Source organism: Ictalurus furcatus, chromosome 9 (genome assembly GCF_023375685.1).
Source record: "Ictalurus furcatus strain D&B chromosome 9, Billie_1.0, whole genome shotgun sequence".
Lineage (NCBI taxonomy): Eukaryota > Metazoa > Chordata > Actinopteri > Siluriformes > Ictaluridae > Ictalurus > Ictalurus furcatus.
The window spans coordinates 25,830,202-25,902,290 of NC_071263.1; the positions used below are offsets into that span (position 1 = coordinate 25,830,202).

Sequence of the window (72,089 nt, forward strand, 5' to 3'; positions counted from 1 at the left end):
CGTCATGTGATGTCATCGCAATGCACACTCGGCCAAAGCTCCATTCGAGTCACGTACGTTGAACATGACTACAGCTAAAAGGTCTCATTTACCAGCAAACATCACTGCGATCCAATTCAAGTAGGTTTCCGCTCAAATAACCACTGGTGAGCAGAAAAGATTCTCAGAATGCACAACATATCAGTCCTTGAGGTGAAGAAAACGAATCCGAGGCTATCGAGGGCACAGGCTTACCAAAACTGGACAGTTGTAGATCAGATGATGAACCAGTCAGACCACTCTCCTCTGACCTCTCTGAGATGTACAGGTATTCCTAATAATAATGGTCGGTGAGTGTATAATCTGCATTATATAAATGTTTTCACATGTAACAAGGCTGTCTTCTTCTTTTGATTGTTTTCATTGTATGCTCGTCACAGAGACACACCCGGATGCATTTCCGAACAAGCTGACTCCGATGGACTCCACTCTTGACTTGGTGGATTCTGGATTTGCCATTAACACAGCCTGCCCTCCTGTGCTGCGACCCCACAGACACGCCGATGTCATTCTGTCCCTCGGCTACTCCTGGGATGAGGACCACTTACAGGTAAAAAATACGAGCAGAGAAATTTAAGGGTGCGTTTTTATTTATTAGATTTTTTTTTTTACATCTTCTGTTTGTTTATTTATCTGAATTCAGATCATTCAAGTCATGTTTAAGTACCATTTTATCATATCAATTGCTACGAGTCATGGAGACAATCATTCTGTTTACTATTAGAATGCGTTTTTCATCTTCAGTATTTGTTTATAAATCTGGTGGTAATAAGTGTATGAGAGTAAGTGGAGAAAATGTAGGTGAGGAGCGCGATGCCAGTGACGGCGGTATTAGCATGAAAGTTGAAGCTTCTGAAGCTGATCTGTTTGAGCAGAGTGCACAGATGAGGAGGTGAGAGAGCTGGACAGATTAAAGGGCTAAAGCACTGCCGCATCGCTCTCTTTAAGTAGAGTGGAGTTACCACCGGCACCACTATCAGCAGGCAGTCCAACAGCATTGTGGGTGATGGTGGAAACCTTCAACAACAGTGAACCAAAAATGAATCATGAATGAATCATTCTGACTCATTTTCTCTTGGTATGTTTCGAATGTGCCAGGTCATGAAGGACACTCAGGAATACTGCACTGAGCACCAGATACCATTCCCAAAGATAGATCTCAGCAAGTATGCATCTCAGCCCAAAAAGGAAGTGTATGTGTTTAAAGATGAAATGAATCCTGATGCTCCCATAGTGCTCCACTTGCCGCTGGTCAACGTCTCGTTCAAAGAGTATAAAGCACCTGGTAAATACACTTTTTTCACTTGCATCATTTATTTAGAGCATTAGAGTGTTAGTTAGTTTGCTTGTTGCATATGCATTATTTCTAAAGGAGATAAATAGCTGTTTTGTAAATTCTTAAATAAGGTTTAGTTTAAAAATATATATATCTTATATATATATATATAAAATAAAAAGCTTATAAGCTCCTTGGTCGGACAATAAGATTGTCCTCGTGGACAGTACCGTCTGTTTAAAATGAAAGTTAAATTGTTATTTTAATTAGTTTTTGGACAGTGGGAGGAAACTGGGAGAACCCTGAGGAAATAATACTGAACCGAACCTGTGTGTGTGTGTGTGTGTGTGTGTGTGTGTGTGTGTGTGTGTGTGTGTGTGTGCGTGTGCTCTCTCGCTCTCTCTCAAACTGCAGGAGTAAAGAGAATAGGAAACAAGGAGCTAAAAGAAGGAAATATTGATGTGAGCACTAAATCCTCTCCATACATTAGCAAACACCTCACGTATTCTCCAAAAGACTTCCAAAGACTGGTGGACCTCACGTTCTACAACACTGTCAACAATAAAGAAACCATCATAAATGTACTTAAGAACGCGCTGAACAACAAAAAAAAAAAGCTTGCTAGCATGACCTCAGCTGATGGAACAAATAAATGCAAAGTAAATTAACCACTGGAGTAAGAACTGAAGGACAAAGTCAGTTGAAAGTATTTGCTTGTTACTGAGTTTTAATCGATATTACTCATAAATCTATTTATATTAATACACTAATATGTTACTAATATTTTAGTGACTACGTTTACATGGACAGCAGTAATCTAATTATGGACCTCATTCTGAATAAGACAATATTCTGATTAAGGTGTTTACATGAGTCGCTTTTAGAATATTCCTTTCATGTTCCTGTTTTACGTGTTATAGAACATAGATCAGCTAACAGCACACGTCATTACGTCCCCACGCCACGCTGTCCGCCGTTCCCTCCAGAATTTCACATATCGACATACAGTTCGTGTTCGTTATGGAACCGTATACAGTTTTGGGTGTTTTTATTTTTAATTTTACGAAGTGCGTGTGAAACTGCGTACTTCCCTACTATATAGTAGCCGGGATACATGTATTTCTCCTACTATATACTGTAGTAGGGAAGTACGCAGTTTCGGATGCAGCCGTGCTCTCTTGTTTGCCGTCAAACGGTTGAGCGCTGCCGTGTGTGTACGTGTCCTGTCGGACAATGCGGTGAAAACTCTCACACGATGTTAATAGTGTGATTAAGGTGTGTACATGTCTGTAACGCACGTCGATAATGCGACTAAAACAGGAATACTCCACACGTCTTAATTCCATTTGTGTTTACTTCGAGTATGACTTTAGTCGGATTAAGGTCATCAGAAATCTCTGTTTACATGCTAGTTTCTTAATCAGAGTATCGTCTTAATCGGGTTAATATGGGATTATTGTCGTCCATGTGAACGTACTGAATGTTTCTATAGGAACAGCTCATTCACAGGGATATGTATGGTGGGCGTTTTAATAAGCCAATAAATCTAATAAACTGATTATATATTGCTGATTTGAAGTTGTCTAGACACTAGAAACCAGGTTCTTGGTACAAGGACTTTGGGGTGGTGCTATTTTTATATAACAGCATGGTCTGTTGTATGTTATTCCATTACCTGCATTGAGGAATTACTTGTGCATATTACTAGTGCTTGTACTTGTCTGTAATGAGTTTCTGGAATAAACTGAATCTGATTCAGCTATGTCTGGTTCTCATATTGTTCTATCAGTGTACTAACAGTCAATGGCTTTCACAGTGCACAGAGGAAACATGATACATGTCCTTTTGGACATTTTTTCCATGACAAGCCAGAAGTTTCTAGAGCACATGCAACGAGGGTTTACAACATTGCACCTAGCATAACCCTTGGTATGATATACAGTAATTATGTGAAATATGTGACCACTAATAGGCACTACGAGTATCAGGTGATACTGTATTAATGAACTAACCCATAAATACCCCAAATGTCTTCCAGGCTTGCAATCATTTTTAAATTATATGCAAAAGGTCTTTGTGGTTAATTAGCTCAATCTCACACTGGCATTTATTCTAAGAAATTTTTTTAAAAAGTTTATATATGTTTAACAAAGCCGAATGTGAAACAATTATTAGTACCTTTGCATTTAGTCCACTCCTATAATACTCAACACATGAGACTGGTGTTTTGCAGACTCACAGACATGTATGCTACATCTAATACAAGCAGGTTACATTTAGGAAACCACTACATTTACAAACTTTACTTGAGTACTTCCATCATGCTGAGGAGTCTGAAAATACTACTGTGTACTTCTGAAGCATTTCGCCACTGCCCCTATACTCCATCGTCCAGATCCCACACTGTAGTATTTGCTGCGTAGTGGATGTATTTGAAAATCTACAGGTACGACTGGCACACTCATCTACATTTATATGCTTATTTTACAATCACACTAACACCTGCTGAATTAATTGAAATCTGGGGAGCAGGGAATTATTAGCCATAAACCTGGCTTTTTAATAAACTGCAGATGAGCATTTATCTTCAATTGTTTTAATTTTACACTTATCTACAAACCAAGAACCAACTCCAAGGTAGATAGATGTCTTCTTTAGATTTCATCAATATAAGCTAATTCTTCACCACAGTTCCCAGAGCCGATCTTCGCCCAGCTTGCCTAGTTGCTCCTGTCTACTGGGACATTCCTTCAGAAAACAAAAAAATACCATTTTAAGAACCTTCTCCTGAGCAGTGCCCACCAGATAAAACCTACATCCTAGCATCTGTCCATTCACTACAAGTACGACATAATAAGTCCGTACAGTTACGAGCACCCTGGGATTCAAAGAACACATTGGTTGGTGAGTACCAGATGCTCTTGGCCATTTTTAAGCAAATGGGCGTGTTCCCAATCTGTGTCTTCTAAACAACTTTTAGTAGGACTGCTTAAGGTTTTTCCTACTTCATGATGCTCCTGGTTATATATTTTACCATGAACCTGACTCTTCTCACAGAGCACAATTTTGGCCATCACTGACCTTTAAACCTTGAGGTCAATGGTCAACTCTGCTCCTGGACTGTAGAATCCCGTTAAGCTAGATCGAGTGTACTATTTCATCGTTTTCTCTATGTACAGATTAAAATCTCAGACCCAGGGCTTTCCGAATGCCAAGGATCTTCAGTGGTTTTTCTTGCTAAATTCATTTAATTGGGTAATTGCTAGTTAATAAGCATCATGAGCTGAATTGTTAGAGTGGTTAGTGGCAGACAACAAACCAATTTATATGTTGGGTTAAAAAAAAAACAAAACAAAACTTGAATCTATAATCTGTTGTGTTGTTTTTCTTTATTTTCCTTTATTATGAATCTTAAGTTTTTACTCATGTGAAATGGAGCTCATTATTTACAGAAATATAGCATAGAAGGGCAAAGTCTAATTTATATAGTGCCTTTCTTCAACCTGAGGTCATTTAAAAAGAATTTAAAAAAATAAAAATAAAAATAGTTTTTTTTATGTGAAGAAATTTTAAAACCCAACTAAAGTTTCAAAGCAGAATGATGGACTAGGACACATGCCTGTGTGTTTACTAGGTAAATCTGGAAAATGTTCTGTTGAGACTGACATAATATAAGACACTATTTTTGTTTGTACCCGCCTGTGATATTTTATTTGGTTCTCTTTCCCAAACTATAAACGAATTAGTAGCCCTGACCATGCAGTTACTAAAGATTGCAGTCTTTAATGAATGTGGTGTTTATTTGAGCTTCATATCTGACAACTCATCTGTGCCCAAATGATCCATCTATCTTCTATACCGCTTATCCTTCTCAGAGTCATGGGGAAACCTGGAGCCTATCCCAGGGAGCATCGGGCACAAGGTGGGGTACACCCTGGACAGGGTGCCAATCCATCGCATGCCCAAATGATGAAAAAAAAACCAAAACAAAAAAACAATCGATCTGAATGATTTGACAGTAGAACGGTTGTGGTTTCCAGACCGGCTGGTTTGAGTCATTCAGAAACTCATGGGATTTTCACACACGATAGTCTCTACAGTTTACACAGAATGATGTGAAAAACCATTTCAAACCAACATGTGCAGCAGTCCTGCAGGCTGAAACACCTGGTTGTTAAGAGAGGGTCAGAGGAGAATTGCCAGATTAGTTCGAGCTGAAAGGATGCTATGGTAACTCAAATCCCCACTCTGTACAACCGGGGTGAGCGGAAGAGCATCTCAGAATGCACAATGAGACAAACTTCATTTCAAGTGGGCTACAACAGCAGAAGACCACGTCTGGTTCACAGTGCAATTGGGTACAGGCTCACCTGGACTGGAAAATTCTAGATGGTTAAAGAAACACTGTGTATAGTACAAATGATTCCAAATACAGTGGCATGACATTTGTGTCATATCACCCACCCTCATTATTGGCAGTAAGCTTGTATTACTTCCAGATAGCTCTGAAAGGCAAATTTCCAGTACAAAACGAAAAGAGCCGAACCTGTTTGAACCCAGCGTATCGCATACACCCAAGCTCATAATTGCATTAAATTGAATAATTTCTGTTTCATTTCAGAGTGAATCAGTGATTGAGTGAAAGACAAAGCCAGGTCTATTAAGTGCTACAAATTGTTGATCAAAAAGGCTCCTCTAACTATAACGTCTTCGGTGTGAGACCATCAATTGCATTTCAGCGCTGAAACGCTGAAGGACAAAGGACAAAAATGATCTCCTTTAGTCATTTCGATGTCTAGACTTGAGAAAATTAGTGTGCCATTGCGAGACATTATACAAGCATGAAGAGAAGTCTGTGCTTCCACATGCTCACTAAATTCTTGGTGAAATAGGAAGCAGAATCAACACTATTTGTGATCTTTGGTGCATTTAAAGCACATTTCAAGCACTTGGCAATGAAATATCCCAGTCGTGGTTAATGTGGTGACTGTGTAATTATTGAATCAAATATTTACTGTTATAGAAAGATTTCTCTTTAGTGGATTAAATGTAGATTATGAAGAGTTTAGACTCACCTCTGACCCCATACACTAGGACATCCAATATTAATTATATTTTACTTGGAAAAGTTCTCTAAATGTTTTAAATGCAGTCATTATTATATATTATATATATATATATATATATATATATATATATATATATATATATATATATATATATATTATAATAAGTTATAATTGTCTAATTATAAGTATACTAATTATAAATATAATTAAGTGAAATATAATCAAATGTGTATAATTAAGTGGTATTGACTCTTAGTCCTGCCTTTTAACATCAGCGCATGCAAAACATAGCCAAAAGGTTTTTGTAATATACTGTATGAGTACTTTAGAGTAATGACAGAAAGTCCCTGGTTCTACAGAGTTATTTGGGACAATATGAATATTAAAGTCCCTCAAAATAAGAATTTCTCTTGTTTGTTTGGAAACTGAGCTGTATTTCCTTAAAAAGCAAAACAAAACAAAAAACAACGAACGAATAAAAAAAATGTAAGCAAAAGGAAATCTGGTCAATTGTACAGCTGTATCCTGCTGTTTTAAGAGATTTGAAAACCACTGAGAAAAAAAAGACAAGCATAAATAAGACATAAATAAGTGTCAGCATTATATCATGCAAGTGTTATGTATTTCTAATTTTTTTTTTTGCGTGTTTGATTTCTAATGCATTCGTTTTATTTTGCTTTGTTCTATAAGTTTTAATGTTGCTTTGTGGATTTGCTGTTTCTTCCTGACCCATCTATTCCTTTTGTCCTATTGGTTGTTTTGGGGGTTTTTTTCTTTGTTTGTTTTTTTTTTTTTGCTGTCCAGTGACAGTGCATGAAAATTAGTGTGCATTTTAAACAATGTGCATTGTTCGAGTAAAGCTTGAAAAGGCATATAAAAAAAAAAAATCCACACAATGGGTCTTCAAGGACGAGGAGACAAAATGACCAAATTTTTTACACTCTTTTTTGGAATGTTTTATGTCAGAATATCATATTACCGACAGTACTGAGAGTCTTGCATACAGAAATAGGTGTTTCCTAATCCCTACCTGCCCTGACGTGTCGTTCAGAGCACCATCGCCTCAAGAGAGGTTATATACAGTATATATAATAGATCTCGAACATCTCCAGAGTCATATTTTTCCAGGGTCTTTGGTCCTTATCAGCTACACAGGCTACTTCTCCTTGACCAAGGAATAGTTCACTGTTACCAATGAAGGTACTAGTTTCTGTTTCTATTTAGTCTTAGTGAGTAATGAGAATGTTGTGGTATGATGTAAAATACTATAAATATATACTGTACCTACTGTTGTAAAAACATGAAGATGCCTTAATATCTAGCCTAATTACATTTAAAGGTTCAAACCTGATGCTACATTACCGTTATTGCTTATGGATCAAGTCTGGGGTCTCATGTATGCATGAGACTAGATATCTATCTATCTATCTATCTATCTATCTAATCCTATCCTTCCTGTCTTCCTCTAAATAGCTTCAGCAGTCTATAGATAGATAGATAGATAGATCTAATCCATCTTGTTTTATCTCTATATGGCTTCAGCAGCCATAGACAGATATACGTCTAGTCTATATAATCTATCCTTCTTGTCTGTGTGTGTCTTACAGCCACAGACAGACTGAGAGACATGTTAAATATGTTTTATAGACATGTTTAGTGTATCTCACATTTAATTTCTCTGTGTTTTCACTTTTTTTCCCCCACAGAGGGAAGTGGCACCATGTTGGGACCTCTCGGTCACCGTACTGCGAGCGAAGTTCAGCCAATCACGCGACTACTGTACGAGTCTTATTCAGTGCACAACATGCACAGTTTAAATCTGTTCATTTAAGCTACACCTTAAATGGAATACAATGGTTATCAATCAGTGAAGTTTGAAAATCAATCGTAAGGCAGCATATGAGGGCTTTTCATAACACTGTTAATGAAAAAAAAAAAATGTAGATACTTATCTAACATGCTTTGGCAGTTTGCCTAAATGTGGAGTTGATCATTTCCTTTTTGAGTATTGTGGAGATTCCAGCAGCTTTAAAGTATATCTGCTGAGAGAAATAACTCTGGGCTCTGCCAGCAAACCGACATCCAACCAATCACAATAAGAAAGGCACCTCTATTCACTAGCTTTCAGGCATTCTAACCCAGGAATGTTTGACGAGAATTTCTGTTGTAATAGCCTCACGATCACCATCGAGCCCTCCATTTCTGTCAAAAGTAAACTTTACAGGGTTTGGAGAAATGCACAAGTATATCAAAAAGTTTAACTCTGAACTTGAGGAGCACGACATCATCATCATTTCAGTTTTCTAGGAGATCATGTGACTAGCGGACCTAGCATCAGGTTTTGCTGGTCTAAGGCGCTTTATAAAGATTGCTATACAAACAATGTACCTGTACATATGTTGTTTTTCTACTCACTGCAGTTTCTCAGTCTGACCTCTACGTGACCTTGTGTATGCCCACGGCCTCGGTCAATACTCTGCGCACTAAGAGCATTCCTAACTGCAACACACCTGAATGGAACGAGACCTTCCACTTCCGTGTGAACAGCCACGTCAAGGTGAGACCCTATGCTCTGACAGCTTGTACTAGACTGTGAAAGGTTTCCCATCGTTTATTTTAGTTACAAACCTCATCTAATAAAACTAACACCAATTTTCAGATATATGGTACTCATGATTAGCTGGATCAAGTGTGCTGGATTAATTTATCATCTTCTCTAGGATACACACACACACACATCAACCCCAATGCCAGGGTTTTCCAAACTCCAAGCAGAGTTTAATAGTTGCTTTGCTAAATTGTCTTTATTGGATAATTTGGTAATTGTGTTGATTAAGTCCTTCACCAACAAAATTAGGTGCTTTCCAAGTCCTCGAAGTTGTACACAAAGTTGTACGCTTACTTGCTTTCTTTTTAGTGACGCTGTATTATTAGAATACACACTTCCTTATTTCCTTTAACTAGAAATGGCTTATTTTTGTGATTTGTTGTATGGAATCCTGCACTTTATTATGTACAGACAACACTGTTTCTCAAAAGTATCTTGGACTACATCATATATAGTATACTGTTATAGTTCTAACTGCATTTATTTCAAATAAAAATTTTTTATTATTATTTTAAAAACAGACTTTAACATCATTCCTTAACAATGAAATCATAATACTTTTGCTGCTGTCTCTTACTCTAGAATATTCTGGAGCTAAACGTATATGATGAAGATCTTAGGCGAGACGACCTCTGCACTAGGCTCTTCTTCGACATCAGCACCCTCACAGTGGGCAAGAAGAAGACTAAGGTCTTCATCACTGATGAAAAGGTCAGTACATCTAGACTCTACTGTATGTACTATCATAAAATACAACAGGCGTGCTGATATAGAAAAATAATCAATGATGGAGTGGTGTGATCCTGCCAGTGATTATTTTCTTTTGCTTTTCCCTCGCATGCTTTTTAACCATTTAAAGTTACATTTAATGTCCATGAAACAAGCCTGCTATCACTTACATGTAATGAGGCAGATGTAAACAGTCGTTCCCTCACCAGTCTTTATGTGTCTTTCTCTTCGAGTCAAGTAAAAAAAATAAATGCAGCGTGTCACATTTTTGAGAAACTAAGCCCTCTTTCTTTAAGATTTACAGTAACTTAACTTAAGGGACTTAAGGGAAAGGTTTACAAAGCCCTGACACTGGAGACTCCTTTCAAAAATGGTACATAACCGTTTAGGTTTTTATTATAGAAATGATAACACATTAGAACGAGTGCATTAATATAAACCTATGATTTGCACTGCGGCCAGAGCTACTGTCGGAGAAAATGAATCATCACCTTCTGACCAATCACAATTGAGAATTCAACAGCAATGTGGTATAAAGTTGGAATGAACAACCTGTCATTGTCAAGTGAAGTCTCTAAAAAGAGAAAGTGCTCCGAATTTGTGTTATGTGATGAATGTTTTAGCGTTCTCCTAATGTTTTTTTTTTTTTTTGCAAATGTACATGTTGAAATAATAATACTTATCTACTTACAATGCTGCCAAAACTGCAGTGTTACAATGAACTTATAAAGGCATAAAGGGACTTTATAATCAAAACTAATCAAAACTAAGGGTGTTCATATTATATTTTAACGTTTAAACGGTTTTAATATTTTGATCACGCCAAACCATAAAAGTAGTGACACGTCCCTACGTTAAATATGATCCATTTCGTCTAGTATCAATGTTTTGTAGTGATCAGATGTTTACAGACTGCTGTTCTGCTTGTGTTTGCAGACAAAGGATGAGCTGTGGGTAGATTTCGAGGTCAGAGAGTGGTAAGTGACAGACAAATCCGTCAAAGTACTGTCAGTTGATTTAGAATTATGAATCAAATGAATGGTAAAAGGAAACTAAAGGTAAGATGTAAATAAACACTCGACTCCTTTGTTACTCAGATTGTAAATCTACGTAATTCACACAATGTTTAAAACTCTAAACACAAATGTACTGTTTCATATTATCCGAGACAATATTTAATACCTAATTTCTTCGATGAGAAGAATTAAGTTTGATTTATATTTCAACCTTACAAATCTCATGTTAATTAGCTTAGTCGTGTCGGGGCAGATACAATCACTAAACTGTTCTGTTATGAAGAGAGACTAATGTATTCAATAATACGCCTGATTGTCATTTTTTTTTTATGTTAGAGGGTACAGAGATCAATAAATTCATAAATGTCATACCTATTGGTAAAAGTCAGAAAGCAGGTCTGAGACTGAATACCGCTCAATTATACACATGAACTATAATCATGTTGTATTAAGCACAATAGAAAGACTTTCACTGGCAAGAAAATGAAATTCATAAAACGTTATGTCCTGTAGCTGCCAAGGTACTTTATTGTATTTGACTTAATTAGAAATATTTCACTCACAATAACTGCATAAAACACATTCGGAGAATGTTAATTGCCAGGTGGAATATAATTAAGTGTCCTGTCTTGAGGTCAGAAGACAGGACTGAGGCTGAATTCCACATATTCATTTCACATAATTACAGGAAATTTATTTCACTTAATTATACATTTTCCCTTAATTATATTGACTGCATGAAAAGATCTTTCATTGCCAAGTGAAATAATAAAAACCAAGGGACATTTAATTGTATGAATGTGATTCATGCAATATTATTATTATTTTTTAAAGTAGTAGACAAAGAGAATCCAATTAAATAAGAGACATATTATACTTAAATATTATACAATGATCCAAAACATACATCAAAATCAATACAAAAATGGTTTACTGACCACAAAATCAAGGCCCTGACATGGCCATCCCAGTCCCCTGACTTAAAACCCATAGAAAACACAAGTTGTTTGGAAGGGTTTCAAGTAAAAAGCCTCTGCTCTCATCCGAAAACAAAATCAAGCGTCTTCAGTTTGCCAGGCACTACTGGAACCAAAATAGAGCTTTTTGGTAATAAACACCAGAGGTGGTTTTGGAGCACACAGAGAGGTAGCCATATGGAAAAGTACTTCATGCCCACGGTTAAATATGATGGTGGCTCTTTAATGTTTTGGGGCTGTTTTTCTGCCAGAGGACCTGGACATTTTGTTAGGATACATGGCATCATGGACTCCATCAAATATCAACAGATATTAAATGAAAACCTGACTGCCTCTGCCAGAAAGCTGAAAATGGGCAGTGGTTGGATCTTCCAGCAGGACAATGATCCAAAACATCAAAATCAACACAAAAATGGTTTACTGACCACAAAATCAAGGTCCTGCCATGACCATCCCAGTCCCCTGACCTGAACCCCATAGAAAACCTGTGGGGTGAACTGAAGAGGAGAGTCCACCAGCGTGGACCTCGAAATGTGAAGGATCTGGAGAGATTCTGTATGGAGGAACGCTCTCAGATCCCTCGCCATGTATTCTCCAACCTCATCAGGCATTATAGGAGAAGACTCAGAGCTGTGATCTTGAGATAGTGGATTTTTGCTCTTTCCATGAACAGTAATCATCGAGAATCTAGACTATATGAAAGTTCCACTTATTGAATTAAATTACGGAGAAAATGATCTTTTCCACAATATTCCACGACTTTTCCACCTTGCTATAGGGCAGTGCTGGAAGCTCTGCAGTGACTCGTTCAGGTTCGGATATCGGTGGACCCAAAGCCTATGCCCAGAACATTGTGTGTGACACAGGTATTTCATGTTCACACCTACTGGGAATTTAACATATTCAATCTACCTACTGGTAAGTTTTTGGGAGGTTGGAGGAAACCCTCAGAGACAAGTATGTGCAGAAACTCCACAGAGACAGTAACACAAGCTCGGGATTAAACTGGAGACTCTGGAGCGGTCAGATGTGAATGCTTCCCTCTGTAACACAGTGCCATCCCAGTGACTAAACAGACTTTTCTATTCTTGTATTACAGCCCTGACGCATGCCGAGAATATCTCTCCAACGGAGTTCTTGTGGTAAGAGCTATTTCAATTGAGCCATGCACAGGTGCACATCCATTGCGCAATAAGTATTACCCCAAATTCCACAAGTTCCACATGCACTACCAGCATGACAATATGCTTGATTGTTATAAAAATGAAAAATAAAAAATAAAAAAAAGCACGCCAACGTATAATCACACGAATGAAACATAGAGGATAGAGTGCCGCTTATCATCTGCTCGCACAACAAAGCGTTTCATTTTTCGTCTAGAAACATGGCACCTAAATGTAAAACAGTCTCATTTAAACATGGGATGTAGACAGCTGAAATTGTAGCCAATCACGGGGCGTCTGTGAGCTCATGCATGCAGTAGAGAGTGGATCGCAGTTTCCTCCGAGTATGCTAAGCTGCCCTGTGATGCAGCATGTAAAGATCTAAGAAGCACCTGTCAGTCTTAACTCTCACTGGTTGGTACCTGTTGTATGATAGTCGAAAGCTGGCCGGTGTGTGTGTGTGTGTGTGTGTGTGTGTGTGTATTTCTTTTAAACCTACAGTCATGCAGATTCATGTCATACATTACATACAACAGAGATCCTTCAATAACTTGCTCCTGCATGATTTTGGTTGGACCATATATCAGATAGAAAAACCAATCTAGATAATCTAGATGATTGATGAAACATCACTGCATTCCAATTATTAAATAATCCCGAGTGACGCATTATGGCATTGAATTCATAGATCTCATATTGTAGTACTACATGATCGGTGTATACAGTGAATGCTGCCAATTTTCCTTTATTTATGTGAATGTAGTGCATTCAGAGGAAACCATTTCTAAAATTTGGATACATCAGACTTTTCGAACTGTGATTTTAGGCGGCGCCGCTGTCCGTCGTGGAGGTGACGATAGATAAACTGCCGCCTGATGGTAAGAAGATTAAAGCTGTGTGTCCAGCGGTGTGTGCGATCGACCTCTACAACGTGTGTCTGTGTGTCATTCAGTGCGACAGAACATGCTGTTAACGTTACGAGGGGCGTATGTTGAAGATCAAGTCATCTCGCCTTCCAAGGAAAGCAGCCTCATGCAGACTCTTCGCTACTACATCAACAAAGACCTGGAGACCAAGATTGAACTTCAGGCGGTAGACATTTTTTTTAAAAAAAATCCTTAGACGTGCTCCTATATTATACTACATAATGAATTTCTTTTCAGTGTAAAGCAAAGCACGAGAGGGTTCTGAATGCTATAATGCGAGTTATTTACTACTTCTACTGTTCTTCTACACTTGAATGGTTTATATATTTATGTTTGGTGTCACTTTTGAGTCTGGTTTCAGTGAAGGTTTCGTCCTCATTTCGTCTCAGGGAGTGTCCCTTGCCACTGTCGCCTCTGGCTTCCTAAATAGAGATCCAAACCTGCATCTGGATTTCTTTCTAGCTGTTTTGTGACAAAAACTACTGTTAAAAAGTGCTACAGGCATAAAAATTGAATTGATTTCAGTCTTTGTGATACAATCACATGGTTAGTTCTAGATGATTATTTGTTTCTTTTACTTTTATTATATGCCTATTTATAAATGTGTCATTTTTTTTTTCGGATTAGAATGGGAAGGAAGCAAGTCCAGCTTCGTCCCCTGCATCGCCGTTGTCCGCTGCATCCACATCGGCGTTCACTTTCTCTCTTCCTGCAGTAAAGGTGACAACTAACAGTAACCTAGCAACAGAGTCTGTTATCACGTTCACTTAGCAAAATGGTTGAAAAGGAATTTACTTATTATAATGAGGAGTAAAGGTGACAGCATATCTGAAATAATATCACATGAATGCCCTTGATTTAAAAAAATTCATCAGAAATAAAAGAATACTGGATTCATTTAAACTCGCCATTTCTCAGACTGACGCATGCTGTAGCCAATCAGCAACAAGTATATTCATTATGGATCTACCTTTCCATTATGAGTTAATACTGATCTGTTGCATTTTTGGCTTGTAAACAGCCACTGAGCCACTGTTTACATTGGATACATTAGACTCCAATACTATTAGACTAAGGGGGTTTTCACACCTAGTTCGTTTGAGCCCTCCGAACGCTCTCGGAGCGGTTCAGCGTGTATATGTGAACAAACCAAGTGATCTCCGACCCCCTCTAAAAGGACCCAAAAGCGAACTCGTTTGGGTGGTCCGTTTTGTGGTTCGATTTGTTTGTGACATGTGAAAGCAATGAGGTCCCGGTCTGCTTTGCGTTTCGTTTCGACATGTGTACCTGGAGGCTTGCCGTAACTTCAGACCATGTTCCGTCACTGCTGAAAACAACACCAAACTTTTCACCATGTCAGGTCGTGGGGTCGTGGGGTCTCTGGAGGACAGCTCTGCACTTCTTGAAATTTGGAAAGAGGATTGCATCCTCAAACACATAAGAATATAAAAGTGTTTCTTTTGTTTTCTCGAAAAATGAAGGAAAGAGGTTATAACAGAACAGCACTACAATGCTGGGTAAAAGTGAAAAATTAAATAAAAATAAAAAACCTTCGACAGAAGAACATGAGCACCCGTGATAAAATGCCTTGAATATTCTAGCAGCTTTCCTACCCAAATAATATAATACTTATCCTATAGCTGCAGTGTTAGATATCATTTAATGTCATTTGTTTTGTTTTTTTGTATTCCCCCAAATCTTCTTGTAAGCAGTAACTTCGATACAAGGTTAATCTATTTGTTTTACTCCACAGGACACTGTAAATTTGCAGGTGAACACAGTAGAGAGGTAATTTTTTTTACATTAACAGTTATTGGTTCATAGATTCATTATTACCCTGATAAACTGTCACATATAATAACGTATATCTGTATAGTCCTGAGGAGGACATGAAGGTGCGTCTGGATTTTGACATACCTGCAAAGGAGAAGGCGTTTCTGGTGAAAAGGAAAGAAGTGGTGTCTCGTGCACTGCAGAAAATACTCAACCTCAAATCCCCCCTGGATCCAAGTAAGGTAAAACACTTTAAACACAAACAGATTAACACGCATTACTTAATGTACAAGTAGTGAAAAGTTAACATCTTACACTATATGGCTAACTGTTGATGGAGATCGAACTAACAGCGCAGAGGTGGTGGGGTGAAATTTGATGAATATATTCATGTTTTTGAAGGCTGGGACTTACAAATGTTCCTATTTGGGATATTTGAGAAGAATGATATGGGTGTATATTTCTATGCAAGGTATTAAAGCCATGGAGTGTACTATACAGCCTAGTAAACATGTAAAACAGAGCATCTGTATAAAGTTAAATCGTGGTTAATATGTCTGATCATAACCTCTCTCTCTCTCTCTCTCTCTCTCTCTCTCTATATATATATATATATATATATATATATATATATATACTTCTTCTTAATGGAAGAGTTCTCTTCTTCACACCAGAGTAGTGATCATAAGAATCAGATCATTTGGCCTCAGCTCGCCAATAAGAGATGACCCTTAGGACATTTTTAACATTCAGCAGTGTAATCTTGTATTAATGCCTTATACACACAGTTGAGAGTCAAATAGACTTCTAGAGAAGAGCTTAGATGTTAAAAATAGGTTCCCTTGGAGGCATTCTGATTAAATGACACTGGAATTGTAACAGCATTGCCAACATCTACCAAAAATGCTCATATATGGGAGTCGATTCTCAACATTCAACTAAAAGAGCCGACTCAAGGAACCGACTCATTCGAGAAAGACTCATGAACAATCTACATCATTTTGAGTCGCTTAAAAAGTGTCGGCTACTGTTCAATGATATGATTCCGCTAGGAAATATATAAAAGACATTTTGGAAAAATCTTCAAATACACAACTACATATTATTCTGCATGCTATCATAATATTACCGAATCAATTATATAGGCTAACATTGCTAAATTAAAATCTTGGTTGGTATAGTGAACCCACTAGCATACCAGAGGGATGGTTTGTCATCTCTTATGATTTACGAAAAGACAACTGTCACTGATTATTCTCACTCAAGACCTAATTTCAGTCTTATCTGAACTTTTTCTGCAAATAAGTTTTAGGTTTGTTGTGAGCTCATACTGTATGTTCGCCCTAAAAGCTGTTTGTAAACCTTTGCTAGCACCTGTGCTTAGCATTAAGACCAAACAGCGTAGCAGCAAGAAATTACCTTTAACATGCCAACAAATGAGCAGTTAAGAAATTTCACTTACTTTAAAAGTCATAAACCGTGACCAGAGTAATAATAAAAAAAAAATTGGTCATACTTCGTCAAAAATCTGACATTTTCAGCCTGAAAAGCCGAAACAAGCTCCAAGCTAAATACAAATCACAGGGTTTATATATCCAGCCCTCCATCTCACGAGAGGATTTAAAATAGATTAAAAGGTTTTAAAATAGTCTTAAAACACCAAATTAATTTCAGAACAATACTTAACCTGTTGAAAATCCTTCCATGCAATATATTTTTATTAAAATATTATAACATATATGCGCTAATTTGTATGTAACAAAAATCCATTTGTCAACAAATTAATTTTTACTCAGAATGATGGTCAGACTTTTATAACATTTTGAAAGACATAAGCACTTTTCCCACATGCTTTGTGATTTTTCAGTGTTAAGTGTTAGTTGGGAAATTTATTCAGTGTTGTTAAGGGCGGCAGAGCCTTGAACCTGCTTAATAATCTGAAAAAGAGAGAAAGAAAAAAGTTGCTATTCAATTCACCTAGATTCTGGTTTCACCTCTCACCTGTGCACACACACCTGGCATAAGATTTGGTCTTGTTCACACTGATCATCGTGAAGCTATAATTCATTCATTCATTCATTCATGTTCAGTAAGCTCTTTATCCTGGTCAGTGTATGGTTGGATCCAGAATCCTAGGATCCTAGCCTGAAATACACCTGGACAACAATCTATCCTAGGGACAATTAACCGTAGCCACTCCACCTGCCGGCATGTTTTTGGGAGACAACCTTGAGGTAAACTTACGCAGACACGCAGAGAACATGTGAAACAGCCAGTTTCCCAATCTCAGGATTGAACATGAAATCCTGGAGCTGTGAGGCAGAAACGCTATGTAGAGCCACTACACCTCCCAGCTAACACATATTATAAATAAAAGTGTGCTTCTATAAATGAAATAAAATGACCTGGCTCAATCAAGGGGGGCTTAGTGGTTAGCATATTTGCCTCGCACCTCCAGGGTTGGGAGTACGATTCCCGCCTCGGCCCTGTGTACGCCGAGTTTGTATGTTCTCCCCGTGTTTCGGGGGTTTCCTCTGAGTACTCTTGTTTCCTCCCCCAGTAAAAAGACATGTGCTGTCGGCTGATTGGCATTCCCAAATTGTCCGTAGTGTGTGAATGTGTGTACGATTTTGCCCTGCAGTGGTTTGACACCCCACCCAGGGTATCACCTGCCTTGTTCCCCAAGTCCCCTGGGATAGATTTCACGCTCCCTATGACCCTGTGTAGGATAAGCGGTATGGAAAATGGATGGATGAACCTTAGATGTAAATATACTTTTCTGTACAGGCTGTTTACTGACAGAGGGTGTGTGTATGTGGGATTGTTTATGCTTAGGTGCCAACAGTGGCTTTGGTGTGTTCAGGAGGTGGCTCGAGGGCCATGACGGGCATGTACGGTTCCCTGAAAGGACTGCAGTGTTTTGGCTTGTTGGATACCATTAGCTACAGCACTACTGTGTCTGGTTCCACCTGGTGGGTACTAAATATATCATAATCACTTACGCAGACTCCACATTTTATATTTACTTTGCTCTTTAATATGAGTGCTCATGAACACATACAAGTATATTTGCCTGAGATCTATGCGAGAGACTTTCTCATATAATGGAAGACCAATTCTCACTGGGAGAATTTATCTATACATATGTTGCCATGTAAAATATTTATTATGAAAACAATGAAGCAAATTGTCGGAACTCAGCAAAAGAAAATGCAGACAATCAAGGTAACACTGGAACCGACATTCACATATTTGTGCCTTATTTTATTTTATTTGCTTGTCTTTTTTCTGGTGTTTTCTCATTGGGGTTTCTTGAGCCTACATTCAAAACTTACATGGAACTAAACTACTCTCTTTCTCTGCATCAGGGCTAATGCGTACCTCTACAATGACCCACTCTGGTCAAAGAAAGACCTTGATGAGGCAATTGTGTCAGTGAAGAAAGAGCTCTCTAAGAGTACCAAAGGTCTGTTTGGTCCCAGCCTGTTGCGGTATTACTACTCCGAGCTCCGGCAGAAACGGAAGGAAGGTCACCTTGTCTCTCCTATCGACATGTGGGGGCTCATGATAGAAAACGCCATTTATGGAAAGGTCTGGTGCAATGTTGATAAGGAAATCAAACTGTGATCCATTTTACTTTTGGGATTTTTTTTTTTACGTTTTAATCCAGTCTAGACAACAGACATCAAATATCCAATCGAATGATTTGCGAATCTCTGCTTATATTTGTTCTGTACTGGAATATGATATGTTAAGACAGTATAGAGGAAGTCCTGTCTTGATCTTTGAACTCAGACAATGTTATCTATACATTTTTAAATATCATTTCAAAAGTTTACAGAATGCAATCGGTCTTGTATAGAGACCAATACCAAATACACACATGTAACCACAAAGTTCAGTCACTGACCTCAAAAAGATCTGCAGTGTAGAACTTAAAGCCAACATTATCTATTCTTGTTATATAGTATGTCCAAGAAACTTGTGGGACACTGCATTGCACTTTTTTTTTTTTTTTTAAAAAAGCTATAAAAAAAAATTTCCATTAACTTTAACGAACTGGTAACAAATAAGGTCTAAACCAGGCCAAAACACATCTATCTCGGACAGACTGTGTTTTTCAGTCTGTCCATTAAAATATCTTGGACAGTAGTGTCAAATGCAACACTCATGCCTAGAGTCCCATAGCAGAAATATATCTACAATCCAAGGTTGATTCCACCCACATCTGTTTCTTCTTCTTCTTCTTCTTAGAAATACTAGCTTCTCTGAATAATGAAATGTTTAACACTTAATATTTACTCTGTTTGCTTCAGAAACACACAGCTACACTGTCTGACCAGCAGGAGGCAGTCTCCGAAGGCCAGAACCCGCTCCCAATCTACACAGCCGTCAACATGAAGAAGGCCGCTGGCGGCTTCATGGTGGCTGGTAAAGACTTCACATTAAAGCTGAGACTTGTAGTTCAACCTGCTGTGATGTGAACTCTGCCGGCTGAAGTATAGTAAAGTTTTAGCCCTAACATCTTTAATCAGGTAGTTTTTACTCTCTTATTATTTTTTTTTTAACAGAGTGGTGTGAGTTTACTCCATTTGAGGTAGGATTCCCCAAATATGGAGGCTTTGTGCCTACAGAACATTTTGGGAGCGAGTACTACCTTGGTCATCTGGTTAAGAAAGTACCAGAGACACGAATCTCCTACTATTTGGGTCAGTGTTGCATCACTACAGCTCATGAATTCTCATTAACCACATTATGTGTCATACAGTCTAACTAATACTCATCTTACAAACTGTGTGCACAGGCATGTGGAGCAGCGTCTTCTCTGCTAACCTGATGCAGCTCTGGAAACATGTGACTGGAGCAATGCCGTCCTGGACTTCCTGGCTGGGGGAGGATGTGTGCAGCATTGGTAAGACTGTATTACTGAGCTCATGTCTCTCACCTAGTCTGTTCATCTTCCTGTTCAGTTTCCTGTATAACATTGGTTCTGTTGAAGGGAAGATAAGGTAATCCTTATCCAAAATCTTGTCTAAAATCAGCCAAAAATATTGCACAGTGAAATAGGAATATCATTGTATTTTTGTTTTTTGTTTTTTAGCTCCCCATAGATATAATGTATAAGTCATTTATAGCTTTTTCAGATACTGTATATAAAAGTACAGAGCTCGTTTAAGCCAACAGGATAAATGTTTTTATACAGAACTTGAATATGACCCCCATACTTCAATACATTAGGACTTTTTATCTCGTTATAGTCAAGTAATGCAAATTGGATGTATGTTTTTAAGCACAAGTGATGAATTCAAAGAGTAACTGATCCTCAGGGATGTGTGTTCTGGCATGTAGAGACAGATGATAATCAGTCAACGCTGGATACCTTGCGGCTCAGTTCAGAGGCTTCGACACTGAGCAACTTCATGCATGGTCGTCCCGTCATCTACAATGTGTTCAACTTCTTGCGAGGATTCTTCCTGCACAACATGTACAGCGAAAACTTCAGGTTCAACACCTCTAAAGGTCAGAACACTTATTGTTGATTTATTCTTATTTATTTTTACTATAACGATACTTGTGGTCATTGATGCCATTTTGTTATTGTCAGTTCATCTTTCTTTTACGGGTGTACGGTGGCTTAGTGGTTAGCATGTTTGCCTCACACTGCCTGGGTTGGGGATTTGATTCCTGCCACTGCCCTGTGTGTGCGGAGCTCGCATGGTCTCCTTGTGCTGCAAGGGTTTCGTCCGGGTACTCCGGTTTCCTCCCCCAGTCCAAAGACATGCATGGTAGGCTAATTGGCATGTCTAAAGTGTCTGTAGTGTATGAACGGGTGTGTGAATGTGTATGTGATTGGCACCCCGTCCAGGGTGTACCCCACCTTGTGCCCCATGCTCCCCGGATAGGCTTCAGGTTCCCCATGACCCTGAAGGGTAAGCGGTATAGAAGATGGATGGATGGATCTTTCTTTTATTTCTTTCTTTTTTTCTCTGCCCTTCTCTGTTTTGTTTCAAAGTCCCATTTTGTATAATAATACTGTATGTTCTTTGTTTCTTGGGCTGATTATTGGCTCATAAACCATTTCTCAACAGAGGAAATTGAATTTATGATGTGGAGTGATCACTGTGAACACACCCGACTTAACAGCATTAGTCCAACCACGTCTGTGCACTGGCCAGTCCAGCCTTCCTACTGTGCATCACTGTATCACTTCTACTGGTTTCAAATGACGATAGAAGACTAGTGAAGACATCAAATTTTGCCTATCCATTTTTTTTACAGATACTCAGCATTGTAACGTTCAGCACATTATTACTGTCAAAATATCGTCATTCCAACTTGTTTCATTTTGGACGAGACTGCTGACTTAGTCAGCATTTTGGGGCAGAGTTTGTGCTCCTGAAATAATCTCTTTGGGCATTTCATCCCAATTTTGGACAGATTTCACCTGATTGGAAATGATGTCAGACAGACTGAGGAATAATGGCTCAATAATGTCTATTTGAAATCTATAGACTAGGTTCTATAGCTGTATGAAAGCGGTATGAAAATATTACCAGAGTATCTGCGGGTATCAGACTTCAAATTTAATTCTTTTTAATGTCATATTCCAGACATTTCCAAAACATTTTAAGACCTGCACGTCACTTCAATCATGCTACATGATACATCAGCTACAAAGTAAAACCGGATAGTTCATTTAACTCAAAAAATTTGAAGAAACTAATTACCTCAAAATTTTTAAGTTGATAAGTCAATTTCTTTAAGCCAAATACACTTAAATATAACAGAAATTTAACTCAAAGTTGTTATATTTAAGTGTATTTGGCTTAAAGAAATTGATTTATCAACTTAAAAATTTTCAGGTAATTGCTTTCCTTAAATTTTTCGAGTTAAATGGACTATCTGGTTTTACACAGTGCATATACATCCATTTCCGGGTTTAAGTAAACTATAGCAGGGTAAAGTTCTATAGAGGTATATGGGAGACCGTAGCAAATATCTTTTTTGCTCCAACAGTAAAATAACAAAGAATCCAATATTTATTTTCCTTGAATTTCCAAGAGAGGAAAAAAATATAGCGAGAGAGACGGATTACGGCAGTAAGAAGAGAAAAGGATGTCAAATTTACCATCACATCCCTCAGCAGCTGGATTAGCTGTATTGCTATTTTGTAATATTACTAGTGTACTAATATTTGAATAATAATAATAATCATCATCATAATAATAATCATAATCATACATTTGTATTTAGGGGTACCAATAGTCATTTAACAATAGTAATTTATTTCTGACTTAATTCACTTTTAGGCGTGAGAACTTGTGGCTTATATTTTGGCAGAAAACACACCAAGACATCCGTTTAGTTGGCAAGTTTTTTTCTTAAATTCACGTCAGTCACACGGGTTTACCATCTCAAACAGCAACGAGTGAAAATAAAATCTAAATAAAATTGTAATCTTCTTTACGGTGTTGGTTGAGCTGAATTTAAGACATTTTTAATGCTAATTAAGGCCTCTTTTTTTTTTAGATTAAGCAATTTAAGACTTTTTTAAGGATCCGTGGGAACGTTTAACAATACGTAGTGATTTAACATTAATTAGAGCAGGATTTTGACATGTATCATATCTTGAATGATTGCGTATTTTTAATTTGAGGTAAGTACAAATTCTTAATGTTCTGTACATTCATGTGCAAACGTGAGGACATCTGAATTAAACTGGTTTAGGGTTTCATAATTAGCCAATAAGATGAAAGAAAAAAGTATAGTGCAAAGTATTAGGAAGCTGTAATAATCATCTGCACAATTAGTAGCATGTGGCCATCACACTGCAGTTGTGTACACATTTGCCCTTGCGATGATGGACTAGCAATCAACTTAATGTCATTTTTGTTCCACTGCCAAATGCATAGACGATGTGTGTGTGTGCACTTGACATCATAAGCAAATAACAGTCTCTGATAAGTATGAGACATACATCAACGAGGACTTTTTCTGACCAAGCAATTATAATTTCATCCTGTTTGCAGAGACACACCCGGATGCGTTTCCGAACAGTCTGACCCCGAGAGATCACACCATTGGCTTGGTGGATGCTGGTTTTGCCATTAACGCAGCCTTCCCTCCAGTGCTGTGGCCATACCGACGCGCCGACATCATTCTGTGCCTCAGCTACTCCTGGGATGAGGATCCTCTAAGTGTGAGAAAAAAATTGCAGATATCGAGGCATATTTGACATAGTTGGCGTGTTCAGTTGCAGAGAAGAAAAACATTGTAAATAGTAGCCCATGACTGTGAGCATGACTAGTTTAAAATGAGAGAATGAGCACAGATTTATGGGTAGTATAACATTTTAGACCCTTTGCATATTTATTTACATGCACCAGATTTAAAGCACTCTTAAATGATGGATTATACTCATTTCTCAGGATGTCAGAATCAGTTTTATTGGCCAATTTATCATCGGTTTACATCCAACCATCGATTTCCTGTACCGCTTATCCTACACAGGGTCATGGGGAACCTGGAGCCTATCCCAGGGGACTCGGGGCACAAGGCCAGGGACACCCTGGATTGGGTGCCAATCCATTGCAGGGCACAATCGTGCACACACTCACACTACAGGAAATTTGGAAACACCAATCAGACTACAATACACGTGTTTGGGCTGGGGGAGGAAACCGGAGTACCCGGGGGAAACCCCTGAAGCACGGGGAGAACATGCAAACTCTGTGCACATAATTCAGAGGCAGGAATCGAAACCCCAACATTTGAGGTGTGAGGCAAATGATTAACCTAACCACTAACCACTAAGCCACCGTGCCACCTCACTGGTTTACAGTGATAGTAAAAAACATCGCACATACCTGGACACTGTCAATTTTGTCATAAGTGGACAAAATTTGCAACTTATGCATAATTTACAAATTTATATCGCAACATGAGGTAGATGAAATATTCGGACAATAATCAGTGACTGTGGTTCATTGGTTGCTAGACTTGCTCAAGAGTTTATTATAATTATTCAGTCAGTAATCACGCATAGATTAATATTGCACAGAGATCAAATTTTTCACAGCACTGGATAAGTGAGACAGAAGAGAAAGTAACCATTTTTAAAATTCGTTTTATTAATATATCAGCTTCTCACACTCAACTCTGCTTTAGAGTAGGGAAAAAGAAAGGCAATAACAAAGCTAGAACTTTATGGTACAGTGGCTAGAGTTGCTGCCTCACAGTTCAAGCCTCCTCGGTTTGATTCTGTGTTCTTTCTGTGCACGTTCTCCTTGTGTTCTTGAGGTTCTCTGGTTTCCTTCCAACTTCCAAATACATTGGTGCCTCTAAATTGCCCCTAGGTGTGTATGGTGCCTTGTGCTGTACCAACATCCTATCGAGGGTGTATTCCCTCCTTGGACCCAGTGTTCCTGGGATAAACTTGAATGAATGAATAAATGAATGATTTTAGTTTCGATTTTTTTATTGAACATGCTGTGTCTTTTCACTTCTTGTACCTTCAGTTAGGCAACATTTAAAAGCAAGTGAGACTGAATTAAACACGTATTTCCGCTTTTTTGTTTACTTTCATATGTGACAGATCCTTAAGAAGACTCAGCGCCACTGTGCTGACCGCCAGCTGCCTTTCCCAAACATAGACTTCAGCAAGTATGAGTCTGAGTCCCCAAGGGAAGTGTATGTATTTGAGGATGAGGAGAATCCCGATGCTCCCATAGTGGTCCACTTCCCGCTGGTCAACATCTCCTTCAAAGAGTATAAAGCACCTGGTAAACTTAAATCATTCACTCATTTACATTATTTAGGCCTTTTGTTAAGGAAAATCAATAGGGAAATGCTTTACTGTGGCACAAAGCTCTGTGGCTTTATTGAGTTATTTAGTTCTCAGCGGTTTGTAATGGGTTGTAAAGTGAATTTCCCAGTAGGAACTGGTGTACGGTTTGTAAATGAATGAATAAACCAAGCCACAAAAAACTCTTAGCTTCTGATTCTGACTTAGCCTGAATTTGTCTATATAAAAGTATAAAATGCAGCCATTTTGTACTTTTAAATATGGACACTTGGGCAGAAAGAAGTCTATACACATGTAAACTGCATGCGATCAATCGAATGACAACTGCAAGACAATGTAATGAATGCACAATAGAGTATAAATAACTACACAGGACACAATAATTACAAATAACAATAATATCAGCATCGGGATGAATGCGGATGTCACAAAGGTGCGCGAAACCGACCAGACTGTCGAAATTGCGTCTGACGCATACCATCGGCCGTAGCAGAATATGAACGTGTTCGCATATATATTTTAAACATTGTTGTTATTTAAAAAAGAAAATTGGATAATCGTTCATATGGTGAGGCTTTCTCTAAAGAGATGTTTGTTTACGTTTATCTCCAGTGTCAGTGCTTTGTAACAGTCAGAAAGTTTTCCACTATGGTAATATATGATAAAAGAGAGGCTGGTGATGGAACAACTGTTTATAGCTGCTATAATGTAAGTGATAACAGGAACTTGTCAGGATTATTGCCTGGTTCTTGATTCTCATGTTTGTTTTGCCTAGTGTGCTCATACCTGACCTACACCTGTTTTTTTTATATATATATATATTGATCCTGCCTTACATTTTGGATTGCTTGCTCTGCTCTCATTAAACATCGCTGAACTGCACTTGCATCCGTCCCAGGTCTCACTTCCTGACAGAACTAACTGGTCTCGTGGATGTTCGACAACATTAAATGCCACTATAAACGGATAAAAAGTATGACATGTTGGTATCAATCAATTCAGAACTCATAATCATTGGCAAATCGCTATGGTATACGAGGACAGTCTGAAGTGAACTTGCATAATACAGTGTAAAATAGGATAGAAATTTTAATCCAAATGAAAGGAATAGGAGCTGATTCAGATGTTTGTGTTTACTCTGCAGGGGTGAAGAGGCAGGGAAAGGAAGAGTTGAACGCCGGAAATGTCGATGTGAGCTCTAGATCCTCTCCGTACGTCACATCAAACCTCACATACGCGCCAGAGGACTTCCAGAGATTGGTGGACCTCACTTGCTATAATGTCTCCAACAACAAGGAGAGCATCGTGTGCGCTCTAGAGAGAGCTCTGAACAGAAAAGGGCTCGCTAACAAAGCTCCTAACGAAGAAAAGTAAAAGCGTAGCTGTGGCCGTCGTGTTAATCGGCTACATTTTTAACAGTAGCGTGTTTAGTCATTTCATAACTCTAAAATTCACGTATGGCGGTAATAGAGTAACCTTTAAAAAATATATGCTTTAACAAAGTAATCGTAGTGGAAACTAGAACTCTTATAGTTAAGGAAATGTTTGGAGTAAAGCTGGAAATGTAGTTAAATACAAATACAAAAAAGTGTAAAACAACGTAACCACTACAAAAAGACTGTATAGTCCATCTTTTATATCACTCGCGATGTGTTATCCTGTTTAAATCAAATTACATTGAAACTGTTTAAATCAAATTACATTGGAACTGTTACTGAGAGGGCATGATAAGGAAGTACACCACATTCCCCAGAGTTTCCTGCTGTAAGGAATTAGATCCCTTTTAAATCCACTTCTGCCTATATCGTATATCCATCTTCATTCGAAATTAACTCGAAATGTTCTGGGGGCAAGTAAAGTGTATCTGTACCTGGTTTTTAGTCCTGAAGCTGCAAACTCTTTCCGCAAATAATCTCAAAGCATGTTTGTTTAATCGTGTATTTACTTACCTTTCGATTATATTAAACCGGCTGAGTTAAAAATCCGCTTTATACCATGTTAAATTCTCACATCTGATTGGTCAGAAGGTGTTGCTTAATATATTAAGTTATAGCAACAACTCAGACAAAGACCTGTATGGTGGGTGCATAACATGAATGGATTTTTTACAATGTGGGCAATAGTTCATATGGTGCAGTTTGTTTTGTTATGCAAGTTGAGTCCAGTGCTAGTGCTTGGTACAGCTCAAGTTCAAGTTCTGCAACACAGAAAAGTCTTTAGGTGTGTGTAGGGGAAGACCACCTACTGGTCCAACGAAGGTATCCAACGGCGTGGCAGATGGCTTCATACTTGTTACTGTCTTCCTTTTATCTTTCCTTTAAATATAAACATTTAAATGAACAATTTGTCAACATTATGATGCTCTTTTTACTTTATCAGACTCCAATTATGAATGCTTCTAAGAGATATTAAAATTCCAAGCTCTATCATTAAACTTATCTCGACATTTGATTATCCTTACAATCACATGCACACACGCCAATCAGCCTACCCTGCATCGAGAACATTCAAACTCCACACACACACAAGGCTGTGGCAGGAATCGAACCCCCAACCCAGGAGGTGTGAGGCGAATGTGCTAACCACTTAATTAGAATAGCGTTATCTCTAGTCAGCGGCCATGACCATTACTATCTGAACAAGTTGACCGATTTTACTTCTCTATAATAGCAGCTTTGTTTAATCATGCCATGGTTTACCATGTACACTTAACTAGAATAATATTACAATGATCAGAGGTTAAGGCTCACCCTATTTAGATTGGTCAAGCAACACTATGTTGTTCTAAACAGAAATTCCTTTCAGCCTAAAATCTCCGTTGGTGTGCCCCAATACTCCACCTAAACCTGGATTTTAGCCTGTACTAGCCGGTACTAACCTGATCTTAGATGTGTGGTAACACGGACTTAACGTAATCTACTAGAGACGATAATTTCATGGTAGATCGGAATGAATTCAAATGTAACAATTTATTAGCCAGGTAATTTCAGAAATAATTCTTAATCCAATTCAGAAGATAACAAGCAGTCATCAATAATATATAAACATCACGTAAAACACAAACGAGTAAATTAGAGATGTTAACCTGGCAATGAAACTACACACAACAACTGTGCAGGAGATCTGTCTACAGGTTCCCTGAATCTTTTGCCAGCTCTCCCTAAATACCCAGATACTCTGTAGGTCCACAAAATGGCGTTGTTTGTGATTATAATTGGAATTTGGATCCACTATTCAGGGGGTCAGTTGGCATTTGTGATTGAATGGGTCTTCGATGGCTGTGGAAGGGGGATGTAACTTATTTACATACAGGAGTTGATTTGTCTGAGGGACCTTGTGAGGGTATGCCTTCAACGGCATGCAACATGTTTCTACGTTTTATAGATCTTAATAGTGATTTGAACTGCTGCTGAGGGAATGAGACCATTTTTCCAGATGCACTGAGACCTTTTGAATGATACTAAACATGTATTCTTCTTATTCACATTAAACATACTATCTAATGAGTTCAAGGTGATCTCAACACCGAGTGAGAGAACGGTATGGGGAGAAAGATAAGGGAGCAATGTAGAAGAACAATCGTGAGGTGTGATCTTCCAGTTTCTGCTCAGTGTGATGTGCTATCTCGGATGAAGATGCTAATTCTGTGGGAGAGAGTTCAAATGTTAATTTTCGTAAGAGTCCTTTGTCCACGGAGAGCAGTACTCCAGTAAGGCACCAGCCTTACGTGCGCTTTGTGGGTTCGTTGGTGACATGAAAAGCTGCAATCGTTTTTGCCTTATTAACAAGAAATAGAGAGAGGAAAAACGAGGGGCTGGTGACGGTAGTTATTAGGTGTTAATAGCTGCTATAATGCAAGTGATAACAGGAACTAACTTGTTTCATGGACGGTCCATGAGATAAAATGTAACTATAAAAAACGGCAAAGATAAAAATATATACAGTATAATGTGTCGTTATCCATCCATCCATCCATCCATCCATCTTCTATACCGCTTATCCTTTTCAGGGTCACGGGGAACCTGGAGCCTATCCCAGGGAGCATCGGGCACAAGGCGGGGTACACCCTGGACAGGGTGCCAATCCATCACAGGGCACACTCACATACACACTCACACACCCGTTCATACACTACGGACACTTTAGACACGCCAGTCAGCCTACCGTGCATGTCTTTGGACTGGGGGAGGAAACCGGAGTACCCGGAGGAAACCCCCTCAGCACGGGGAGAACATGCAAACTCCGCACACACAGGGCCACGGTGGGAATCGAACCCCCGACCCTGGAGGTGTGAGGCTGACCACTAAGCCACCGTGCGCCCTTGTGTCGTTATTTAATCAATAAATAATAAAATTAGTGTTGGCAAGTTGTTGCAGTATTAGAGGAATTAAAACGATTTGGGATGTGCTGGTTTCCTTACATATTCCATCATATATTTTTGCTTTCCTTGTATCCTTGTGTCAGTTTCATTGGCCTTGTAAAGCCTTTTGTAAACATATCTTTAAACAGTATGCATGTTATGCTGTAAACATCTATGAATAGCAACTGTTTTAATCTCGTAAAGCTTCATAAGTCATTATATCCTTCATCTACTCGCATAGCTGATGGACATAATGCCTTGTGTCTAAAACAAAATAACAACATTTTGATGAAACCTGTACTACTCAGTTTGGTATTCTCCACATGTGATATATTACATACTATTCTACATGCAGCTGCTTTTTTTTTTTTTTTTTTTTTTTTTGTACTAAACTTTTTTTTATAACTAAATAAGTGGGGCTCCTTTAAACACTGGTCTGCATTAACCTATCATAAATAAATAAATAAATAAATAAATAAATGTCTTTTCAGACTAAACTTTGTGTCGGAATGCGCATCATTTCAGATTTAAGCTGCGGTTTACATTCTACATACGCAAGACACGCACCATACGGAGTGTACTGTAGAATGAGTCAGGTGTACTAGTAAAGGGAAAACAATAATATGAGCAGGATGACTCCAGGAGCAGGACTGGGAAACGCTGTGATATTTCACAGTCTATCCTGCACACGGCGTAGATACTTCTACGCAAGCCAAACATCGCAAAATCTGTATAAACAAAATATAATTCTTTACTGATTCTTTAGCTTAAAAGGTTCCCTTAGTTGTTCCAAGCCGAATGTGATGACATCACCCTTGTTCTAAAAGGCATGATGCGAATGCCTTGGAGCGCCTTCACATAAATATTTACACGCTGGACACTAAGCAGGCGAAGTTCCCGTCGACACAACAAATCAGCTTTGACTAGGAGCGTTCTATTAGCCAAGAATAGAAAGAGGGCTGTAAAGTGCCAGAGCAGGAGCAGCATTGTAAAACGCCTCTCCTAGTTTGGGCTTTGTGTGTTTTGGAAGTTTCTTGGGGTTTAGTGAAAGGTCCCCTACCACAGACCATTATGAAGATGTATTCCAACTAATGATATTAAAACATTTGGCAGGCAATTTGATCTGAATAAGATCTGAAGGTTTTTAAACACTTCTACTAGAGGCAAGCTATAGTAATCACAATCCCTTCCAGGAGACAGCAATTTCTTTGGAACTAATTTCTTTTGAAGTATTATCAAGCCAGCTGAGTTACACTCCATCAGGAAAAGTTCAAGTGCGAATCAGAGGTCCACGTTGGATGATGCCAGGAAGATAGCAGCGTCAAATAACAGAGATATTACCTCTAGTCTTCTCTGATATCCTGTCCATGAAAACAGGAGCAACATGAAAAAGAGAGAGAGCTTGACAAATGGAGTGTGTGAACTTGACAAGCAGTTTTGCAGTCTATAAACAGTTCAAATGTACAAGGTGTCATTAATGAATACAACCCCCAACGTTGAGTGATTCCATACATTTTTCCACTATTTGGTCTGGAGGAAAAATGCCATTAATTAAAATTTGATTTAATTGGTTCGAGGTATGTTTCACGAAGCCAGAATGTTCATATCTGTCATATCTGTGATTGGTTTATTTGCTACGAAGTGAAAAAGCCGGTCGAGCATCTTCTAAGTGTGGCGAGTCCATAATTTTTGCCAGGGGATGTAAATAAAAAGTTGTAGTTGTTGGTGAATTTCTATAAGAGGAAAAATAATCAACTGTACATAAGCATTGTCTTAATATGTGCCGTAGATTTCCATTTTCAATGTAGCAAAACATTATAAATATAAAAGCGTAATCATTTAAACTTTATAATCACACTGCAGTGTTGCCTGTCTGATTCAGACAGGAAAGCCTTCGAGAATGCAATGGAGAGACTGCTGTGCGAGTGCTTTGGGTTTTTCTTTTTTTTCCATCAAATTCCCCCGACTGTCACAAAAGATTGTAAGAAAGTTTTCGGTCCACCACTTTGTAGACTAACATGGAAGCCAAAATGCTCCTGTTTTTCACAAGGTTATATGGTAAATGGTGCACTTATATAGCAGTTTTATCCAAAGCGCTTTACACTGTGTCTCATTCACCCATTCACAGACTCACACCAATGGTAGCAGAGCTGCCATTCAAGGCGCTAACTTGCCATCAGGAGCAACTTGAGGCTCAGTGTCTTGCCTAAGGACACTTCGGTATGTGGAGTCATGTGGGCCGGGAATCGAACCGCCTGAGCCACAGCCGCCCCATAAGCTAGTATTTGTTTTGTTTAGCTGCCCCATATGCTAGTATTTGTTTTGTTTAGCCACCCCATATGCTAGTATTTGTTTTGTTTAGCCACCCCATATGCTAGTATTTGTTTTGTCTTGCTAATATGTGAGACAAAACAAACACAGAACTCTTTGGCAATAATTCAGCTCGTCATGTTTGGGGAAAGAATGGTTGTGAAAGAATGATCCCAAGATCACCATACCCACAGAGAAGCATGGTGGTGGGAGCATCATGAAATGGAACTGCTTCTTTGCAAATGCTACTGGGGCATTACCTGTCATCTAAGGAAGCATGAATGGAGTGATGTACCAGGACAAGGAGAATTATTCTCATCTGCTAAACTTAGGGGAATTAAAGACAATTTGCCTAGAAGTACGGGCCAAAATTGAACCACAATGCTGCAAAAAGCTATGTCAGAGCTACAATTACCAACTTTATTGGCATTGCAATAAAGTACAGATGTTGGTAATTTGTCGTGTATTTATACTTTTTTCCATATTGATTTAAATTTGAGTTAAATGTAATGACTAAAAAAAAAAAAGCAGAAATGGGAATAAGTAGCAGAAATGAGTTTCGTCCACTGGGTTGAAGAGCTTATTCTCCGTGGTAGAATGAGGTGCTCAAAAGTGAAGCTTCTGCACCTATGGGACAAGACAGTTGATGTGGTTCAGTTATCTTAAATGGATGCCCCTGTGGCAGACCTAGGACCTGCTAGAGGGACTAAATTTCACAGTTGCCTTGGGAATATGCGGGGATCCCTCCGGACGAGCTGGAGTCTGTGGGCAGGGATAAAGAAGTCTGGATTGAACTTTTGAGTGTGTTTCCACTACCAAAAGTGAGACAGAATACATTTAAAACAGCTGTGTATGGAAGATTAAGGGTTTTCAATTGTCCAACAGTGGCTCTTGGGTAGTCTTGGAACTGATCGCTATTTGATTTTGACCAAAATGATGGGGTTTGTTGGATTGCATGATTACCATTATTTATCCAAACGCACATCTGAGTACACAGTTAGAATGCATATACAACATATGCATATGTCATTAATGCCAATATCACAACACATATTCTGCAGCCCTAGCTGGTTAATGTTCATGGTTAAACTAATGGCCCATCTGTCCAGTATTCTCTCGAGTCACCATCACTTAGCTACAAACAAAATACACACAGGGCCCACATGTACAGTATAAGACTCTGTGGCTTGTAGACCTACAAATGATGGGCAAAGGTGGTATCCCAATGAATCAGTCAGTAGACTCTACCAATGTTGCCAGATTGGGCAGTATCACGCCCAGTCGAGCTTCTTTTTGGTTGGATTGTGTGGTGCTTTTTAAAACCGCCAGTTAAAGATGTTTGCCATCTGTTTTATTTAGAAGATACACTAATAGCAGGTCTAGAATTGTTTGAATACTGGATATGTATTGTTTATAACATTGTTAAACAGTTTTGGATACCATTTGAACAACTGTTGTGTTCAAAACCATAATCACTGGTGGCTATTTGTATAAATATGTAATGGCGGGAAAGGGAAGTGGGTGCGGCTAATGACCGGTGTTATTTTGCATTAGCTGAGGCTGAGAATGGACTCTCTATCTGACAACAGTAGCTCTGGTCCACAATTCAATGCACAGTCAAGGCACACACAGTTATGGCCAACAGTGGATCAGATTTCTAGTGGTGGGTGGTGGGTTTTACTTCACAGTGTAAAAAGGTAAGAGGAAAATGTGGAAAGTAATTCAGATCTGTTTCTGTTTGGGCCACAATGATGGTCCAGGACAAACTCTACACCTATTTGCATAGCCAGATTTGAGTGTTCAGGCTGTTTTAGTCACTTTGGTGATGAGCAAATGGCTGACAGATATATAATGTGGCAAAGTTAAAGTTCGAGGTGGTAAAGTGGCTGTCTAGCCTAGAATCTCTAACTCGTAGTAAATGATTTAAACAAGGTTGTAACAGAGTATATATATTTATATTTATAAATATATATATATATATACTGTATTGTATCATTCTGTTTACAATACAGCGGTAACAATGTAGCGGTGAAATATTTTACATATACAACATTGGTTCCATTGCCGTCATGTGTGCTTATTGAGATGCTAAAAGAAGATTGTTGCAGGCTCACTATTGGTGCAACAGAAAGGTGTTTGCCCCATTGTCTGGAGATCACAAGCTCAAATTCCAACAATACCACAGCCACTGAGGAGTCCAAGAGAACAAAATTGGCTGTGCTGTCCTGGTGAGAGGGATGGCGTACGCTCTCTCTCCCCTGTTAATCACAGTGGCACTAGCTAATTGTGGCCATCTTTGAGCTCATATATGCAGAAAGTGGCAGATAGTGCTTTCCTCTAAGTTGGTACACTGCATGAGCAGGTTGGCTGGCTTCATGTGTCTCAGAGGAAGCAGGTGTCAGCCCTCACACTTCCTGTCATATGATGGGGACAGGCAGGTGGAATAACAATAAAGGGTTTTTTTTTATACAGTTTTGTATAAGAGCCCCAAAAGTTCAGAAATTCCACTGCACACTTAGAGTCTTAGAGGCGTTTCAGTTTTATATGCATTTTTAGCTCACTGGGGTTTTTTCTGGTGGGGGGGGGGGGGGGGTATTGTTGTTGTTGTCGTCTCACATTTTGTTTCTTTCGTGGTTGTTTTATATTTACTTTATTATAATAACTAACATGCATCTCAGTTATGGTGAACCACACTCTGAATAGAGTATACAGTAGCTGTATGAATTTACAATCCAGTCTGGTCATTCTGACTCAATCAGGTCAACAGTTGTCTGAGCAGCTTGTATTCAGCAGCTCGGCTATAAATATATGAAGAAGTTGTGTGTGTGTGTGTGTGTGTGTGCGCTCACATACCATGTGGAAATGGAATGACATTGTTCAGCTGTAGAGATGTTTGGATGGGTGATTTTATCGTGAACAGTCATATGAAAGTTTGCATTGGCTTTTCATCAGGTGCTCCTGGTATATACATAGGTGCACTTTGCCGGTATACACTTACCGATTTTAGCCTACATGTTTTTCTGCACAGTATGCAAGCTCCAACTGCTACATCCATAAATGGAAATGGACCACTGTAAAACCACTGCTGCCAAGGTATTATTTGGGAAGTAGATTTTTCCTGGCAAAGCAAAGACAGTGACATGGTAGTGGGTGTATTGGTGGTGCACATTTATCAAGTGGTGGTTTAATCACTTCTGTGTCACTCCTACAAGCTACAAGGCTGACTAACAAGGCCAGTAAAATTCAGTGCCAGCACATTACCAGTGTACGACTAGTGTCGGTGTCATTATCGTTCTAAGAATGGACCACCACTCAAATAATATATTCAGGGACTGTAGAGGGAATATACAGTACACTATATGGCCAGTAATGTGGACACCTGGCCATTACACTCATATGTGGTTCTTCCTCAAACTGTTGCCACAAAGGTGGAAGCACACAGTTGTATAGAATGTCTTCGTATGCTGTAGGATTACAATTTCCATTCGCTGAAACTAAGAGGCCCAAACCGGTTCAGGTATAACAATGCCCCTGTGCACAAAGCGAGCTCCACGGAGACATGGTTGGCCAAGGTTGGAGTGGAAGAACTTGAGTGTTCTGCAAATCTATTGGAAAGCCTTCCCAGAAGATTGGAGGTTATTTTAACTGAAAAAAAGGGATTAAATCTGGGATGGGATGCTCAGAACGCACATATGGGTGGCTGGTCAGGTGTCCACGAACTTTTCAATTGTGGTGGTTTACATTTATGCTTCGGGTTTGTTTATATTTTGCAAAATAGACCCAACTAAATTGAATAGAAAAACAAAAAAAATAATAATAACCGCGTGAGTCTCTGTGCTTATCTCTAGCTGAGACTAATTATGAACTGGAGTGATGTAGCTGAGATTGAGGAACTGAGATCACAGACAGAATTCAGACCTCACACACCATGCTCACAGTGCAGACATTTCGACCTCTGTTTCTTCTCCTTAGTGTTTCTGGTTCATTTTTCATTTTTCAAAGATCCTGTTTAGGTCATTCATCATTTAGTTTTAAATCCGAATACAGATAGAGATACGGATACCTGAAGCACAGCTAGTGTCAATGGGTTACAGCCCCACGTCCAACTGGAAGACTATTGCATTTTGCATTTGGATTGTGCACTAGATGCACAGCACTTAGCCTGCACTTCAATGCAAACGATATCATTCATAATGTGCATTCCGCAAGAATTGACTAACACGCCGGATTATTAATTCAGAAGAACAATTGTCTCGAGAGGACGCGCGCTTGGCGACGCCCACTTGCAGCACATTCTGTCTGTTGGATAGCAAAAGACTTTGGTATAACGCTTTTACGCACTCGGGTGGGTCGTGAGTGTATTCAAGCAATCTGGCAACCCGCCACAAGTCAGTCGTCTGAACGCTGTCATGCATAACACGTAGAGGACGGAGACGCTGAGCGCGAGAAGATGTCTGTGGAAGAGGGGCGCGCGCGCCCGGCGTCCAGACGGACAGCGGTGAAATGCATGTGGGCGCTTTTTCCTCACGTCGTGCTCATCCTCTCTCTCATCGGCTACGCCGTGCTCGGTGCCCTCCTCTTCCAGGTGCTCGAGGGACGCTCCAGAAACGACACGGACGAATACCGAAATTTCGTGCGCCAAGTCGTCGCCACCGTGCGCAATCATTCCGGTATGAACGTAGAATACCACTTTATTTATTCCATTCATTAATAACAGCTGCAATCTCTCTGTTTCTGTCCTGTCGAGATGTTCAGAAGATATTAAGTGATTATATCATTATATTTGGAGTTATTTAAGTAATTCGTTAGTTATACTACTACTACTGATAATAATAATAATAATAATAATAATAATAATAATAAAATGAATGTCATTTTTTTTTTTCCCTCCTGATAGAACCTCATTATAGTCTCCTATAAGCTACATTACACTGAATGTAATGTCTAACGAGCAAACTAAGGAAACCTTTATCCAGCAGCTTCAGGGAAAGTTGATCATATTGCTGTTGCATCACTGGGATCACTTCTAGTGCTAAAGTTTCATTGTTGTTTAGTTCTAGATGCTTTGCTGTTTGGTTTCACCGAATTAAGAACGATGAACTAGGAATGTTAAAAGCGTGTTTTGTTTTGTTTTAACGACACTGAGCTTGTGTTGGATGTCCAGACGAGTCTGAGGAGGTTCTCGTGGGGGCTTTAGAGCAGAAGATCAGAACGGACTACCAAGCTGTGTGGTTTCAGAGTTATGAAAAGTGGACCTTTTATGGCTCGCTCTTCTTCTGCTGCACCGTCTTCACCACTGTGGGTGAGGGAACACTCAAATTCTCTCCATCTCAATCTGTCGCCGTTGTTGTTGTTGTTGTTGTTGTTGTTGTTGTTGTTTTCCTGTGCATGCTTTGCCAAACTTGTGTGTTAAAAAAGAAAAATGAGAAGGTAAACACTGCTAAAACAAGGCAGCATTTGTACTCCAATAAAATACAAATATATATATATATATATATATATATATACAATATATACATGTACAATTACACATAGCAGTGTTGCCAATATTATGGCACTTTACAGACAGTCTTTTAATCAGTCCCTGAATCCTGGCATGAAATCCCACTCGTGTGTCCATCTTGATAATAATAGTTTTTTTCATTGCAAAATTGCAAGAGAATAACGTCCTGGAAAAGTTAGAAGATTTGTTGCACAAGGCTCCGAATACCCAGTACAGTCATCTTGCCGTCATTTATAACTTAATAAATCAGAATGTTTATTTCATCATTGTTTCGTTTGCTTGTGCTTGATAGATTGGAGATGATCTCTATCTCTGATTAGTCTCTCATCCATGCCCCAAATCTGATAGAGGGACTTGTAATTGGACATTTATTAGGTTTCATTGTGGAGTAAATGCTGCACCGTTTTTAACTAAAATGCAATGATGCATCCTTTGGAGACAAGAGAGAAAAGAAGCGATGTGTTAGGGAGTACCACGTGCACAAAACGCATATAAGATGCAACAGGGGAAATTTTTCACACTGTACAGTCAGAACAAACGGTCTTTGAATGTCTGATCTGAGTTTTACATTAAACTGCTTTAGATCAATCTGAGACTCTTTCCTTCTCGCTCTCTCTCTCTTGCTCTAAGAGTGAGATTTATTTGCACAGTATATTGTGTACTTTGGTTATAATCGCCTATCATGAGCACACAGAGCCTAAGCAGGGCTACTTATACTGTAACCATGCCGACCACAGGAACAGTAGAAAGACAATACGTTAATATTTTCACAGACGGACAGGAGAGATGTTCCTTTTTTGAGGTAAAGTGGTTAGTGACTAGTACTAAACTGACTCGAATGTAGTCCCGTTCATTAAATTTACTTTGAGGAAGCATCACAGAAGAAAGGAAGTGAAACAGTGAATCAGCCATATTGATCGAATTCTTTAAAAATTAAACAGGGAATTGCTTCAAAGGTTGGCTGAGTGATGCAAAAAAAAAAAAACAATAATAAGACCAATAATAATAATAAAAACAATTAATAAGAAAAGTTTCTTAAGAAGATTTAATTACAGTTCTGGGAAAAAGAAAGTACACCCTCTTTCGTTTCTTTTTTATTATTATTTATTTTTTTCCCACCTGTTGTCTAAATGCTGGTTTACCTTTTGGGGAAAAATGACTACACATTGAAGTCTGTTTTTTTTGTTGTTGTTGTTGTTTGTCATATAAAGTATGAGGAGGCGGATACGAGTGCAGATAAGCTTTAATAAAAAAGACATGAAGCTCTGAATACGAGGCGTGGAGATGAACACGAACGAGACGACGAAATAAATGCAAAGAATGATAAAAGCAAGACAGAGTGAGCGATGCAAAACGGAACTTATATACTAGTGCTGATTAAACAAAAGATGTGGAACAGCTGTGAGTGTTCAGGTGACATGCTCCCGCGGGGCGCAATGGCTACTGGGAAGTGTAGTCAAGCTCCGTATACATGACATTGTCACCTGAGGTTATTTGTTCGTTTATAGAAGAAGGACCACACAATTGTTATTTTGGCACTGGTAAAGAAAAGCAGAGAACTTTCTTTGACTGTGCTGTGTATTCGTTGAGTCTCATGTGAGGGAACCTGGCAGTCCAAAGCCTCTGGGACAATTTGGAGAATCTGATTTTAAAGTCTATGCAGACATGGTCTCAGCCTCAGATGGTCCAGCGATGGGCCACGGGGTCGGATCTCTTATGTACACTTTTCTGGCCACAAGATTCAGAATCTTAAAGACTGCATCTTGATATACTTCCATGCAGCTGTTTCCTGAACCACAATGAGAATTTCAGAGCTCTAGATCGGACTGAAAATCACTATACAGTTTATTTTTTCATTGCGCAAAAAGTTTTGTGTAAAGCGGTTAGATGAGAGTAGCAATGTTAATCTCATGCGGTTTCTCAAAGGGCTACGAGAAAAGGTGTGTGTGCTTAGTCATCTGCCACATCAGCGAAATGAACTCCCGCTCTCTTTTTGCATTTACGGACAAAAGGTACCACACTCTATCACCCACAACGCTCAAATGACCACAGAAGAATCACAGATGATTTATAAAACAAGATTAATCATTTATAAGGTCTTACAATGGAACTGTTATCGCACGAGCAATCTAGTGACCCTTTACTAAACAGCCAATGTTCTGTCTTATGCTCCGCGCAAACCTTTTGGAGGACACTCTGACGTTCATTAATAACATTTCAACTCGGCCATAAAGCTTAAGCTTGTCCTCATTAGCACAAATCAAATCCTCATACATTCCAATGGCATCAACAGTAATATCTGTCTGCTTTTTCTCTCTCTCTCTCTCTCCACTTCTCTGTCTGTCTCCCTCTCTTGATCTACATTTCTTTGCCGCTCATTGGGTCTGTTTGTTTCTCTGTGTCTCATGATGGGCATCATTTTAAAAGCATGTCTCCGAGGCTTCAGCCAACAAAGACTCAGCTACGGTGCTATTTCTGCTATAAACTGACACACCTGATGCAAATCATCACCATCTGAATATTAGATGCAGATGTGATAGATTTGTACAGACTTCCATTTCGACATCCATCCGTGGAAAAGGAACACTATACGATACCTCTGACCAAACTGTTTCAAGCCGCAGGTGGGCTACAGACAATAATTATATATCTACAAAATGTTACAACAATTAGGTGTACCTTGTAGACTGGCGACTTCCCCATGACATATGCACATTATGAGAAGTTTATCACCACACACACACACACACACACACCATTGTAGCACACAGTTTAGCAAAAAAAACGTCGGTTTAAATGTATTTTACACTATGATGCTTTTAGGGAAACGTTCCAAGAATGAAGAAGGCTAATGACGTCAAACAAGAAATTCTTCTTACATTCTGTCAATATGACTAACACACATACAGTGGTGCTTGAAAGTTTAAGAACCCGTTCGAATTTTCTACATTTCTGCATAAACATGACCTAAAACATCATCAGATTTTCACACAAGTCCTAAAAGTAGATAACGAGAACCCAGTTAAACAAATGAGACAAACTATTATACTTGGTCATTTATTTATTGAGGAAAATGATCCAATATTATATATCTGTGAGTGGCAAAAGTATGTGAACCTTAGGCTTTCAGTATCTGGTGTGACCCTCTTGTGCAGCAATAACAACAACTAAACGTTTCTGGCAACTGTTGATCAGTCCTGCACATCGGCTTGGAGGAATTTCAGTACAGAACAGCTTCGACTCTGGGATGTTGGTGGGTTTCCTCACATGAACTGCTTGCTTCAGGTTCTTCCACAATTTTTCTACTGGATTAAGTTCCGGACTTTGACTTTGACATTCCAAAACATTGCTAAACTTTATTCTTCTTTGACCATTCTTTGGTAGAATGACGTGTGTGCTTAGGGTCATTGTCTTCATACATGACCCGACTTCCTCTTGAGATTCATATCATGGACAGATATCCTGACATTCACTGGTATAATTCAGAATTCATTGTTCCATCAATGATGGCAAGTTATCCTGGCCCAGATGCAGTAAAACAGGACCAAACCATGATACTACCACCATCATGTTTCACAGACTGGATAAGGTTCTTACGCTGGAATGCAGTGTTTTCCTTTCTCCAAACATAACCCTTCTTATTTAAACCAATAAGTTCTATTTTGGCCTCATCTATCCACAAATCATTTATCCAGTAGCCTTCTGGCTTGTCCGTGTGATCTTTGAACTGCAGACAGGCAGCAATGCTCTTTTCGGAGAGCAGTTGTTTTCTCCTTGCAACCCCTTGCCATGCACACCATTGTTGTTCAGTGTTCTTCTGATGGTGGACTCAAGAACATTAGCCAATATGAGAGAGGCCTTTAGTTGCTTAGAAGTTACCATGGGTTCCTTTGTGACCTGGCAGACTATTACAAGTCTGGAGTGATCTTTGTTGGCTGATCACTCTTGGGAAGGGTAAGAACAGTCTTGAATTTCCTCCATTTGTACACAATCTGTCTGATTGTGGATTGGTGGAGTCCAAACTCTTTAGAGATGGTTTTATAACCTTTTCCCGCCTGATGAGCATCAACAACTCTTTTTTTTCTTTTTTTTTTTGAGATCCTCAGAAATCTCCTTTGTTCGTGCCATGATACACTTCCACAAGCATGTGTTGTTAAGATCAGACTTTGATTGAAAACACCCGACTCTAATTTCAACCTCAAATGAAAATGCTAATGCTAGAGGTTTATATACTTTTGCCACTCACAGATATGTAATATTGGATCATTTTTCTTGATAAATAATGACCAAGTATAATATTTTTGTCTCGTTTGTTTAATTGGGTTCTCCTTATCTTCTTTTAGGAAAATCTGACGATGTTTTAGGTCGTATTTATGCGGAAATATGGAAAACTCTAAAGGGTTCGCGAACTTTCAAGCACCACTGTAATGCAGTTGTGGTTTTGATCTTAAGACAGAGAAAGTGCACCGGTTGAGTTGGCTCCGTCTCAGGATTTTATGTCCTCATCCATTAGCCATGCGCTGCAGATGTCCATTAAGGGTAGGTTTTTTCGAGTGATTATTGGAGGATGAGAAGGAGAAAAGCCACTATTTACTCTCTCAGTTTTCATTAACTGTTAATTCTGGTGGTGGATCCTGGCAGCCTGTCCCGGGAACACTGGGTGTGAGGCAGGAACACAACCTGGATGAGACGCCAAAGCTGTAATGCTGTAACTGTTCGTTATGATTGCTCTGATTGAACTTTGTATTGGTCATGAACAGACAAGGATTTGTAGGTCTACTGGCAAAGCAGATCAATCCAAATTTAAAGTCAAAAGCATGCAAGGGTTCATTCTAGACAAAGCAAACTCAATCACTCAAACAATCTGGTTCAAAAAGTCTTGTAGTGGAGGATTCTGGGAAATGTCCATTTTTACAGGTGGGGCTGACATGACAGTTTAATTACCTCTAGCTGCTCAGTGCAACTGATTTTAACAATATCCGGTAACATTAGGCCAAATTTAACATCATACATTCCTTCATTCATCTTCAGTCATTTTTTTATTCTGGTCAACACACACCAGTGCACTGCAGTGAACCATACACACAAATTCACGCCCTCATACACTCATACAAGGGCAATTTAGTGTAGCCAGTTCACCTACCGGCATGTTTTCATGTTGTCATGGGTGGGAGGAAACCAGAGAACCTGGAGGAAAACCCAGGGGGAGAACATGCACAGAGACTCCACACAGACAGTAACACAAGCTCAGGATTGAATCGGGGACCTTGGAGCTATAAAGATGATACAATTCCTTTTTTTTTTTTTTTTTTAAAAAAAACAACTAATAACTTTAGTATTATTATCAGTATAACAGTTATCTGAAAAGACTATATTACATAAATTACATTTACAAAGAACCTTATGCTACTGTAAATTAAACTAGACCATGAAACAGGAGCCATCTTGAGCCTTTCCATCTTATCTAACATCTGACACCTACACTCGGTAATAATCAGAGTCTACATACAGTTGTAGCTGCTGAAGAGAGAGAGCACTTTAGTACTGGAAATGCTCTCATCACTGTCCTGAGGGGATAGCACCATACGGCATTTTCCCCAGTCTATTACACATCTGCCATCTGATTTTGTAGCATTGGCAGACGAACACCGTCACTAAGAGCTCATAACGGCTTCGTTTGCAAGTAGCAGAAACCTCAGAAGGAAGAGGAGAGCACAACTAAAAGCAAGTAAACTCACATTCGTTCATTCATTAGCTCTTTACTGGTACAGACACAACCACAGAGGTTAATACCAGGGTTAAAAACTTCAGTGCAAACTATTTCCTTGTTATCGAATTCAATTCAGTGGAGAAGAAAACCTTCTTTAATGTATGTAAAGTGTAATCTAAGAGTTTTTTTTATTGTTTTGTTTTTTTTTTTAAACAGGGATGGCCTATAAAATCATCATCGTTATCAGTATCTCTCTACATTACTCTCTACTACTGTATCCATTACTGATTCAATGAACGAGTTGTGTTAAACACTTAACCGACCAGGTCTTAGCCTGCAGAACTGGAGTTTTATTCCTCAAATCCTGATGCACTAATGACTCTAAAACTAGCAACACATGCCAACATACTTAAAAGAGGAGTACTGGAGTTTAACCTTATTTTTATTCCCTTAAAGCACTGTAATGAAAGGATCAACACTCCCTGTTTGAGCCTTCATAAAGTTGCGATTCTTTAAATACGTCCTCCATGATGTACATCCTCTTACAGAATCTCTATGTGAATTTGACATGACAACATGTCTGTCCCATCGAGACTGCTGATTTTTTTTTTTTTAAAGCAAAGAGTTGTCACAGCAAATACTGAGTTTGTTTAGTTTATTACTGTTTTCTGCTCGTTATAATATTTTATTCTATGTAGAAACATTTAATTTCATTATTTCTGAAGGCATCTTTGCTTTACAGCAATTCTTTGCACGTGTGTAAGACTTTTGACTGTACATAAACATATTGTAGGTTTTTTTTTGTTCTGTAATAACCACCACGTCTTTCTGTCTCAGGCTATGGAGAGATCTACCCAGTGACTAGGTCTGGAAGGGCAGCATGTATCATCTATGCCATGCTGGGAATTCCACTCATGCTGCTAGTCATTTCAGATGTTGGTGACATTCTGGCAATGTTCGTCTCCAATGGTTACCAAAGGTTGCACTCTTCCTGCAAACATGTTCTCTCTCAGCTGTGGAGCCTCTGTAGAAGCGGGGGAAACCGCTCCCTCAACAACAGGATCTATGGTTCCAGTCAGGACATAGCGATGAGTAAACCACTGGACCTCCGTGACGTTATGCTCACCCAGTCATCTGTTAAGCAAAGGTCCATCCAGTTTCTCAAAAATGTTGCAATCTTTGAACGCATCATCGCACGGGAGAAGTTTGGTCAGAACGGACCTCTGACGCGCACGTGCTCTTGCCCCCAGCTCAATCAGATGCCGCCTGTGCCTTTGGGCTTCAAGATGTGGGACTTTAATACCATCGGCCAAGAGATGGAGCGTTTGAATGTGCCATTCATGCTGATCCTGCTTGTTGTCTTTGCTTATATACTGAGCTGGGCATTGATCCTTCCACTGTGGGAGACGGACTTAAACTGGTTCGATGCTTTCTACTTCTGCTTCATAACACTCACAACCATTGGCTTTGGTGACATTGTACCCAAGCACCCCAAGTTTTTCATGCTGACCTTCCTCTTCATCATCACAGGCATGGCCATCATGAGCATGGCCTTCAAGCTGGGCCAGTCACGCATCAGCAGCGGTTACCACCGCTGCATCGGCTGCCTCAGCTGTCTCAACTGTCTTGGCATGGGAAAGAAAGGCAAATATAAGGTTCAGGGCAAGTGAAGTGGGAAACATTTGAAGGATCCATGCGTAAAGTAAACAGATTGTAATTGACTAAAGATTCCTTTAAGGTTCCTTTACCTTTTGCTCATCTAATTTAGCTAACTGATTTTCATTTTCAGTGCTTGGGCTTCCACAAGCTCCATGGAAAGTTGTAGATCGTTGAGATGGACAGTGGATGAATTATAAGTATTTATGATGCATGAGAGTGGGCTCCATTTCAGCTTTTCACATTTCTCTCTACTGAATACTGGAGATTGTTGGAGTACTATGGAGAGCTGCATATCAGATCTGCCAGTGTGGTGAAAGAGACCAAACTGGACTGGTTTGCAGTCCTGCCAGTGTTTATGTTATTTTGTTTGATCACAAACTGATTTCTTTTACTCTTTTTCTCTGTTGCCGTTTTCATGGTCATGAAGTGCTAGAGCAGCACCAAAAGGGCTTATGATATTCACCAGAGTAGAGCCAGAACTCATTTTGGTCCAAAAATGATATCAACCTAGTCTGTCTTAGCATAAACACAACGCCGAACAGTATTTTCCTGACCTGGAGCAGACAGTCCCATGTATTACAACATAGTTTTGTAGATGTACACTCTCTGCATCCCCTAACTTCAACATAAATAGCAAATACATATAAAACAAACTCAGTTGTTGCTACCCATCTTTATAAAAATACTCTTTTTCTCCACAGCCCATTTTTAGAGTCGTATCACTTGTGTGGATGGTCACAGAACTACAGAGAATATACAATATAACACCATGATCCTTTGCCTTATTCTTGCTTTTGCTATGTGATCGTGAACAACAGTGTTTTAGACCAAGCACAAATATTGTAGTATGCCTGATTTATTCATTTCCATTGTTTGGACCCTGAGAAATGTGGGGGGTTTTTTACAGCATGGTAATAAAAAATCAAAGTTCATGTACCAGGACTGGGGCGTTGAGCAGGTCCCTCTATGTCTACATTGCATGTTATGAGACCTGGAGGTCACTTCACAATGTGCCAAATGAATTCAAATGGTTTACTGGTGCTCAGACCTGACAACGTGATGATTAACAGTGCAGAATATGCAAAGCTTGGCGCTCCAAGACTGAGTATATGCACAATGTGTTACAGTTTGATAACCCATATATCCAGATACCAAGGGAAAAAGTCATTTTATGTGACATAAAGTTATGAGATATAACAAAACCGATGGTTTGTTAGCCTCTAAAAGGTGAAAAACAAATCCTCTCTACAAAAAAACAAACGACTGTACGGTATTATTACATATTTGAAGCAACCGTACACGATAAAGTAGTGCTGTCGTAACTGACTGTACCTCTTGAAATTCAGTTAAAAGTTGAGAAATACTCTCCTCCTCGTGTGTGCTGGAATAAATAAGATGAAACCTGAATTAAATGTACTAGCTTGAGTAATAATATTCCACGTATACGGAGGTTAGAAATAATTCTGTATAAAAAGAAGCAGCTCTTTCTAGTCCAGCTAATACAGTGTAACACTGCGTTTGAATTGCATCAAAATACCTGTTGTGTAAGAATAACTTGAAATAGGAGATTTGGTTAATCCGGAGCAGAATAAACACTTCAACTGTAATATACAGTAGCTTTGGTTATGCTATATCCTTTACCGTGTGAGGCCCACGGAGTGAAATTACGAGAACCATCTTAGCCTTTGTCACATTCAGTTCGTCCCGGCTGTTTATTCATATTGACAGTACTCAATGGGTTGTGAGTAATAATGTCATTTACTAACACACTCATTGTTCCAAGATGAGAATAAAGTACACTAGGCTAAGATCTGATGTGAAACTGCTCAGTATTTCATGTACAGTATGTACAGTCTTACATATCTCAAAACATCAACTTGGCTTGATTATAAGACTTGATTCGGTTTCGGATTTCTTGATGAACTTTCCATTTGCATAGAAACGACATCGCACAGAGAGTGCATTTGATGTGGGTTGTTCTTTTCCTGTAAACAACTTACTTTCTATAAACCACACGACACAACTGTAAATGAAAGGTATTCTGTTATTGTTTCACTGGCATCAGAAGGCACGTATTCTGCTTCATCTGACCAGATCAATTCGATGCATTTATTCGACTGAGATGGCTTCTTGTGAATGAATGTTGAAAATGTATGAAAAAATAAAATGAGAAGAAAGTGTTTGTTTCAGTGTGTTTCAGTTGCTTAGAGGGCAGCAGAGGTTCGACATTTCCCCTTCACTTTGTCTTATCAGAAATGCTGAACGGGTAGAAGAATTCGATGGCGTAAATCAGGAGCGCCCAAACTTTCTGTGTAAACATTATGAATTATGAATTTTCTGCGACCCCAGACCTTGACCACTTGACTACTTTTCTTTTTTTTTTTTTTTTTTACAGATTTATACTTGTAAATCCATTTTAAATAAATGTTTTGGCGTATTTCCACGTTCGTTTTCTTGATCTCTCCTCTTCTTTTTCCCCTGAGCCAGAGTCACTTGATGTAGTCAGGAAAGTGGATGTAGGGGGACAGAAAAATGTGTCCATTTTTATTGCTAACTTCCTTGTGGCTTGTTTCACTGTGACTCCCAGTAGTTAGAGTGATATTAATAATATTCATCTGTAATATAAATTAATAAAACACAAGAGGAGACTGTGAGTTTCCTTCCTGACCCTGTTTGTAAATCAAGTGACCCCACATGAGGTCACGAAGCCTAATTTGGAAACCTCTGATGTACAGTACTGTGCAAAAGTCTTAGGCGTCCTATTTTTTTTTTAGTACAAGTTTACAGTTATAGATTTTTATTTTATGATTTCTACATTATCAAGTCAGGACAAAAACATTTTAGATTTCTCAGCATTAGTTTTCCAGTCTCAAATGGAATTTTACAGAAAAATGATTGTATGTCAGTAAAGAAAGCAGCATTTTCTTTTCAGAAAAAAAAAATATATAACATAATGAAGGTTGATGGGTTTTGCTGCAAAAAGAAGAAACAAGTGTGACAGTCAAACGTCCAGAATAAATGTGTCTGGTTCGGAAAGGTATCAGAACACACAGTGCATCACATCTTGCTGAGTATGGGGCTGCGTAGCCACATGACCAGTCAGAGTGCCCATGCTGACCCCATCTACCACCAATAGCGCCTACAGCGGGCACATGAGCATCAAAACTGGACCATGGAGCAATGGAAGAAGGTGGCCTGGTCTGATGAATTTTCTTTTTCATCATGTGGACGGCCAAGTGCGTGTGCATCTCTTACCTGGGGAAAGAAGGCAAACCGGCGGAGGCGGTGTGATGCTCTGAGCAATGTTCTTCTGGGAAACCTTGGGTCCTGGAATTCATGTGGATGTTACTTTGACACGTACCACCTACCTCAACACTGCTGCAGATCAAGTACACCCCTTCATGGCAACGGTATTCTCTAATAGCAGCGACCTCTGACACACTGCAAAAATTGTTCAGGAACAGTTTGAGGAACATGACAAAGAGATCAAGGTCTTGACTCGGCCTCCAAATTCCCCAGAGCTCAGTCTGATCGAACGTCTATAGGATGTGCTGAACAAACAAGTCTGATCCATGGAGGCCTCACCTCACACCGCAACTTACAGGACTTAAAGGATCTGCTGCTAACGGCTTAGTGCCAGATACCACAGCACACCTTCAGAGGTCATGTGGAGTCCATGCCTCAATGATTCAGAGCTGTTTTGGTGGCACAAGGACGACCTACACAATATTAGACAGGCGGTTTTAATGTTATGGCTGATCGGTGTATTTCCTTACACGATTCTTCATCTGTATGTATTCATTACTAATGCTAGACATCAAACCATCAGATAACATATTCTTTCACAATTTTACACTATTTCTGAATTGCATTTTTGTTTTATTTTGATGAAATGAAAGTGAAAATAGATGGGTGTCTATAGTTATTCGAAGAAGCTGAGATGAGAGGCTAGGACATCAATTTCCTGATGACTTGGACGTATCCTTACTCACACACGACTTTATAAATCTGATTTCTTTCTAAGCTTTGGGCTGTTAAAATAACAACCAGAGAAGTCAGCTCAGCCGCATAACTCTTTATTCCTAGCACATGTTGTCAGCCTACACACTGAGATGTTGAGAATGACTCTTGCTTGCCAGTTTGCACTTTTGATTTCCTGTAAGCACAGGCTATGCCTAGTAATGTTCTAGAGTTGAAAAACACCATAAACCACACTGTAAAGAAAAGAATATGAAAACTCAGGTGAGCTTTTTATAGCCAACTGCTGACGGATTGGCAAAACGAGCATTATCTTTTGCACCCAGCATGCATTTTGAGAGGAAAAAAAAAAAAACAAACAGAAAAAACCACATCCTGTTTTTCACCCTTGATGCATTTTAGTACAGAATCATAGCAAAGTTCAATAAATGAGGCTCCCGGGAGGGGGATTTACTGTACCTAGTTCTGCTGAATATACAAAAAATAATAATAAATAGCTTGTATACTATACGTAATGTACCTGAAACATCTATTCATAGACTAAAACATAGATTTAATCTAGAACTCGTTCGAATGGCTTCTCATGACACGCTGCATTTTGTGTTTTATTAACTTCAAGAGAGAGGAGAAAAATAGAGGCCTATTTTTTTACAGAGGGAACTCAGGGCACAAGTCGGGGTACACCCTGGACGAGGCGCCAACCCATCACAGGGCACAATCACACACACATTCACACACTGCAGACAATGTAGAGATGCCAATCAGCCTACAATGCACATCTTTGGACTGGAGGAGGAAACCGGAGTACGTGGATTAAACCCCCAAAGCACGGAGAGACCATGCAAACTCCACGCTCACACAGGGTGGAGGTGGGATTTGAACACCCAACCCAGGAAGTTCGAGACAAACGTGCTAAAAACGTTTCTAGTTAAAAAAGTTCTAGTCTTAAGATCATTGGAGCCAGTTACGTTAGTGTGTGATGTAGATCAGGAAGAACAGAAATACTATAAAAATATGCCCTATAGTGTTTTATCCCTGACTTCAATCATAGACAGAGGTGAAGATAGACGTTTTGGGAATATTGCTTTAGGCAATGCATCTCCCTTTTCTTTTAATAATATATTTTATTGTCTATGACATATTTAATACAGTTGATACAGTTGATGAACTCAACAATTTCATGTTGTAGTACTGTGTCTTAATAACTAAGAAACTTACAAGAAGTTACAAGAATTACAAGTTACAAGAATTAATTTTTTTTATTATTATTATTATTCAATCAGAGTTTGTCTTCCAGTAGATTTTAATTAAATGCCAGACTCAAAATTAGCACCTTTAGATTTTAAACTCACCATTCTTATGAAGTTATAAACTGTTCCTGGTCTTCTTCATTTGAGAGGTATTGAACTTCCAGACATGTTTATCATAGACATATATATATATATATGTATATGTATATATATATATATATATATATATATATATATATATATATATATATATATAGACAGGGGTTTTCCATTCATACTGCTGTATCTTCAGATACCTGTCCATGATCACAGGGGTCTCGTGCCAAGCACCCTTTCCGTTCGTACTGCTATATCTTCAGATAGGCCTACCTGTCCGTCATCACAGTGGTTTCATGTGTGAAAAATACTATTGTCATGAAATGTTTGTTTCATAAAATGTGGAGAATAATTGTTAGCGTTGGTAAAATGTGAAAGAAGTACATAAAGGTTATTCGCTCACACTTATTCTCTAATACTCAAGTTCCCAACACTGGACCTGGAGAGCCCGCTGTAGGTCTCTGCTCTTACACACCTGATTCAGACTCGGCTAATAATCAGCCCTTCCTGTGTTGAAGTGGATGTGTTAGAGCAGGGAAAATACTCAAATGTGCACGACAGTTCTTCAGGACCACACTGGGTAAATTAAATAACGCAAATATAGAAGTCGGACACTAGATGGCGGTATTGTAAAAGTGTGTACAATAATCACCTTCCCCTTTACCATGTACCAAAACCACCCATCCCCACCCCTCCACCATCACCCACAATCAAAAATGGCAATGTTTCCATATGTTATCAAAATATCTTCTGAATTTTTTTTTTCATAATACAGTAAAGCCTTTCAACTAGCAAAATAACACTTTAATGAATGCTGTTTCATCATAGGATTGATTTTAGCACCCACCCACCCACCCACACACACACACACATTTGAAATTAAAGTATTTACTAGACAGTAGACTATTGCAGTGCATTACATCAATATTGTCAATATTTATAACCATCCTTTACCATGATTTACAAGTTCATCAAATTATAGCTCCTTCGAATTATAACTGCTGTTCACACCAAAACCAAAGCTCTCAGTAGTTTAACACCTGATTCGAAAGGATTGTTCAACAAAGTCGTTTTTGCTTTCGATAATTTACTTAGCAGATTATAGTTTAACAACTGGATGACTACGCATCTTATAACAGCATTATAACTGCACAGAAATAAACAGTAAGTCGGTTAATTGCACAGCAAAATCACCAGTGTTAATTTAACACCCACAGTGTTGAATTTACACCCTACAGGGTTTATATAAGTCCACTGGACTCAAATAAGCACTCTGGGTGTTAATTCAACACTAGGGATTTTACTATGTGGAACAGTATACTGGAATTTGCCTGATAAGTGAAAGCCTAAAGTTATGTTAGTAAACCATTAGTGGAACTGCTTTGGAGAAATAACATGACTTCATTCATGTAATCATGAATGAGGTCAGCATTACTTCATGCTGACCTCAAAAAGCGTGAGGTAAGTAAGTGTACTGAGAATGTAGCTACTGATATACAGATATAACTGATTTACCAAAAAAAAAAAACCCACAAAAGAAACCATCACAGAAATTCTAATGAATTCCACTACAAATACCATTACAAACCAAATCAGCTAACCATTAAAACCATTACCATGGCCATTATTGGTTCTTAATGGTATCCACTAGATATTACGTGCAATCAATAAAAGGCAACAAATTACCAGTAGAGACCCACAGCACAGGGACCATTACAGTTTCCATTAAAACCAATACAATTCTCATTATAACCATTAAAACCATTACACATGCTATGAAGGTTTCTATTGTTTGTTTGTTTTTGTTTTTTCAGCAGGGAGATATAACCTAACTGAGATACAGATGTAACGCACTACTGCACCAACATTATTATCATAGATTCTCAAGACTCATATGATCAACTTGTCAATTAAACATGCTCAGTTGTGGGAAAAATGGTATGCCATGCTTCTTTAGAATATGAAATAAACAGTGTAGATGGTCAACAGTGAGGATTTCAGACTGTTTGGTGTGTTTTAGGGGGATTTTGTTTTAGAGGTGATTTCACCTTGTATAGTCTATCAAGAAGGTTTGTTTTCATTGACTTTATTTCACGTAGGTATCTGATGAGCGCCCACGCACGCGCGTTAACATTTCCACGGTCCTTGTTAGTCAGTTTTCTTGCACGCGCGCAGATTCGTCCGTTCCGGTGCCCGCGCGCACACCCGCTTTACGTTGGCGTGACGTCACGAGCGGCAACAGCAACGGCAGTCCGGTGAGTGAACCGCTCCGCGTCCTCGCGCTCTTCACTGCGAACACCGCACCGACTGTGGGCTAAATGTGCATTTAAGGTGAGATTAGACTGCAATCTGATCTGAGGAGAAAGCACCGAGCACGTGCGATTTAAAGACAAGGTGGCTCATATGAGCTTTAATATATCGTTATTATTATTATTATTATTATTATTATTATTATTATTATTATTATGTTTTAACATTATTATGTGTAGATTGGATTTGAGTTTGATTATTGGATTGGCTTTCTTGAATTAACACATTTTCACAGAGTCGCTTTAGTTCTTCTTAGTTGGCAAGTCTGTCTAATATAAGCTTTAATATATTATTATTATTATTATTATTATTATTATTATTATTATTATTGGTGGTGATGGTGGTGTTTTGTTGTTAATTTTTTATTATTGATACTTTTATTATTATTCGTAGTAATGGTAGAATTATCATTAGTATTAGTATTATTTTTGATCATTATGTTCTAAGATCGCGGTGTTTCGATTAGATTTGAGTCTGATTATTGGATTGGCTTTCGTAAATTAACCTATTTTAGAAAATCCTCGCTTGAATTCTTACTTTTTAGCAGGTCTACCTCCATCTGAAACCAAAATACACCAAAACAGAATGCATCCATTCTTCTTCTTCTTCTTCTTTTTCTTCTTATTCTTCTTCTACTTATTATTATTATTATTATTATTAATAGCCTATTATTGATCACAGATGTATCTATAGGGTCCCAGTTGGTTCCTAACCACTTCTTTCTTCACCACAGGACACATCTCCCATCTCTCCATCTTTTTTTCCCCCTCTCCTCTCTTTTGGATGTCATTACGATGGGATTACTTGATGCTCTTAGAGATTTCAGTTTACTGACATGGCTGAGGGAAGAGAGACAGTCCAGGAAGCTGATCCTGTTCATCGTTTTTATTGCTTTGCTATTGGATAACATGCTGTTGACGGTGGTGGGTGAGTAAACCTAAATCTTTGCTTTCACACCTGAAACACGGAGATAAACGCTTTGGTCTGGGGATAAACTATTTAGTCCGTGATAAACTATTTAGTCACAAACGAGTTAATCTCATTAATGTTGTGGGTAGTGGGCGAGACAGCGAAGCACACACGCACACACACACACGGGTTTCAGCCCTCCAGAGACATGTCTTGTCTGATGAGTGAAACAATTAATCAGCTGGTTTATATTTACAGAGTCAAATCTATGTTTTGTTCCTAAAATTAGGTGATAAAATTCATTCCGATATGAGCAGGAGGTAATTTATGGTTAACAAAGCGTAGACTGTTATAAATAGGCCACTTGCTTGCTGATTAAGTGACAGAGATGTAATTATTATAATCATGAATCTGACTATAATACAAAAAGCATGTTACACCAATTTTCCCCAGTACTATGATAATATGATGCTGTTCTTTTATCTATGCTTAAAACTTTTGGCTACCACTTGAATCACCTCTATTTAAAAATGGCCCGAAATGCATTTAAAAATGATTCGCAGTATCAGGCAATGGAAACACTACTTATTATAATATGGGATATTTTTGATGGTCGCTGTATGACGTGTAGGTCAAAATACAGATGCGTGACAAATTAAAGGAAAACCAGTGGCTGTTATGCTGTGGGGTGGTGAGGTGGGGGTTTGAGGGGGGATGTGGTGGTAGGGAGGGGTATTTATTTTCGCTTATGCCCTTAGAGCAGTGGTGTCAAACTCGGTATAGTGGCCCGGACCGAATAAATCAGTTTAGTGACCGAACACGCATCAACAATTACTCTTAAATGTGTTCGTTTTTTCTACAATCTGCGAAACCTATGAATAGAAAGTAATTCCAAATTATGGTCTTACCATGCAGTGTCTGGCATAAGTATTCACCCCCCTCCCCCTTTGAACTCCGTATTTTGTTGTGTTATACCCCAGAACTAAAATGTTCGAAAAAGCACGTGTTGTTAGTAGCTGTGTTTATTGCTTTACTTTGACCCCTAGTGGAATGACAGCGACTAACTCTTTTTTATTATTATTTATTTAATTTATCATTATGAAGAAGACCATCTTAATTTACAGTCTAAATGAATTTGTCTGGCCGGATTAGAACCTTTATCTAGAAAGGCTATATGTCTTAAAGAGAATCAATACAAGTTCTTCCGACTGATCATCTCTATCTTACGATGGAACATTTCTATCGTGGGCGTGGTCTCTTCCAGGATAACTCCACCCCCATCCACAGGGCTCACTAAATGGTTTGATGAGACTCAACATTTATGTAAATGATATGCTAGAATCCTTCGCAGTCACCAGATTTGATCCTATGTGAACACTTACGAGTGATTTTGGAATGCCGTGTTAGACAGCGCTCTCCTCCATTAACATCATAACACCAACTGAGGGAAAATCTTCCGGAAGAACGGTGTTCAGTCATCCAGTAGACTTCCACAGACTTGTAGAATCGATGATAATGTACAAGTTGTTCTGGTGGCTCATTGGGGCACAACACCATGCACTTTATTCTGATGACCCATCTTAAGGAGATCTTAAGGAATCTAGTCTTTTGCGACTCATAGTTTGGCAACAATAGTTCATCTGAATCACCTCAAAAGTAGTCAATCAACCAGGGCATGTTGGGTGTACGAAGTTTGTGATGGTCTTTTTGGAGCACTGGACCTATTGGAAGTTCATGACCTCCAATTAGCATCAGGCAACCTGCATTCTGAGCAATGTTCCTAGATGAAATGGCTACTTTATAAAATAACATTTCAAGTAACTGTGCGTTCTTGGCTAGTCCATATGCTTCCGGTCGATTCTGTAGATAACAATATATCATATTACCTTGTCAAGTAGTACCTGTGCCAGTACATATTCTACACTGATAAACCGATCTAATCTGATCGTACTTGCTACAAATTAATAATGTACGCTACTACATCTTTTAGGTAACACTTTACAATAACATTACATGAATAATTGTGCACTAATGCCTGAATTAATACTTACTAAAATATGAACAAAGCATGAGTTAAGGCATTTACTAATCACAAACTAATGAAGAGCTAACCTTTACTACAAGATGAGTCTTATGAATTCATGCGTGAATACCCACCACCTTAAGTACATGTTAGTACATGTTTGTTAGCTAATGTATTAGGGGTAAATGTTACTGGATTAATTTCACCCTTGTGGGAAAAGGAGCAGTACACCGGGCCCTCGCCACCCAGAGCATGTACTAGTAGGATAGGAAGAGAAATGGATGGAGAATGACTCAAAACGGGTTGAATGAAATCATTGGTGTTTATTATTAGTGTGTGTTTCTACCTTCGACAAGGAGGAACAGTGTAACAAAGTCTAAACAATTTGAAATGATGCCCATTTAATTCATATTCTTTCTTATAGAGCGTGTTTGATTTAGTTTAAGCCTACGTGTTAATTAATACATTAGCACACTAACAAACATGTACAAACATATACTTAAGGTGGGTGTTATTACTCACATCGACGTTAAGGTTAGCGCTTCATTAGTTCCTAATTAGTAAATGCCTTAACTCATCACTAGTTCCTATTTAAGTACGTATTAATTCAGTTATTAGTGCATGATTATTCATGTACCGTGACTGTAAAGTGTTAGCTTTTTATCTTTTCTTAATGGAATATTAACAGAGCGTAATATTTAGTGATAAATTACACTGCTTTGTTGCTTTGAGCAGGAATTGAACCTGAATTTATCATGCCTGCTATCATATCTGCCATTAACAGTTGAGTTGTTAGTCGAAACAGCCAATTTGGACTCACGCACGTGTATCTGAGACGCAGGGTGTTTTTAATGGATCGTCACATCACATTACAAACCTGAAAAAATTCTCTGGGAATTACAGACGAGACAAATTAAAAAGAAAAAAAAAATAACAACACGGGACACGCGCATAACGGCATAACAGAGCCGCTGGGTTTTCCTTTAATGTATCACGTGTCTGTAGAAGAAGGATAATATTTGACACTGGATATATAGCTGGTGGTAGCTGAGGAGTTAAGGGTCTGATCTAATGAATGGAAGATTACAAGTTCAAATCCAAGGACTTCAGCAAGGCCCCTAACCCTTACAGCTTGTATCCTGTTCTACTGTATGTAATGTAAATGCTAACAGCATATTAGAAGACGAAGCCCGTATTTCTCACGTATAAATTGCAGTACAGTGAAATTCTTTTCGTCGCATAGCGCAGGTATTATTCAGTACCTCTGTGATTGCTCTTTCATGACCTCATATAAAGCCGAGCTTAAACGTTTCTCAGACGATTTTTCACTGTTTGGACGTTTTCCTGTTACCATGTGTTTGGTGTGATTATTCAGCATCATTGTTGTGCATTCAGTAAATCAGCCTTGGCTAGTCTAAATACATTACACTAGAACTAACAAACTATGTAATAAATGAAATTTGGACTTTGAGGCAGATTTGCTGACACTGGTGATTTTGTCATGCCATTCACACCCCTCTCGCACTTTCTCACCCGGCAGTACCCATCATCCCCAGCTACCTGTATACGGTGGACGATGAGGCTTCCACGGCAGTCAGGAACCACTCAGTCTCCTCTCAGTCTCCGTCTGGAACCTTCCAGACCATCGTCTCTCTTTACGATAACTCCACTCGCCTGACCAACCTCATCCCGCAGGTCAGCACACCAGGCGTGACCTTGCCCCCGACTCTGACCCCAGCTCCCAATGCCTCTGACTGCCCCAAAGCTGACAAGCAGCTCCTGAACGAGAACGTAAAAGTGGGGCTCCTGTTTGCCTCAAAGGCCACCGTGCAGCTCATCACCAACCCAATCATAGGACCTCTCACCAACAAGTGAGCAACCCAGAAACTCTCTCTCTCTCTCTCTCACACACACACACACACAAGCAATACAGGATGCCTCAATAGGTGACTAACCTTTCTTAAATGTATTTTCTGGGATCCATGAAGTGATATCTTAAATTAACGCATCATTATTAGCTATCTAAAGGTAACAGTGGTGATGAAGACAACAGCAACAACAACAACAACAACAATAACAATAATAGGGCTGACTGGAGATTGTTATTTTAGTTCTAAACAAGAACACACATGATATCACATAATACCTGAGGATTTTTATTATCTAGATTATTTACCCTCATGATTTTTTAAATATATATATATATATATATATATATATATATATATTGTTATAGTAACAGAATCTGAAAACATTTATGTAAACAGTGTGGACAGCAGAAATATCCAAACAATGACGAAAAAAAACCTGATATTTTGATTTTACAAAGAACAGCCGACATGCTTTTCTATTTTCACATACGGTTCCTGTGAATTGTCATATTTCTTACTTCGTGTGATCCATTTGATCTCTGCATTCATGTGCATGCTTTCTGCAAAAATATGACAGATGACTTACCTCACATTCCACTGGTTGATTGATTAGCTCCGGTGTCATTTCCTGGGTCATTTCCTGAGCATGTGGATATTTTTAAGAGACAGAAAGTAACATGATGAAATAATAATAATGATCATTGATGATAATAATAAGGGGGCACGGTGGCTTAGTGGTTAGCATGTTTGCCTCGGGGGGTTCGATTCCCGCCTCTGCCCTGTGTGCGTAGAGTTTGCATGTTCTTCCAGTGCTTTAGGGGTTTCCTCCAGGTACTCCGGTTTCCTCCCGCAGTCCAAAGACATGCGTTGTAGGCTGATTGTCATTTCCAAATTGTCTGTAATTGTTTGAACGTGTGTGTGTGTGTGTGGTTGTGCCCTGTGATAGGTTGGCACCCCGTCAAGGATGTACCCCACCTTGTGCCCCGAGTTCCCTGGTATAAGCTCCAGGCTCCCCAAATCGAAAAAATACATTTTCATCATTGGAGGGTTTTTTTTTTTTCTTTAACTTTGAAAAGAAAATGTACTTTTTTGTGTATAGGAAGCAAATTGTCCTATTTTGGTCCTATTACCCATTTACCTTTTAGAAACATTTGCAGGTAAACAGTCTGGGCCCTTTTACACATCCTGTAATCTTCATATATCCCGAGTGAATTCTAATGGAAAGACTCAGGCAAACAGTCTGTAACAGTGGTAGCGCTATAATAGCTTGTTGATCTGTTTCTCTGCCTGTGTCAACACTGTAAATTATATATGATACATCAGAGCTCAAAAACAGACCTGTCTAATGCTAATGCTAACGCTAACCCAGGCTAGTGCTTTTATGTACATCTCAGAACTCAACTTTGAAAATCAGCTCTTTGACAGAAATCCATTAAAGGGCATTATAAACATTTACACAATGATTTAGTTGTACTGAACATTACATTCAGCTTAACACAATGACAATATTTTCTAGTACACAACTTAGGGGTCCAGGCACTCAGATTTTGGGCAGCACTAGAGTCTATTTTCCACCATGGAGATGTAAACATGACTTCTATGAAGAGGTGATTTTGTTAAATGTCATATTTCATGGGTCAGATCGTCGAAACACATAGTTTCCTCACATAATCTGAGGTTTTGTACATTGTAATACGGTTTTGAATACAACCTGTGTAGATGTGATGCTCATATTACACTGTTAAGTTGCTGAATTTTGCCGATATGAACGCTCACATGAACGCTGCAATGCCTCCTGCCTTTTGCAGAATAGGCTACCAGATCCCAATGTTCGCCGGATTCTGCATCATGTTCCTTTCAACAATCAGTGAGTGTTTAACCATTCTGCACCGGATTGATCTCTCGCTTCCTTTAACATTCAAATGAACACTTGTGTAATAGAAACTTGTAAATATAAATATAATGAGCTCAAGTAATATCATACGTGTCATCTGATAAAGATGGGCATACGGATAGGTGACAAATTAAAGAAGGAAAACAATGGCTCTCTTATGTCATGGGGGAGGTTTAGTTCATTTCCTGGCATGGTTCGGGTCCCCTGCAAATCAATACTGCAGTTCTGACTGATCCCCTTTATCCACTGATGAAACGTTTCCATCCCGATGGGTGTGGTCTGTTCCAGGATGACTCCATCCCCCATCCAGAGGGATACCAAAGCTCTCACTAAATGGTTTTAATGAGGATAATAATGATGTAAATCGTGTTATGGCCTTCACACTCACTAAATCTCAACCCAGCTGAACAGGTATGGGAGATTTTGGAGTGAAGTTAGAGAGTACTCGTATCCAGAGACTTGTAAAATAGATGCCAAGGCTCAGTGAAGTTGTCCTAGTGGCTCATGTTGGACTAACACCGTACTAACACACTTTATGTTGTTTTTTTCCTTTAATTTGTCACCCATCTATATAACACACACACACACACACACACACACTATTCTCAAAGTAGAGTTCCTGTAGTGATACCTCATATCTGTCTGAATTATAATTGTCATTTAGTGTTTGCCTTCTCGTCGAGCTACGGGCTGCTGTTCCTGGCCAGGTCCTTGCAGGGAGTCGGCTCGTCTTGCTCCTCTGTGGCAGGTACGTGACCATTTAAATCCTCCATATATGCTTCATGAGCCCTCTTTGTACATTTTCTCAAGGGCTGTCTAATCTTCAATGTAAAAAGGCTACATACAGTTACCTACAATCACGTTCTGGTTAATAATATAGTTAGATAATGTATCGCTTTACAGTAATGTTTATAGTGAGAACATCACACAAAACACATAAATATGTAGATATACAGAATTTTTTTTAAAATTAGGCCTTTTAATGAGGACTTGACACAACATCGAAATAACATGCAATAATGCTACATGAAACGTATAATATACGGTGTGTTATTTTTATCTGATTCGCAATGCTGAAAAGACCTGAACGTGTCAAAGCATTTAATGTAACTTGTGAGCGTTTTGATTAACCGCCTGTGTGTCACGATGCAAGTGTTATGACCAAAATTTGCATTGTGAGAGTATGCATAAACTCTGTACTTGGTGTGTGTGTGTGTGTTTGTGTACAGGTATGGGAATGCTGGCAAGTGTGTATACAGATGATGAGGAGAGAGGAAATGCAATCGGCATAGCACTGGGAGGACTTGCCATGGGAGTACTTGGTCTGTATCTCTAAATATTAATAATGTTTGTGTGTGTGTATGTGTGTGTCTGTACAAAAGGAATCAGGACTTCCTGTCATGTTTAACACTATTCTGAATCTGTCTCATAAGGTGAATTAATACGATCAGGAAGCATTTATTTGTCCCATATACACTACAGCACAGTGAAAGGCTTTTCTTCGCTTGTTAGGGAGTTGGGGTCAGAGTGCAGGGTCAGCCATGATAAGGCATCCCAGGAGCAGAGAGGGCTACGGGCCTTGCTCACGGGCCCAACAGTGGCTTGAACCCCCCACATTCTGATTATTAACCCATTTGTGTGTGTGTGTGTGTGTGTGTGTGTGTGTGAGACAGTTGGCCCACCATTTGGCAGCGTGATGTATGAGTTTGTGGGGAAAACGGCTCCTTTCCTGGTCCTGGCTGTTCTAGCAGTGCTAGACGGAGGTGAGTTAAAACTCAAATAAAGACGGTTCTCATTTATCAAAGTTTAATCATTTTACACATCTTAAACTGATACTGTATAATCTACCAAGCATTATTATTATTTAACATTTAGCAATGCACCAGCATCAGGTTGGGGTCAATGCTTTTCACATCATATATTAACTGTCCGTATTGAAATATATGGACGTCACAAAAGGCCTACCTGAAAAATACGGATGTAAATCAACTCCCAGACTAACTCTGTATTCTTTTTTTTTTTTCAAAATTTTCCCCCAAAAATTAATTAGCACATAAAAATACCCTTCTTAACATGCTAACAGCAGCTTTAATAGGTGCTCAGAGCAGAAATGTGTGTTTTTTTTGTTTTTTTTTTACAATCAGCCCTGCAGTTGTTTGTGCTTCAGCCTTCTAAAGTTGAACCAGAGGTGAGTAATGAACATTATTATTATTATTATTATTATTATTAGTCTTCGGGTTCTTAAGAAGAGAGAAAGCGAAAATACACAAGAAAGACGGCGCCCCTGCCTCGCTACACACTTCCCACAGAAAGCACTTAGGAGAGTTTTCCAAATGACACCCAGACACACAAAGTTCAAATGGCAAGAGATCTCACACAACAGAGACAATAGGTTACCCAATTTGTAACCATTGTTACAATGGTAACAGTGCCTATTCATAAAGATGATACACTCTATCAAATGACACATAAAATGGACATTTTGCAGTAATTATAGTAAATGATGTAGTGAATTAACAAAAAAAAAAAAAAGATCAGTTGCATGGAAAAAAGTAATACACCCCTACATTTATCACACCTTTAAGATTGTGTGCCAGTGATTAGAACCTGCTCAGGGAGTGCAGGTGGAACCCGTCTTGTTTATACCCCTCTCATATCTAGTATCTGGTGTTCCCTTTGCTATCGAGGTGTGTGGTGTCATCATGCCAAGATCTAAAGAGTTCTATAAGCCCTTCAGAAAAAAAGCTTGTGGATGCCTATGAGTCTGACGAGGGGTTTAAAAAGATCTCCAAATTATTTGAAATACATCATTCCACTGTAAGGGGAAAAAAACCTCAAATGATTTCACAGATTTCAAACGACTGCCAATTAGTCCAGGACTGGCCGTCCCAGCAAATTCAGCCCAAGAGTAGACCGTCTAATGCAAAAAGAAGTCTCCTAGAACCCAAAAGTTTCATCATAGGATCTGCTAGTAAGTCTTGCAACTGTTGCTGTCAAAGTGCCTGCTTCTACAATCAGAAAGAGATTGGACAAATTTGACCTGTATGAGAGGAGTGCCAGGAAAAAGCCTTTGCAAGACTACAGTTTGCCAATGAGCGTATAGGCAAAGACCAGGTCTTTTGGAATAATGTGCTCTGGAAAGATGAATCAAAGATAGAGTTGTTTGGCCACAGTAACAGCAGACATGTTTGGCAAAGTTTGAGAAGCACCTCATACCAGCACGGTGGTGGAAATGTTATAGTTTGGGGTTGCTTTGCTGCCTCAGGGACTGGACAGCTTGCATTCATTGATTCAACTATGAATTCTGCATCACATCAGAGAGTGCTTGAAGATAATGTGAGGCCATCTGTCTGAAAGTTGTAGATGAACCGAAAGTATATCTTTCAAGAGGATAATGATCCTAATCACACTAGCAAATCCACCAAGGAATGGCTCAAAAAGAAGAAATGAAGGGTTATGGAATGGTCTAGTCAAAATCCAGATTTAAATCCCAGTGAAATGTTTTGTGGGGATTTGAAACGGGCAGTACATGCAAGAAAACCTTCAAACATCTTACAACTGAAAGAATATTACATGGAAGAGTGGTCAAGAATTCCAGCAAGCCTGGTGGACAATCATGCAAAACACTTACAAGAAGTTATTTCTACTAAAGTGGGCAATACTAGCTTCTGAGGCCAAGAGTCTACTTACTTTTTCCACTGAAGAATATCACGTCTATTGATATTTCCGTTGAATAAATGGTTGAAAAAGCTGTTCAAGCATATCAACTTTATTAATAGGCACTGTTTCAAAGATGATCAAATGTTTGTCAAAAAAATGTCAGAAAAGCCAACCATTTCCATGGGGTGTACATATTTTTTCACATGACTTTTCACTGTTGTACAATGACTGACCTTCAAGATTTGAGTACACCATGACACAACAGATTTCCACTTTTGAAGATCTGAGATAAAAATAAAGAGAGCACGGCGAACTCTCGGCTCCTCCGTTAGTGCAATCTCTTTTGGCCTTCGTTAGCATGGTGTGAACTGTCACAGCACGTGGCAGACAATGACAGAGTGTAATTTGTGATGGCGCATGTCCATAGACAAGCAGCATGTGTAATAAAGGAGGGCCGGTGTAATAAGGGCACGTTGGATAATTATCTCCGGTCGCCAGGTGATGCTGTCACTGGGGCATTTCCAAAGAGCATTAGCTACATAATGAAACTTGCAATAAAAGTGAATGAGAATGGAGAAACAGGGATCAAATTGAATAAATAGGCAGTTTATGAACAATTATTTCAATGCTGATTATTCATCTTGCGTCAAAACGTTTTGTAAAGCAATTTCTGCAAAATGTATACTGTGCCCCTGCTGAGTCTAGAAAGTTCTGTAATGCTGCATTTACATAAATCAAATAAAACAATCAAATAACTGAGGATTTGGAGTATGAGATGTGTATCTTAAGGTTTTTAAAGAGTATTAACTATACGGTATTTCCGAAGAATACTATCTAATTAAACTAAAAAAAACAAAAAAAAAACCACCAATAAATAATATTGAATAAACAATCAGATTATATCATATCATATAAATATCAGATTATGAGCAATAATATCATTACCTTGTGTCAGAATGATTTGTCTGCAAGTAATAATGTGCAACATTTGATCTACATTCATAAATCATGAACCTATTTTTATTTCTGATTGTTTGTTTTTATCTTTCATTTTCAGAGTCAAAAGGGCACGTCGCTGATGGGCCTCATGAGAGATCCTTATATCCTCATTGCAGCAGGTCAGTTAAATATTAATAAAAATATTAACTCAACAATAATTTGAGACACTGGGATGCTATTGAGCAATTTTCGAGGTTATTACATCATTTCATATTTACATTACAACACACCAAAATGTGACTGTCATCATTTAATATTTATTTATTTATTTATTTATTTATTGTTAACAATAATTTTTCTAGTCTACTTTTTATTTATTTATTTATTTATTTATTTATTTATTTATTGTTAACAATAATTTCTCTAGTCTACTTTTCATTTATTTATTTATTTATTTATTGTTAACAATAATTTCTCTAGTCTACTTTTTACTGTTTGATTCATTTCCTTCAGCATTTTGTGTAGGTGAAATAATGATTTGTTCCAGATGGAAATTTGGCTCAGCTATATTTATAAGTAAAAAGGACGACTGAATTCATTCATGTCTGAGCTAGTCAAGTTCTAAAATGAATAAAACACCTAGCTATAAATTCATACCTGCAGGTGAGGTTGGAAAATAGTTCATTGTTCTACTTAATTTTTTGTCATTAAACAACTTTATTAAAAAAAAAAATAGAGCAACTTTCACAGCCATCTTTTCTGTAGCAACCTCGAGAAAAAAAACATTAAGTCCCTGAAATATATTTTTCCCCTCCTTGTTTACTTTGTGCCTCAGATCTTGGATAACTGTTTGCAGAATACTGTTTTTTAAATAATGCCTCAATACCTGCATAACTTAGGGTGTTTTTTTATGTAAATTAAATGTATATGAGGGTAAACTGGGTGTGTTTCATATAAATTAGATGTATATAAAGATACAATGGGGTGTTCTCTATAAATGAGATGTATATGAGAGTAAATTGGGGCGTGACTTATGTAAATTAGATGTCTAAGAGGGCAAATTGGGTTGTTTTTTATGTAAATTAGATGTATGTGAAGATAAAATGGGGTGTTCTTCATACATTAGCTGTATATGAGAGTAAATTGGGGTGTGGTTTATATAAATTAGATGTATATGCAGGTAAATTGGGGGTGTGTTTTATGTAAAGTAGATGTATGTGAAGATAAAATGGGGTGTTCTTCATACATTAGATGTATATGAGAGTAAATTGGGGTGTGGTTTATGTATATTATATCTATATGTGGGTAAATTGTGGGTGTGTTTATGTAAATTAGATGTATATGAAGATAAAATGGGGTCTTCTATATAAATTAGATGTATATGAAAGTAAATTGGGGTGTTGATTATGTAAATTATATGTATAAGTGGGGTAATTTTGCATGTTATATGCATATGATATGTAAATAAGGAACTAGTGGGCAGGGGCTTGTGTCCACGCAGCTGAAGCTGATTCGCCATTAGCTCTCACATCACCACTTGTTTTGATGTTGTGCATCAGGTTCATGAATCAGACGCACGTTTATTTGTATGTCAAATTTGCGCTTGTTTCTACGCAACCTTACTGAACAAGGCGTGTGTGTGTGTGTGTGTGTGTGTTACTTTAGGGATTGTAACAATCCCTGCATTTCAAGTCTATTCAAGTCTAACACAACCTTTATTGTGAGGGCTGAATAGATGTGAAAGGTCGAAGCAGGATATTATTGCAGTGGAGTGTGTGTGTGTGTGTGTGTGTGAGTGAGTGTTGTGGGGGGGTGATGCATATAGTGATGATACAGTGTGCATGTGAGAGGGACAGAGACCGAAGGATTGGGAGAAGCCAGGAGAGAGAGAGTGAGAGAGAGAGAGAGAGAGAGAGAGAGAGAGAGAGAGAGAGAGAGATAGAGAGAGTGAAGTGGCAGAGAAACACATCTGTGTCACACTCTCTCTCCTCCACTTGAATTGCAGCTCTCACGAGTCGAGGGCCGGCTAATACTGGGTATTATGTGTGGCGAAAGAAATAAAGGAGAAGGGAGGAGGAAGGGAGGAAGGCAGGAAGACAAAAGAAGGATGTGTCTTCAAAAGACAAGTGTCTCACTCTGTGTGTGTGTGTGTGTGTGTGTGTGTGTGTGTGTGTGTGTGTGTGTGTGTGTCTTTCAGGATCTATTTGCTTCGCTAACATGGCCATCGCAATGCTGGAGCCCGCCCTGCCAATCTGGATGATGGAAACTATGTGTTCCAGAAAATGGCAGCTAGGTAGAGAGGAAACAAACACACACACACACACACACACACACACACACACAAATGCACAATTCTGCAGGGATATGATCTCTGTGTTGACAAGACAGAAAAACAAGAGGGAATATGTGCAATAAATAACTGAATTTATAAAACACGCAGACAGAAACCACCACAGAAAATATTCAGTATTTTCACTGTATAAACACACCACATTCAGGGTTATAATATTTTTCAGTTCTTAATTGAGTTTAATAATATATACACTTATATTTTTATTATTGCTTTTGTGTTTTTAATTTGTACTGAGATTAATCAGTTTAACCTAGTAAATTACGTATGTTTCATTTCTAAGGAACATCATGTAGGTTAATGTAATCCTTAATGCCTAGTTATTATTTCCTTGTTTTAATTCATTTTTATTCTAAAACAAATTGTTTTGTGTTCTTAGTGTTGGTCGTTATTAACATATTATTTTCCATTTCCCTCCGGAAATGGAAGTGTAAATGTGATGAAAGCTAATTTTAGTTTTATTTTACTTTTATTTATTTTAGGCGCTAAATTATAATGTACTAGTATCGTCTGAAGCATTAATTGTTTTTTTTTTTCCCTCCTCTTTTGCTATGACAGATTCATTTGAGATTATTTTACACAGAATAGTTAATTTTATAAACTATGAAGTATAATTTTATTTTACACCGACAGCATTTATTTTTTAACGATTTCTTTTAGTAGTCATATTCCAGTTCGGGTGCGTACTTTAATCTGGTGACAAGTTGCAAGATAAGCTGTGCATTAGTAGTGAAAAAGCAAGTAGGCTTTTTATTTTACTTCACAGAAAGCTGTTTCTTTTTATCAGTGTTCATTTTCGTATTTGAATTTCTCATCACTACGAAACAGTTCAGTTCATCAGCTGGTTATCAAGCCCAAGATACACTGGATTTTGCAGCAGGGGGAAATGTAAACTGGCGAAAACTTCACAATCCACTTTTTTTAAAAATTGTGTGTTGTTCTGTTAGCTCTGTAGAAAGTTGTTACCGTGAGGTAGTGGTGAAAATGTGAGTGTGTGTGTAAGAGTGTGTGAGAGTCTGATATTAGGAAGAGATACAGTGAGAGATGGGGAGAAGGGTGTGGGGAGGGTGGGGGGGGGGCAGAGAGGATGGGTGGTGGTCGTTTATAGGGTTGTGGGGTATCAGAAGCATAGCAGGATATTGGAGTGCCACTAACAGAGAGCAGGGAATGAGAAAGATCGGAGAGAGAGAGGGAGAGAGATAGAACAAGAGAGAGAGAACGAGAGAGAGAGAGGGAGAGCAGATTCATTACTGCGCCTGAGAGACGGCCAACAGGTCTGAGATCAGACTGATAAAGCATCTTATCACAACTCTCCTCCTCTCTGTTTCTCTTCATCCTGCTCTGATATCTCTCTCGCTTTCTCTCTCTCTCTCATACACAAACACTCTCTCACTCTCTCTCTCTCTCTCTCTCAGGAGTCGCCTTTTTGCCAGCCAGCATCTCTTACCTGATCGGGACGAATATCTTCGCTGTTCTGGCTAACAAAATGGGGAGGTATAGAGGAAATGAATCTTTCTCTTCTCGTCTTATCTTCTGCGCTCTGCTATCTGTTTCCGTAGCCATTCAGCAGCTGAAATGAGTTTTGCGTCAGCTTTTTCGATATTTGTTTTTTAATAAAGACAAAGATAGTGCAAATCTGTATTGCCATTGTTTTTTGGTTGAAGATATTCTGAGTCACATTTTGCTTTGTATTTTATATATAACTGGTATTATACTGAAAGATTATACTGTGGGTCACATGACTGGTCACATGGTTAGTCTGGATATGGCTGGATCATTACACTGGAACAGGAAGTAAATTTGCAATACATCTGAATTTGCAATTATAGTGTTTTTTTTTTTTAATTCCCCATTACATCAGAGATGTGAAGATTCGATTGTTCATGAATTATTTAAATTTTCATATTTACTTCTTTGTAGGTAATCCAGTTTATCCAGTCCAGGTCTATCAAGTTCTTAATGTTCAAGATTCCATGATGAATTTCTAGTCACTAAATAAATGCACATGCCGCACACAGTCTTTGGAAACATGCTATTCATAAACATTTATCCTTGTTTGACTGTATGTAAGAAATTTTTTTATTTATTTATTTTTTACATTAAATATATATATATAGAGAGAGAGAGAGAGAGAGAGAGCGAGAGAGAGAGAGAGAGAGAGAGAGACTAGTATTTGATATTTGGCCTAATGTTAGAGAGCATTAAATGAAATAAATGAATCTTGAGGTAAAGACGTTTTTTTTTGTGGATTTTGGACTGCAAAAGAAATTTAAAATAGAGCTAAATAGCAACAAAAATATACTACATGGCCAAAAGCTTGTGGAAGCCTGGCCCTCACACTGATGTCATTATTGAACATCTCACTCCAGATTTATTCCCCTTTTTGCTGTTATAAAGCGCTCCACTCTTCTGGGAAGGCTTTCACTAGATTTTAGGGCGTGGCTGTGGGGATTTGTGCTCATTCAGCTACAAGAGCGTTATTGGAACAGGTACTGATGTTAGATGAGGAGGTCTGGGGTGCAGTCGCTGTATCAGTTCATCCCAAAGGTGTTCAGTGGGTTTGAGGTCAGGGCTCTGTGCAGGACACTCAAGTTCTTCTACTCCAACCTTCACACACCGTGTCTTCATGGAGCTCGCTTCACGCACAGGAGCGTCGTCGTGCTGGAACAGGTTCGGGCCTCTCAGTTCCAGTGAAGGGGAACTATAATACTACAGCATACAGAGACATTCTATACAATTGTGTGCTTCAGACTTTGTAGCAACAGTTTTGGGAAGGTGTAATGGTCAGGTGTCCACATACTTTTGGCCATATGGTCGCAAGAGTGAATAAAAGGAAAACAGTACAAAAAGCTCCACTGCTAGTGTCCTACGTATAATAAATAGTATCATTAAAATTTGAAAAGATTTGAAAGTAATTAAAACAGCAGGCGGATTCATTTGCTCTAAAGTACATACATGAATACTGTCTATTAAATCTAAAACGTTGTAGTTTTCACTTGACCCTCATCCTGCTGTGATCCATTGCATGTGACCTTTTAAACCGCTGTACATGCCCCAGTGTACAGTGTGTGTAAATGCTTCCAAATGTCTGGAAAAATGAGCAGTCTCTCTGAGTTTGCCCTCTGGCATTCTGTCATCTGTTTCCATCGCTATGTCCTATCTTTGTGTGTGTGGTAAAGTTTTAGCCCCCTTGGGCTAAACATAACACAGGCCTTTGAGTGGAAGCTATTATCTTTGGCTGCATCCTCAGCAATCACTGGTTTGATAATTCCTTTATTACCATTACTTGCTCTTTTTCTATCGGTTTCTGTCTCTTCTTCAGTCATTTAATTTCTGGTTCTTGTTTTTTCTTACCTCTCTCTCTCTCTCTCTCTCTCTCCTTCTCTAGATGGCTGTGTTCTCTTATAGGAATGCTGCTGGTTGGGATCAGCATCATCTGTGTAAGTAGAAGAACACGTCATTTAGGATAACAACCATTTCGGGTTTGTTTGAACCCTTTTTTTGGAAATCGTATTCAGCCTACAAAAGAAACCGAATGTCTTCAAGTTTTAATAGACATAACCAGAAGTTTTTCCGAAAATTTTGTTGCCCATGGGTTTTCATCCCTGAGAAATACACTCATAGATTTCTATAAAACTTTTACACTAGTATAGCTTTAGGAAGGTACATTAGATTGGAATTTCCTTAAAAAAACTTTTCATTTCAGAGGTTTTCCTTCCTAAGATCTTCAAGGCAGGAAATTGGCCTTAACTGACCTTAAAACAAATATTATTCTGTCATTAATGGAAAAACAGGCAGCGAGGTTTGAGAACAGAGAGAGAAGGAATGGGTTCATAAACATGTTCCAACTCTCTGGTGCTCTCTCTGCTCGGGCCACTTCCTGTCAGATAAGACGTCATGCCTTTCCATTAAAATAGTTTATTGGATTAGCCACCGTGTGTGTGTGTGTGTGTGTGGTGTCGGGAACAGCAGTTTAAACAGGCCTGGGAAAAACAACACAAATTTAGGGGTTATGGAGGACAGAAAATCCCATCACACGTCTCTCTCTGTCATTGAGTAGCTAGGATGTCATTATGATGGCTAAATCTGTTTCCAGGTTGTTGATTTGGGATGTGTTGTGTATTTGTTGCTTCACAGGTGCCTTTTGCGAAAGACATCTACGGACTCATACTGCCAAACTTTGGGGTTGGTTTTGCGATCGGTGAGCACGGCGTTGATTCATTTTCTATAACAGCAGCAGCTCTGTAGTTAACTAATTCCAGCCCCAAGACAAATCACATGATTATATTAATGCGCTTGTTCTAAACACGTCCATTTTTCTGTCCGTCGTAACAATTTTTCATAGTGGATGCTCCACCTAAACGTAGTTTTAAAAACGTGGCATTGTTGACTTGATGACGTTTCCTGTGAGGAGATGTTTATGTGGTATTTTCGGAAGGCGATTTCAGTATCAGCGCTTTGTAACAGTCAGAGGTAAAGCTGTAACCCGGGAACGCCTTCAGGAGTTTATGCTTTCTGGTTTCTCAATAACATTATTAAACATTTGTCTTATTAACTTTAAAAGAGTGGCTAGTAAGGGAACGACTGTTTATGGCTGCTAAGTGATTTTTCCACAACATTAAACATAGTTTCCCAAACTGCCATTCTTTAATTAAAACAAAAGTGGTATAAGAGGAATAAAACACTTCAAGACATGATTTTATAGGAAACTGCGGTGTGGTAACGCTGTAGTAACTCTGGTTTGTCGGGATTGAATATGATGGAATCGTATTCTTCCCTTGTGTGTGTGTGTGTGTGTGTTAGGCATGGTGGACTCTTCTATGATGCCAATCATGGGCTACTTGGTGGATCTGAGACATGTCTCTGTATACGGGAGTGTGTACGCCATCGCTGATGTGGCCTTCTGCATGGGCTTTGCGTTCGGTGAGAACCCGATTTCACCTAAAAAAACAGTAGGAACAGTAGGAAAATTACTTGACATAACAGGTTTACATATAGTAAAGTAGTACATATAGTAGTACATATAGTACATTTATAATAGCTAATTCATGGTATAGCAGAAGCTCCACATTCAGAAAACCTGTTCCACTGCCGATCTAGTGAAGTTTTCGATGAGGTTCTGCGATTTAAGGAAGGAGTCTCCAGTGTCAGGGATTTGAAACAGTCAGCTGTTAGCTTGGTGGCTCCTCAGTAACGTGACGAGCTGTCTTTTTGTGTAATTAACTTCAAGAGAGGGAAAACAAGAGAGGGTGGTGAGGGAACGTCTGTTTATAGCGTACAGAACGTTTATAGAACGTATAGCTGACGTTCGACAACATAAAATGTAACTGTAAACGGAGAAAAAAATATGATACGCTGTTCTTTAATCGGTATAAAATTGTCCGCATTGGCCAATTGCTGTGGTATCAGATGAATAAAGCACTTCAGGGTATGTCGTTACAGGAAAATAATCGAGTGTGTTTTGCGGTGCAGGCCCATCAGCCGGTGGAGCTATCGCACGCAGTATTGGCTTCCCGTGGCTCATGACCATCATCGGCGTGGTGGACATCCTGTTCGCTCCACTTTGCTTTTTCCTCCGCAACCCTCCAGCCAACGAGGAGAAAATGGTCAGAGTCGTTACGCATGTTATTGTGTTATGTTAAAACACTGGTTGCTTTACAGTTATTATTATTGACTGAAATCATTGTAAACTATGAACTAATATTAAGGATTACAAATTTGACAGATTGGGAAGATCAAATTGCTTTATGTTTGAGTAAACAGTTCACTGGATCCATCCACTGGATATATCCACTGGAGCCTCTGGTATATCCAAACTGTTCGGACTTTAGGGGAACAGTACCTGTGCAGCACTTTTTCTTGTACATAAACTTGCATACTCCAAAC

At 38.8% G+C, this 72,089-nt stretch overlaps 4 protein-coding genes across 4 annotated transcripts in view; all 4 read left to right on the top strand.

Moving 5' to 3' along the window:
- LOC128612599 (cytosolic phospholipase A2 zeta-like) overlaps window positions 1-1,983 on the top strand; it is a 14,315-nt gene extending 12,332 nt beyond the window's left edge. Inside the window, exons 18-20 of the mRNA XM_053632903.1 lie at window positions 420-589; window positions 1,138-1,324; window positions 1,730-1,983. Coding sequence (XP_053488878.1) covers window positions 420-589; window positions 1,138-1,324; window positions 1,730-1,983 — 611 coding nt within the window. The remainder of the gene's footprint in view (window positions 1-419; window positions 590-1,137; window positions 1,325-1,729) is intronic.
- Window positions 1,984-5,542: 3,559 nt separating this feature from the next.
- On the top strand, window positions 5,543-28,388 carry LOC128612600 (cytosolic phospholipase A2 zeta-like). Its single transcript, XM_053632905.1, has 17 exons — window positions 5,543-5,576; window positions 8,091-8,163; window positions 8,752-8,941; window positions 9,575-9,725; window positions 12,814-12,856; window positions 13,783-13,969; window positions 14,431-14,552; window positions 15,680-15,818; window positions 18,412-18,548; window positions 18,945-19,167; window positions 19,893-20,007; window positions 20,148-20,285; window positions 20,381-20,585; window positions 20,888-21,096; window positions 23,607-23,776; window positions 25,172-25,358; window positions 26,526-28,388. Exons 1-17 carry the CDS (start codon window positions 5,543-5,545, stop codon window positions 26,753-26,755), a joined length of 2,553 nt encoding a protein of 850 aa, XP_053488880.1. The 3' UTR covers window positions 26,756-28,388.
- Window positions 28,389-36,495: 8,107 nt separating this feature from the next.
- kcnk18 (potassium channel, subfamily K, member 18) lies at window positions 36,496-47,919 on the top strand. Its single transcript, XM_053633447.1, has 3 exons — window positions 36,496-36,721; window positions 37,216-37,353; window positions 44,102-47,919. Exons 1-3 carry the CDS (start codon window positions 36,502-36,504, stop codon window positions 44,932-44,934), a joined length of 1,191 nt encoding a protein of 396 aa, XP_053489422.1. The 5' UTR covers window positions 36,496-36,501; the 3' UTR covers window positions 44,935-47,919.
- Window positions 47,920-52,406: 4,487 nt separating this feature from the next.
- Window positions 52,407-72,089, top strand: part of slc18a2 (solute carrier family 18 member 2) — a 26,331-nt gene continuing 6,648 nt past the window's right edge. The window contains exons 1-15 of the mRNA XM_053633836.1: window positions 52,407-52,578; window positions 53,291-53,484; window positions 57,030-57,360; window positions 59,169-59,227; window positions 59,919-60,002; window positions 60,484-60,576; window positions 60,928-61,017; window positions 61,399-61,442; window positions 63,972-64,032; window positions 66,051-66,146; window positions 67,619-67,697; window positions 69,592-69,643; window positions 70,341-70,404; window positions 71,007-71,126; window positions 71,676-71,809. Coding sequence (XP_053489811.1) covers window positions 53,352-53,484; window positions 57,030-57,360; window positions 59,169-59,227; window positions 59,919-60,002; window positions 60,484-60,576; window positions 60,928-61,017; window positions 61,399-61,442; window positions 63,972-64,032; window positions 66,051-66,146; window positions 67,619-67,697; window positions 69,592-69,643; window positions 70,341-70,404; window positions 71,007-71,126; window positions 71,676-71,809 — 1,440 coding nt within the window. The 5' untranslated portion in view covers window positions 52,407-52,578; window positions 53,291-53,351. The remainder of the gene's footprint in view (window positions 52,579-53,290; window positions 53,485-57,029; window positions 57,361-59,168; window positions 59,228-59,918; window positions 60,003-60,483; window positions 60,577-60,927; window positions 61,018-61,398; window positions 61,443-63,971; window positions 64,033-66,050; window positions 66,147-67,618; window positions 67,698-69,591; window positions 69,644-70,340; window positions 70,405-71,006; window positions 71,127-71,675; window positions 71,810-72,089) is intronic.

Coding starts and splice junctions, on each gene's coding strand:
- LOC128612600 (XM_053632905.1), top strand. CDS start 5,543: ATGGTAACTCAAATCCCCACTCTGTACAACCGGG. Junction 5,577..8,090: donor CCCCACTCTGTACAACCGGG/GTGAGCGGAAGA, acceptor TTTCCCCCACAG/AGGGAAGTGGCACCATGTTG. Junction 25,359..26,525: donor CAAAGAGTATAAAGCACCTG/GTAAACTTAAAT, acceptor TTTACTCTGCAG/GGGTGAAGAGGCAGGGAAAG.
- kcnk18 (XM_053633447.1), top strand. CDS start 36,502: ATGTCTGTGGAAGAGGGGCGCGCGCGCCCGGCGTCCAGACGGACAGCG. Junction 36,722..37,215: donor CACCGTGCGCAATCATTCCG/GTATGAACGTAG, acceptor TTGGATGTCCAG/ACGAGTCTGAGGAGGTTCTC. Junction 37,354..44,101: donor CACCGTCTTCACCACTGTGG/GTGAGGGAACAC, acceptor TTTCTGTCTCAG/GCTATGGAGAGATCTACCCA.